At 25.5% G+C, this 72,089-nt stretch overlaps 7 protein-coding genes across 7 annotated transcripts; all 7 read right to left on the bottom strand.

Moving 5' to 3' along the window:
* Positions 1–12,515: 12,515 nt before the first annotated feature.
* Positions 12,516–13,733, bottom strand: LOC126855711 (uncharacterized). Its single transcript, XM_050603576.1, has 4 exons — positions 13,605–13,733; positions 13,250–13,411; positions 12,774–13,089; positions 12,516–12,682 (listed from the first exon to the last, which is right to left on the bottom strand). The coding sequence occupies exons 2-4, from the start codon at positions 13,394–13,396 to the stop codon at positions 12,516–12,518; spliced, it is 630 nt and encodes a 209-aa protein (XP_050459533.1). The 5' UTR covers positions 13,397–13,411; positions 13,605–13,733.
* Positions 13,734–17,829: 4,096 nt separating this feature from the next.
* LOC126855613 (F-box only protein 21-like) lies at positions 17,830–19,954 on the bottom strand. The gene is made up of 5 exons (XM_050603428.1): positions 19,927–19,954; positions 19,069–19,210; positions 18,712–18,876; positions 18,257–18,551; positions 17,830–18,163 (listed from the first exon to the last, which is right to left on the bottom strand). The coding sequence occupies exons 3-5, from the start codon at positions 18,859–18,861 to the stop codon at positions 18,009–18,011; spliced, it is 600 nt and encodes a 199-aa protein (XP_050459385.1). The 5' UTR covers positions 18,862–18,876; positions 19,069–19,210; positions 19,927–19,954; the 3' UTR covers positions 17,830–18,008.
* Positions 19,955–37,241: 17,287 nt separating this feature from the next.
* LOC126855619 (F-box only protein 21-like) lies at positions 37,242–38,270 on the bottom strand. The gene is made up of 3 exons (XM_050603435.1): positions 38,175–38,270; positions 38,022–38,083; positions 37,242–37,596 (listed from the first exon to the last, which is right to left on the bottom strand). Exons 1-3 carry the CDS (start codon positions 38,180–38,182, stop codon positions 37,439–37,441), a joined length of 228 nt encoding a protein of 75 aa, XP_050459392.1. The 5' UTR covers positions 38,183–38,270; the 3' UTR covers positions 37,242–37,438.
* Positions 38,271–39,948: 1,678 nt separating this feature from the next.
* LOC126855710 (uncharacterized) lies at positions 39,949–41,541 on the bottom strand (the record flags this gene model as incomplete). The annotated part of the gene is made up of 3 exons (XM_050603575.1): positions 41,252–41,541; positions 40,450–40,707; positions 39,949–40,375 (listed from the first exon to the last, which is right to left on the bottom strand). Coding segments are annotated over exons 1-3 (843 nt in total), but the record flags the coding sequence as incomplete, so codon positions are not given.
* Positions 41,542–42,642: 1,101 nt separating this feature from the next.
* Positions 42,643–47,302, bottom strand: LOC126855586 (uncharacterized). Its single transcript, XM_050603391.1, has 8 exons — positions 46,932–47,302; positions 45,911–46,168; positions 45,393–45,825; positions 45,160–45,284; positions 44,543–44,678; positions 44,170–44,337; positions 43,717–44,020; positions 42,643–43,019 (listed from the first exon to the last, which is right to left on the bottom strand). Exons 1-8 carry the CDS (start codon positions 47,087–47,089, stop codon positions 42,862–42,864), a joined length of 1,740 nt encoding a protein of 579 aa, XP_050459348.1. The 5' UTR covers positions 47,090–47,302; the 3' UTR covers positions 42,643–42,861.
* Positions 47,303–49,327: 2,025 nt separating this feature from the next.
* On the bottom strand, positions 49,328–53,383 carry LOC126855595 (F-box only protein 21-like). Its single transcript, XM_050603401.1, has 5 exons — positions 53,226–53,383; positions 51,142–51,402; positions 50,615–51,056; positions 50,354–50,478; positions 49,328–49,458 (listed from the first exon to the last, which is right to left on the bottom strand). Exons 1-5 carry the CDS (start codon positions 53,381–53,383, stop codon positions 49,455–49,457), a joined length of 990 nt encoding a protein of 329 aa, XP_050459358.1. The 3' UTR covers positions 49,328–49,454.
* A 1,446-nt stretch (positions 53,384–54,829) lies between these two features.
* LOC126855596 (uncharacterized) lies at positions 54,830–58,941 on the bottom strand. Its single transcript, XM_050603402.1, has 6 exons — positions 58,922–58,941; positions 56,848–57,280; positions 56,559–56,689; positions 56,115–56,259; positions 55,791–55,946; positions 54,830–55,183 (listed from the first exon to the last, which is right to left on the bottom strand). Exons 2-6 carry the CDS (start codon positions 57,184–57,186, stop codon positions 54,989–54,991), a joined length of 966 nt encoding a protein of 321 aa, XP_050459359.1. The 5' UTR covers positions 57,187–57,280; positions 58,922–58,941; the 3' UTR covers positions 54,830–54,988.
* Between the last annotated feature and the right edge of the window lie 13,148 nt (positions 58,942–72,089).

Below are 72,089 nucleotides of genomic sequence, written 5' to 3'. Positions count from 1 at the left end.
TTTTATGTATAATTAATTTATTGTATAATTAATTTCATATATAATAAATTATAATTTATTAAATTATAAAATTTAATTTAATTATAAAAATTTATTTTTTATTTTTATTTATATTTTATATTTTATATTTTATTAATTTATATATATATATATATATATATATATATATATATATATATAATATTTATCGAGCAATTTATGATAAACATTCATATTTTTTTGTTCAAAAATTAAATTCTTGATTTTCCTCAAATTATATCTTAAAAACAGATACCCACATGTCAAATAACATAATTCGTTTGCATATCAAAGCCTTTCATTTATAATATTCACGCTTGTATTCGGAGCAATCTCGAGTAATTTCTGTAATGACGTTTCATCATGAAAGTTCGAGATTAAAGTACATCAACGCTTTCTCTGACTAATTGCATTTACCGATTACCGAAAAAAGATTAAATTATCGAACATCTTGAACGGTTGTAATAAATTTGTTCTCATATGCCGCGCGAGAGAGTAAACGGATACATTACACCGCGAGGAGATCCGATCTGGTCGCGATCGGATTAAGGCGAAATTAATGAAGGGGAGCTTCGAATGAAGATTACAAAGGAGGTCAGCCACGGTCTTATTCTTCGTTTTGACCATCACAACATGACGTCCACTTTTCGAGAACGCCTCTTTTAAACTGGTTAAGAGCGTAAAAACCAGAGACAGAGAGAAAGAGAGAGAGAGAGAGAGAAGCGAGAAGGGTATTTTGGGAGAGATTTCGGCAACTGTCAGCGTGTGCAACAACAACAATGACGAAGTCATAATCACCTGCGAACGCCTGTGTATCCCAAAATATTTTCTTACAACGTCCATTTGCCCGGGCGATGATAACTTTTGCGCAAACACATGTCGATGACGCGACGTACAATAAGCACGTTGCAAAATCACGAGGACCCACGAGGAGTTCGAGTTTGATTCGCAAACGTTTATCCTCTCATTGTTGTAGCTCTCTCCGCAAAGTTTTTTTTTTTTAAACGCCCGCATCGTGCGTTTATTAAGTTTCACGGACCGAGCTGTCAATGAGGGGCACGCTTCGAGTGATGATTAAGTTCGTCGATAAACGATATTGACCCGATATCCGACAAGCATAATTAATAACGTCTTCCTCGGTATCATGTTCTTCGTTTGATCTCGCAAACTATTGGCTGGAATTTCATTTTATATTTTCAGAGAAATTAATTTGAGAGCGATTTTTGTAGAGATCGTTTTTTAAGAATTTTTATTTTTTTTTATTATCAAATATAAACAATTTTTTTATCAAAAATTTAAATTCAGAAATCTGTCATTTAGTCAAAATTGAAAGTCTCTAAATTGTCTCTTATAAATTGTTAATTTTATAAATTTTTTGAATTTCTTTTTTCAAATAAACTATATGAAAGCTACGATAGTTACTGCAAATTATTACAGATTGCGCCGGCGCAATGTCTTAATATTTTTAATTAAAAAATTTATGTAACACTCACTCTATATAATACACGTGTAAAATATTAATCAAAGTGCTGTTGAAATAAAGATAATAATTTCTGCAGAAAAAATTCGTTAAAATTTGCACTTTTTTGACCCTTCTGGATCCCCCTCAATTCGAGCAGCTGAGAATATCCGCTATATACGATAATTGACACGATAAAAAAAAGGTAGCAAAGAGAGAGAGAGAGAGAGAGAGAGAGAGAGAGAGAGGTCTTCAAGGATGTCCACTCCTCCAGGTGAAGGTGCTCGCAAGAACGCTCTACGAATCAATCGCGACTCTGACGTTCCGGATTCGTTCCGGTTCGCCGAATTGCTTCATAAACGCTTCCAATCGATTGCGTTTTCATGTCACTCCGTTTCCTATCTTACGCTAAAGGCGATTAAAGATAATAAATTCAATAAATGGTGGATTTTAAAATAACGCAATTAAATAAAAAACATACAGAAGAAAAAAATGACGATAGAAATTTTATAATAATATAATAAATTTTTTTTATAATAATATAATAAATTTTTTTATAATAATATAATAAAATTAATTTTTTTAATAATGTTATAAAAATTTTTATTTAAAAACAATAATTTTTATAATAACATAATAAAAATTTTTTATAATAATATTATAATAATAATTTTTATAATAATATAATAAAAATTTAGTTGCAATATGTAGTTAAAATATGTTGTTAGATCTTTCAGCTGTCAAACAAATTTTTAAGTCACTAAATATGCATTTTTCATTTGATTTTGACATATTTTAATTAAAATTCAGAAAAACTCAAAATTTATACATATATTTTTCCACGTATATTTAAAAAAGTGCAAAAAGTCTTTAAATTTAAATAAATATAATTTAAAATTCACTCAAAAATCTTCTATAATAATCTAATTTGCATTTTTTTTTCTCAAAATAAATCCCATATTTAATTATGAATATTCTGTTAATCATAATTTTTTTCTTAACAATGTACTTAACTTTGATGGCAACAAAACTTCTCCAACATGTCATATATCTTAATATATAGAATACATAAAAATATTCTTTTTTGCGATCAAATTTATTGGAAAATTGTCACGTAAATAATTGTGCCTTACAAAAATCAAAATCGTACTCAACGTCAGAAGGAATTTGAACAAGAAATAATTATTCTTCCTCACGTGTCTTAAAAAAAAAAAAAAAAATTATGTAATCGACAGATTGGTCACTTGTTTCATATTTAAAAAATTGCCACAAACTCGCTAATCGTATAATCAAACAATGCATCACGCAACGCAAACATTTTCGCGCCATTTTAATCATTCGATTTCACAACCGATCGCTCTCAAATCATCGCCGACATCGTAAACAACGAGATGAGTGTGTAGTTTGGGTTTTGCAAAAAGTCCGAGAGAATATAAATTGCATGTGGCGTATAATTTGCCAAGCGCAACATCCTGCGAACATTGATTTTCTAACGGCGCTCTAATTTCTCCCTCCCCTTTCCGCCTCCCCTATCTCCCCCCACTTTCCCCTCCCGCGCACGTTAATTGCGGACTCGGCGAAAATGATTTTGCGCGCAAAGATTAAAAGTATTATATGAATATGTAATATCGAATATCTCTCTCTCGGGTTGTGTCAGGCAAAGCGCGAGAGCAAAGTCGCACACACTTGCACACACTTTTCCCTTCCTTCCGAGAGAGAGGAGAGAGAGAGAGAGAATCGGGTATCACTCGAAGATACACATCCAGCGTTCCAGCACGCTGGAATTAGCAACGCCTGGATGCGTTTCGCTGGATAGATTATTCGAGACACACTGAAAGTGCGGCTTCATACTTTGCAACCCATATCTCTTAGATTACCCCGCACGCCTATCCATTACTTATCTCCGAACGGGTATATACGCGTCAATAACTGCATTGTACGAGTCGAGGCAACTGAGTAATTAAACGTTGAGATATCTCGCGAGAGTTCGTGGTTATCAGGGATCCGAATATCTTGCGAGGATTCGAGATGAGTTCGCTATTCGATAAAAAAAGATTTTCGAATTAATTATGTAATATGAAAAAAATTCTTCTTCTTAAAATTTAAATTTTCATTTATCCGTTTAATTTTCCGCCATGAATTAGATTTTATTGTTAAATTTATGTTACGCAAATATTTTCTATCAATTTTGTTTAAATAATGAGCTGATTAAACGTTAATACACGTATCTCATCGTTCTTTATCAAAAATTGAAGTGTCTTCGGATAATATGATAAGTCTAAACAAGTTATGTATTTTATAATCGACGTTTTTTTTAGATAAAAAAATTAAAATTTGATAAAAATCTCTAAATTAATTATATAATAAAAGAATTTCCATTTTTGCAATTTCTAGAATTTTAATTCAATTAAATAATTTATTGTTTAATATAAAATATAAAAAAATCTGCGTTTTTCAAATTTTTACAATTTCAATTTGATTAAGCAATGAATTGTTTAATCAAATTAAAATTTTAAAAATTGTAAAAATGTAGATTCTTTTCATACTTCATATTTCTTATCAATTTTGTTGAATTTATATCGGGAATATTTCCTATAAATTTTGTTTGAGCAAGAAAATAATTAAACAATATCTCTGGTTATAACAAAAATTCTAAGTTTCTTGAATACAGATCTGAAAACTAGAGACGAGACGATTATTCATTAACGTAGATGGAAATTAGAGTTAATAGCAATAAAAATCTCCGAGGTAATTGTTCAGTGAAAAAAATCTCCGTTCCATGTGCTCAGAATTTTAACTCGATTAAACAGTTCAATTTTTTATCATGAATCAGATTTTATTGTTGTGAATTTATGTCAGGAATATTTCCCATAAATTTTTATTTAAGCAACGAGATAATTAAATTAAGATCTTTTTTATTAACAAAAATGACAAGATTCTTGAATACAAAATAAAAATTGGAGCTTTCTATCTTCATCGACATTTTGCAGATGCAAATTAACTTATATATAGTTAATAAGTAATTAGTATATAGTAATATATATAGTAATAAGTAAATAATGATAAATAATAAGTAAATAACATTAATATTGATAAAAATCTCCGAGGTAATTGTTCAGTGAAAAAAATCTCCGTTCCATGTGCTCAGAATTTTAACTCGATTAAACGGTTCAATTTCCCGTCACGAATCAGGCTTGGCGTTTGTACATAAGCCGAAGAGGATTCTCCATAAATAACCGCGAAGCCTGGGGCACATCACATTGATGGATACCTTTCCCGCGGCTTTAAGGTGTAATGCAGCCGCAAGGAATCTTAAATTCGCGCAAGTGTCGGCATTCAAAGTGGCGGCTCTCCTCGGTCGCGAATTAGCAACGGTTCGCTGCCGGGTAGACCTACCGTGCGGCCTCGCTTCACACTTACCGCGATTAATCCGTCGAGGATCGTGCCGCCTACTTAACACAGCCTCCCTTCCTCCCCCCTCCCCCTCCCCCTCTTCCCCAACCATCGCTCAAGTAGCGATCTCCTCGCGTCGTTTCTTCTTCTGCGAAGAATCCTTCGTGTATCGTGAAACGCCAGCCGGGGTCAGCGATGTCAAGTCGTGGTCGGCACGGCAGCCTCGACTTCGCCACAACCCGATATAAAGTAATCTCCCTTGCTCTACTCGCATCATTCTCTCTCTCTCTCTCTCTCTCTCTCTCTCTCTTTCTTTTTCTTTTGCCGAACCAACGCCTTTCTATGGCTTCTCGATATGTTAAAAAATGATATACAGATATTACTGTTATATTACACATACATACACGTGCTTTCGCACATCTACGCACGCATACGCCCAGACATACACGTACATGGACGTATATGTATATGTATGTATGCATGTATGTAGGATTAATAAACAAAAACGAAAATTAGTAAAAGTGTTATAGAAGAATTAAAATGGAAATATTCTGAATCAAAATATGATTGAAGATGAAGGAAGAGAATAGAGATGATGTATTAGAAAATGAGAGAGAGAGAGAGAGAGAGAGAGAGAGAGAGAGAAAGTGGAAAAATGAAGAAAATATAGATTTGTATCGTCATATAATTGTATGTTGGATGAAAGGAAAATATTAAGAAAAGAGGAAAAGTGCGAGTCTAAAAGCTGCGAAAATGTTTGAAGTTTGTTTTGCTTGTATATGAAACAATATTGTTTTTCAAATATCAGAAAATTATTTCAAAAATAATGCTTATTTTACAAATTGTAACTTGGTTGTCCGAAAAAAGTTTACATTTACTATATATTAATTCTACAATAATTGCATTAGTTTTTAATATTAATAACAATTTAGTTTCTTTATTTTACTATATTAACGATTAAAAAATATTTCTATTTAGATTATATCCATAAAAAATAATAAATCATAGAATTCACGATTTTAGAATACAGGAGGAAATATCTGCTTTTATATTAAAATATAAGACTTTGTTGTTCGACAGCAGAAAATACATAATATAGATTCTTGATATTTTTTTATTTTTTCCTTAATATTTAAATAACAAAATGATTTTTTTTTGCTTGTATTATAATTTCTTTCGCTTTACAGAACATCTAAAGTCAAGTTTATTTAAAAAAAAAATACTTCAATTTTCAAGAATTATATTAAACAATAGAATTAGTAATACATGTCTTTAAATATTTATAAAAAATTTAATTATATATTTTAGAGAATATTTTAGAGAATCTCTAAAGCTATATAACAATCTTTACTTATGAAAAGAAATATTTTTAAATTCTCTATGTATAAAAATCAAAATCACAAAAATCTTTTTAAAATCTTATTTTAAAATTTTTAAGTATATATTAATAAATAATATACAGATTTTTATGGAATGTATATCTTTATTTTTACATTTGGTTATATCTACAGAAAAAAATATTTTTTTACAATGTAAGGTCTACAAAATTTTAAATAATATTCTATATTCATATATATATATATATATATATATATATATATATGTACGTTTTAAGATAATAAAAATTATTATTTCGCAAGTATACCAGGTATTGCGGCGGTATCTTCTGGATAATATCGTCTTAAGTTTTCATTTGGTATATAATGCGTACCTCCAAAACTCGAAAAATATTTTCCAATTTCTATATTATTGATCCTTTTTGAACGACGTATCGATAATTGATCTAAAATAAAAAAAAAGATATACGATCGGACACCCACATAAACATTGTAGAAATGAAAAATTATAAAACATATATATGATTTATAAGAATGTCAATAATAATCATACCTTGTTTCACATAACATATTACATTATTCTCCGTGAGGATAATGTAGTGCGGTTGGTAGTAATCTTTTGAAAATTTCTCACATTTACAAACCTCATCATGCCTATTGAGCCGACGGAGATACGGGAACTTAATAATCTTTTCAAATTTATCTCGCAACATTATGTTACATCGATGATACCACGCAACGATCACTCCGTCATGATTATCAAGGGTGTGACCGCACATTGTATGCGTTACGCACATTCCAACGGCAAATTTAATTCTTTTTGTCCTTCTTTTCAATTGTTTCTTCACTCTCTTAGATCTAATCTGTAGAAACGTAACAGCAGAATTCAATCAATATTTTATCAAGCGATTTTTAAAATGTAATGACTTAAGTTATAAATAATTATAATTAATATAATCTTTTCATACATTTTGTATATATAAATATGTTATATTTTATTATACGAGATATATTGCAATAACTTAACTATACCTCTATTGTATTTGTAATATTTTTGTATTCATTTTTAATACATATTTTCTCAAAATCTTTTGAATAACGAGATAGACAATTTAAGATGATGTTGAAGTCCCATTTGCTTTTTATATAATAACTCAATACATTGTTGAGTTTAGATATTAGCTCGTACGTTATCTGAAAAACGTAAAAATTAAATAAAAATAAAATAAAAATTTAAATAAAATTAAATAAAAAGTTAAATAGAAATTTTAATTGTAAACAAAAAATAAAGAGAATTTCAGTACTTTCACTCATGGTAAAATATATTGAGACTCATTAAAATTAATGTGTTTTTACAAGACATTGATTGTTATTTTTATTGTTAAAATTAATATAAAAAATTAAATACAAAAATTACCAACCAAAATATAATTTGATGATTGCATAACATCAGATGAATAGTTATTTAAATCAACACTCTGAAATCTCCTTCTGGTAATGCTTGAGGGAAAATCTTGATAATAGTTTATGTACAAACGCTCTGAATTATTCCAATTATCCCAATTGGATGTATCACTAAAAATACAAAAAGAATATTTACATATTAAATGAATTTAAACATATAAAATATGTATTGTAATTAATATTTATAATTTCTCTAGCATTTGTAATAGACTGATTAAAAATGTTATACATAAATCTTTGATTATGCAACAAGCTACATTTTCAAAAATATGTCTAAAAAATTTGATAGCAAATTAAAAAAGAAAAAAAATGAAATAAAAATTAGTTGTGCAACATGTTTTAAAAAATTATAAAAGTTTTTTAAACAAATTGTATCCATTATTTTGTATATAAATTTATTTTGTCATTTTGTACATGTCAATACAAAATTATAAGAAATTAATAGTTTTTATCAGTATAATATATAAAATTTTTTATTAATTTATTAAAATATAAATTTATTAAAATATGAATATTTTTTAGTAATTTATATAATATAATATATATATATACAAGGTGTAATCAAAAATTATTCAACCTTATTTTTTAATGTATACATAATAATGCAGAAAAATTGAAATAGTTTTAACAATTAAATAAAGTTATACTTACTATTTTGGTTTCCATATGATTTCAATATCTCCTACATTATCTAATTTCAAAATGCTATGTATGCCGAGTCTTCTAGCTACGATGTGATATGTAACAATCAGTAGATATATTCGAAAATATTGTAGAACCTATATTAAATTAGAAGAATATTATTAGAAAATATTAGAAAAATTATATATTAAACATCGATGAGATATAAAAATTATAATTACACTTGCGCAAGGCATAATAAATTATTATTATAATTAAAAATAACTTACATATTTTACATATTTGCCTTGGGGATCCAATATCATTATTAATTGACGCAATTTATAGGTTTCTAATTCTGAAAATATGTATTCTTCTAAAATACAAATGATTTGCTGTGATTCTGTTTCATTCCAGAAATTATCCTCAATGTTATTGTTTCTCCAAAAAAAAAACTGCTCTGAAGTAGTAGTGCAAATTGGATGTGATGAATATTTATTTTTTAGACGAAATAGTACTGCCTGCACTATACTATCAAACCATGTTTTTACGATCGAACAAGACACATGTGGTTGAAAATATTGTGCCACGATCGTAAGCTGTTTTTCAAAAATCGACTTTGTTGTTGGCATATTCATAAATTTAATTTGCTGGTGCACAAATCGATGCTGTTTCAGATAATGAAAAATTAGCTCAAAGTTATATTCATATGTTAAATTGGAAAAGAGTTTGCTGAAAAAAAAATATATATATATTACCTAAACAATAAGAACAATACAATAATTGACTTATATATCAATTAAAATTTAGTTTATTAAATTTTTTACCATGATTTTTGAGCAGAAATTCCATTCATCTGATCCCACACGAAATAATACTTCATAGAATTTTCAGCAATTGAATGCAGAAGACACTCCAATTGTTTCTTATCAGTATTACATAACATATTTTCCGACATTGTAAGCGCATAATTTTGTAGCTTTTGCATATCATGTACTCCTGCTTCTGATATTTGTTTGAAATCCATGTGTGATTGAAAGATTTTCTCTTGTTTTTCTTTGCTATAATTTTTTTCCGCAGTAGGACAGCTAAAATAAAAAAAAAAAAATTTTTTTAATTATATTAAATATTGCCACTATATCAGCAATAAATTTAGTAAATATACTTTTAAAGAATATATAAATTTTACAATTATATATAATTTAATATTTTAAAAAAAGTAAAAAAGTAAAACAGTAAAAATTTATAAATAATAATATAGATTCTTATTTAAAAGAAAGATATGTAATTTATTTATTTAACCAAATTATAATTACTATAAAAGTAATGGATATTAATTTGTATGATACATTTACATGCACAATGTATTTTAATGAATACATCTGCTGCGAAAATCTAGCGTTATTTAAGTTTGTTATTTTAAATCATATTTAAATTAGAGAAATTAAGTGAAAATTAAATGTGTAAAAATGTTTTTATTCTGCACATGTTATCAAAATAAGAATAAAAAGTGAAAGAAAATTTTCAATATAAAACATATATGTATCTTTATAATTTCTAATTAGATACTGATTGCAAATTATGTTAAAATTATGAAATAAATAAAATTTAAAAATTAATTAAGTCCGAGTTAAAATATATATAAATAAATTAAAATTGAAAGAATAATTTATAAATACCATTGATAATATTTTCTTTCCCATAACTTGTTATATAGTGTCATCTCCTGGAATCTTTTACACGTGGATTTGAAATTCACAATATCCTCCACGCTAATGGTATCGCTTTCCAGAATAATAATAATCGCATCTTCTGGCAATTGTGTTATTGTAGCCATTGGAGCAAAGTTCAATTATTCAACACTTTAAAAATTCAACACTTCAAAAATTCAACAATCCAACACTTGAGAAATCCAACACAAAAAAAAAAAACTGAGCGTTATTTGCTGGTTTTTTAATACTAATTTTATTTATATGTTTATATATATATATATGACAAATCACGCATAACGCACACAAAATTTCTATCTTGCAGGACTGTTGCCGTGTGTCTGTAACGCGCGCTTCGTTTCATATGATGTAGACTCAGATGTACTTTGCTCAGTGTTAGAAATTCTTCGAAACTTTTTCTTCTTCGCCTACCAATTAGAATAAAGAAAAGACAGATTCCTTGGTTTTAAGTAGGTAGTAAAACTAAAAGGTAAAAGTAGAATGGAAGGGCAAGAATGAGTAATTCTTTAGAGAAAAATTCCAAAAGATTTCTTTTCATTGTTCTAAAGATTTATGGCTTTATTTGAACTTTCACTCTAGTGTCATTTCAAAAGAAATTCATGTATTTTCAGTTGCCCATTGTTAAAAGGGCAATAAAAGGGTCAAAAAAATTTTTTTGACAATTTTAAATGATTTTTACCTTGAAAACATGAAAAATTATGTAGTTAAAAAAACATCTTTTTTTTTTGCCATAAATTTATTTTTATAATTTAAGAAATTATAAAATGTTTGAAAGGAATTACTCGTAATTTTGAAGGCGAGTTATTATTAATTCAAGAATGACATTAGTTTTAAAAGATTAATTTTCAAGAATAAATCAAAAGAAACACAAAAAATGTGTATTTTTTATAACAAAATCAATGCACAGTTTTTTTTTAAAATTTAATGCGCAGGCCAAAAAGCAATATTATTTATTAGGAAGATAATATTATTATCATTCTTTCAAATGCTTATATTATACGAACAAAAAACATAGAATATAAAGACGGAGTTTTGGCCCCTTCTTAGGCCATCATTAACGAAAATATAATTAATAAAATTAGACCATCATTGATTAATGGTCTTAGTCATGATGTTAGTCGATTAATAAAAAAACATAATCGCAAAAACAAAGACGGAGATTTCTTATATCATCCTAATGTCTCTTACTATATTTCATATCATTATATCATAAGAATGTACGTTATCTGTGTCATTATGAGGATCATTAATTAACTTCTCGATTGTTAGATTGGAAATTTTTAGAATTTAAATTATCTAAATGATCCTGTCAATACGTAAATTTTTTTTTTAAATATAAATAAATTTCAAAATCAGATAAATTATGTAAAAGAATGATGTGAGAGAGTAACAATAAAATCATAAATTGACATAAATGCTTATAGAAAAGAATCAACGTTCCACATACAAAAATAATGTCAAATGTGAAACAAACTTGTGTAAAATTTGAGAGAAGACTATCAGATTCACTGGTTTTCCATGAGATGATGACATAGATCGTGAGCATAGCAAGGTGAGGTGAGAAGATAAATAATTATGAAATCAATAAGAATAAATATATACAGCGAAGAACAGCGCGACATTGTTAGGAATATTATGAATATAAAAACATTTACACTTGAAAAGATAAACTAAAAATATAATTAATTAAATAAGATATAAATTATGAAATGTATATATGAAATTTTAGAAAGCTTATCTATTAATGTACATGCTAAAGGGCATTCCGTAATTTTCTACAAGTTCAAACTATTCTTTTGTCTTATGATGTGTAAAATTTCAGTAATTAATTGCTTATGTAAATATTATACAGTATTATTTATAGATACTATACAATTATTATACAAATATTATACAATTATTATTTATAGATTCTTACATATTTTGCACATCCTTTTATTTGTCTTTTAAAATTTAAAATTTTAAAATTTAAATTGATTAAAATGATTCTTTTTTTTCTGTTCGTATTACACAGTTTCTTTTTCTTTAGAATATCTAAAATTGAGAACACAGATAAAAAATACTTTAATTTTTAAGAATTATATTAAACAATAGAGTTATATGTTTTTTAAAATACTTATAAAACTTTTAATAACATATTTTGAAAAGCTCTAAGGCTATATAACAATATATTTTACATATGAGTAGAGATTTTTCGACATTCTCTCGTGTATAAAGTATCGAAATCATTTATTTACAATAATGCTTTCAAAATTTTGAGTATAAATTTTTTAATTTTTAAGTACAAATTAATAAGTTACACAGATTTTTATAGAATTATATTTTTATTTTTTTTTTTTTGTATTTGATTAAATCTACAGCAAAAAATATTTTTTTACAATGTAAGATTTACAAATGTTATAAAATGATATACATATGTATATACACAATGAAAGCGAAATTAAAAAATATGTTGTTGAAAGAACTGTTGTACTTAAGATAATAAAAATTATCCTAAATTAGTCCGTTTCTGGCAAGTATATTGGCTATTTTAGCAGTATCTTTCGGATAACGTTTCCTTAAGTTTTCATTCGGTACGTAATGCGTACCTTCAAAACTGGAAAAGTATTTTCCAATTTCTATGTTATCGATTTTTTTGGGCTGACAAGGCCGTATTGCATCTAAAATTTTAAAAAACTATATTTTACATTGCACAGATGAAAGATTATAAAACACATATGTTCTTTATAAGAACGCTATTAATAATCATACCTTGTTCCACATAACATATATTTTTATTCTCAGTGAGAAGAATATAGTGCACCTTATAACAAGTACAATAGGTAACATCTCGTGTTCTATAAAATAGTGCTTCTACGTAGACTTGAGCAGTTGCTATGCAATTGTCTGTGAAATAATTATTCTTGTATAATTTTTTCAGGTATTTTTTGTCACATTTACAATCCCATCCAATTATTACGCCATCACGATCATTGCAATCATGGCAATGAGTGACTATCATGCCAACGGCAAATCTAACATTTTTTCTCCGCACATTTATTGATTTCTCCACTGTGTTAGATTTATCCTGTAGAAACATTATAGCAAAATTCAATCGGTATTTTATGCAAGCAATTTTTAAAATAATGTAATAACTGAATAAATAAATATAATTAATATAATTATTTCATATATAGATATATTCATTTATATGAATATATTAAATTATACAATGTGTTATAACCTACCTTTGTTGTACTTGTAAATTTTTTGTATTCAATTTCAAGACTTTTGTAGTTATCATTGAAAAATCCCCGTAGAAAAGTGAAGATTTTGATATTCCAATTACATTGTAATTTATAATAATATCTAAGTTTATAATCGAAATATACCATTATTGTTTTTGTTTTCTAAAAAAAAAGATATGCAAATAAAATTTTGATAATACATTTTTGATTGCATATAGAATAAAGAGAATTTTATTATATTTACTCATTGATATAAAATGTACTAAGATTCATTAAATTAACATGTTATTTACAAGACTTATAATTGACTGTTATATTTATTAATAATTTAAAATTAATATAAAAAGTTACTAACATTTAAACATGGAAGCACATCTAAATAGAATTTAATTGGACAATTTATAAAACTGAACACGTCTGTGCAAGGTAAGGGATCCAAATTTACATTAAAGCATCCTTGATTATTCCTGTAACTATAATTCCTGAAACTATAATAAAGAAACTTTTTTATATACATATATATGCGTTTAAGCATATAGAAAGAATGTTCTATATGTAATTAAAATTTATAATTTTTCTAGCATTTGCAATGGATTAATTATAAATGTGCAGAAATTTTAATTGTCGCAACAAGCTGTTTTAAAAGATTGTTAAAAGTTGTTATAAAAGCTTTTTTAAAACATTTTAAAAAATAATCAAAGTGATTTGACATCAAATTTTTTACAATATAGAATAAAAAATAATTGTCTAACATATTTTAAAAATTATACAAGTTCTTTTAAAATAAATTTTATCGGTTATTTTGCATAAAGTCATTTTATCATTTCATACACGTTAACACAAATATTATAAAAAAATTAATAGTTTCTACCAATGAAATATAATTTATAAAACGTATTTTTTTAACTTAAATATATGAATATATTATGTTTAAAATAATTAAAAGAATCACTTTTGTAAAAGAAATTATATTACTTCATATAAATATTTTATGGTGAGTTTAATTTTTTAGAGAACAAAATGATTATTATTATCTCTTTGTATGTGTATATATAACACGACACGTAACGTTGTGTTAGTGTTCGAGAAGAAAATATTTTTATGCTACAAATAATTAATCTATGAAATCATAAAATTCTATATAAAAACGTGTAGGATATGTATTGACAAAGTTTTAGCAATAGACAAAAATCATATTTACTACCTTACTCTCCGATTAACATTAATAGTATCTTCTAATGTTTTCAGCGAGCTGTATATGCCGAGTCTTCTAGCTACGATGTGATAGGTGATAGTCAATAGAAATTGTAGAAAACGTTCTAGAATCTATATAAAATTATATTAGAAAAATTGTATATTGAACAATAAAAAAAAATAAAAATTAGAATTACATTTGCGGAGTGCATTATGGATTATTATTACAATTTAAAATAATTAAAAGCAACTTACATATTCTATATATTCGGTTTCGAAATCTAATGTCATTAATATTTCATGAAACTCTAACTCGGAATATATATATTCATCAAGAACCCACATAATTGAAATTACTTCTGTTTCCTTCCAGAAACTTTCATCAATGTTGTTGTTTCTCCAAAAACAAAATTGTTCTAAATCTGTAGAAAAAATTGAATGATCTGGATTTTTATCTTTCAGACATGATAGTACTGTCTGCGTTACGTTATTTAACCACGTATCTATGACCGAATAAGATATACGTGGTTGAAAACATTTCGCCATGATTGTAAGTTGTCTCTCCAAAATCATTTCTGTCGTTGGCATCATCATAAATTTCATTTGCTCATGACAAAATCGTAACTTTTTCAGCAAGTAAAAAATCAGGTTAAAGTAATATTCACATGTCAAATTAGGAAACAATTCGCTGAAAATAAAATTATATATTAACTATACAAAAGTCACATTAATTTTTAATATTAATAACAATTTAGTTTATTAATTTCTTTTACCATGATTTCTCAGCAGAAATGTTATTTATCGTTTCCCATACAATAAAATATGTCTTGGAATTTTTGACAATTGAACACAGAAAATGCTCCAATTGTTTCTTATAAATATTACGTAAATTTTTGTCCGATTTTGACATTATAAATGCATAATTTTGTAGCTTTTCGATATAATATAATATTTTTTTGAAATTGATATGGTGAAAGTTTTTCTTTTGTTTTTTTTTGCTATACTTTTTCTCCGCAGTAGAACAGCTAAAACTAAAAAAGAATTTTCAAAAATTATATTAAATATTTCCGTAATATGAGCGATAAATTTTAATAAATATATTTTTTAAAGAATATATAAATATTTAATAATTATATATAATTTAATATTTGAAATAAAATAAAAATTTATAAATAGCAATATAGATTCTTTTATTCTTTTATTTAAAAAGAAGATATATATGATTTATACATAGCAATATGGATTCTTTTATTTAAAAAAAAAAATATATGATTTACATATTTAATCAAATCATAATTATTACAATATTAATAAATAGCAATTTTTATGATATACATATATGCACAATGTGTTATTAAGTACTTTTGCTGTGATAATTTCACGTAATTTAAGTTTATAAACTTTAAAACACATTTAAGTGAAAGAAATTGAGTAAAAATTAATTGTGTAAAAATGTTTTTCATTCTGCACATGTTATCAAAATAAAAATAAAAACTGAAAGAAAATTTTAATAAATATATATGTTCTCTATCTTTACAATCTTTAAATATATATAACTGATTGCATATAATGCATATTGCATATAATGTTATATATTATAAAAGATTATAAAAAGAGGGCATAAAATTTGATAATTATAAAAAAATACGGTTACATCATATCTTTGAAAAGATATAATTATTCATTAAAGGTAAAATGAATATTTTATAAAGCAATTCTGAAACGAATAAATATAGTAAAAGTGTTTAAATATTATTATATAAGTAAACATTTATACATAATCGTAATATTGTAAATTTTGTAGTTTAAGAAATTATAAGATTACTTTAATTTAATGTTTTTTCTTTTATTCTACAAATTTAATTTTTTTTATTACAAAATCTAAATAATACAAAAATAAAAAACTCACTAAATACAAATGCAAAAAAGTTTATTTGCAAAATTTAGTTGCATTTTAATAATTTTAAATAAATGTTTAAGAAAATAACATATTTGCGTGCGTGTGTGTTTTCCCATGGCACACATACAACTTACATTAAGGAAACCTAAATTAAGATAACAATGTAGTAATTTTAACTTTACTTTTTTATTACTTTTTTGTGGAAATACTTTGTTAAATAATAAAAATTGTTTGAGTATAAAATAAATATAAGTAAATTAAAATAAGGAATTCATAAAAACATACCTTTGATAATATTTTTTTCTCCAAAAGTTGTCGGGCAGCGTTATCTGCCGAAATCTTTTACACGTGGACTTAAAATTCGCGATATCCTTCGAGTTGATGCTTTTGTTTTCCAGAATAATAAAAATCACATCGTCGGTCAATTGTGTTATCTTAGCCATTGGAAATAAAATCAATAAACAAAAGGACTGTCAATGGGCGTTATTTATTGATTTCGTATCACTAATTTTATTTATATAATTATATGTATATATATATATATATATATATATATATATATATATATATATATATATATATATATATATATATATATATATGAAACAAATCGCGAATGAGTGAATGCACAAAGTTTAATGCTGCTTCTAAAACTGTCGCCATGCGTCTGTAACATGTGTTTCGATTGGTATAAACTCAGATGCATTTTGTCTAATGCTAGAAATGCTTTGAAACGTTTGACTCACCAATCGGGATAAAAAGAACTAGACAGAAAAAAATAGAGTTCTTGGTTTTTATTGGTCAAAAAAACTAAAACTAAAAATGTGAAAGTAAAAATGCAAGGCAAAAATGAATAACACTTTGAAAAAGATTCCAGACGATTCCAGACGATTCCAGACGATTCTCTGTTTATTTTTCTAAAGACTTATGGCATTTAAGATTTTACTCTAATGTATTTAAAAATAATTTTTGGAAATTTTCGGTTGCCCATTGTTATATAATGAAAAGACAAATTCATTTTTTATTAAAATACAAAAATTTATTGTTCAATATTAGAAATACGCAATATTACAGCTAAATTTAAATTCGGAAGGAAGACAATTAGAGTCAAGCGTGCTGTTACGTGGAGCGCAACATATTTTATTGTGTATAAAACATTCATTACAAAAAAGGTGTAGAACATATTTTTGGGATATTTTCAGCGAAATAATAATTAATAAAATTAGCTTATATTATTTATAGGTAAAGAGGTCTTAGCCATAGTTTTAGTCGGTTAATAAAAAACATAATCTTAAATATATATATATTAAAATAGTAAGCTAATTTATTTTTTTTGTTTGTTTTATAGTTTTTTTCGCTTTAGAATATCTAAAATTAAAACAAACAATACTTATATTTTCAAAAATTATATCAATTATAATAATAGAATTAGTAACACGAATTAGTAATGTTTTTAAAATTTTTTTTGTCGCCATTTCATAAATAATGTACAACGTCGCGGATTGGATGACGCAAACTCAACAAAATTTTTCGACAGTTGTAATAAAGAATTTGAGAAAGCGATGCGTAGTTTAAAAAAACTTTCATAGTGCGTGTCATTATTAATTCACGAGTATTAGAAATGGCTTTTGCAGATGCTTTAAATACTAAGGCTAAAGTAGTATCTCATTTAGCAAGTATACTGAGTATTGCAGCGATATCTTCTGGGTAATGTTTTCTTAAGGTTTCATTCGGTACGTAATGCGTACCTTCGAAATTGGAGAAGTATTTTCCAATTTCTATGTTATCGATTTTTTTGGGCTGACAAGGCCGTATTGCATCTAAAATTTAAAAAAAAACCATATTTTCCATTGCACAGATGAAAGATTATAAAACACACATGTTCTTTATAAGAACGCTATTAATAATCATACCTTGTCGCACATAACATTTTTTATTCTCAGTGAGAATAATATAGTACGGCTGTTCACAATCAATATCGACATCAATATCATTTCGTGCTTGTGCGTAGATGAAATTATAGTAACAAGGTTTGAAAAAACTCCACTCTAATTTGTCTACGACCTCTATGTCACATGTATTATCCCATCCAATTATTACGCCATCACAATCATCGGAATCATGCGAATGAGTGACTATCATTCCAACGGCAAATTTAATATATTTTGTCCTCACATTTAATGATTTCTCCACTGTGTTAGATTTATCCTGTAGAAACATTATAGCAAAATTCAATCGGTATTTTATGCAAGCAATTTTTAAAATAATGTAATAACTGAATAAATAAATATAATTAATATAATCTTTTCATAGATAGATATATTCATATATATGAATATATTAAATTTTACAATGTGTTATAACCTACCTCTGTTGTACTTGTAATTTGTTTATATTCAATTTCAATATTTTCGCCGTACTTATTTGAAAAATTCAGTAAAACTTTGTATATTTTGATATTCCAATTAAATTGTATTTTATGAATAACAGATTTAACTTTATCATGCAAATATGTCATTATTGCTTTTGTTTCCTAAAAAAAAGATAAGCAAATAAAATTTTGATAATACATTTTTGATTGCATATAGAATAAAGAGAATTTTATTATATTTACTCATTAATATGAAATGTACTAAGATTCATTAAATTAACATGTTATTTACAAGACTTATAATTGACTGTTATATTTATTAATAATTTAAAATTAATATAAAAAATAATTAACCTTAAAACATGGAATCTTTGGTACTTGTGTAAATAGATTTTTTGGACAATTTATAAAACTGAGCACGTCTGATGTGCAAAGTAAGGGATCCGAATTTACATTAAAGCATCCTTGATTATTCCTGTAACTATAATTCCTGTAACTATAATAAAGAAACTTTTTTATATACATATATATGCGTTTAAGCATATAGAAAGAATGTTCTATATGTAATTAAAATTTATAATTTTTCAAGCATTTGCAATGCATTAATTATAAATGTGCAGAAATTTCAATTGTCGCAACAAGCTGTTTTAAAAAGAAGCTGTGTTAAAAGCTGTTATAAAAGCTTTTTTAAAACATTTAAAAAAATAATCAAAGTGATTTGACACCAAATTTTTTACAGTATAAAATAAAAAATAACTGTCTAACATATTTTAAAAATTATACAAATTCTTTTAAAATAAATTTTATCGGTTATTTTGCACAAAGTCATTTTATCATTTCATACATGTTAACACAAAGTTATAAAAAATTAATAGTTTCTACCAATGAAATATAATTTATAAAACGTATTTTTTTAACTTAAATATATGAATATATTATGTATAAAATAAATAAAAGAATCACTTTTGTAAAAGAAATTATATTACTTCATATAAATATTTTATGGTGAGTTTAATTTTTTAGAGAACAAAATGATTATTATTATCTCTTTGTATGTGTATATATAACACGACGCGTAACGTTGTGTTAGTGCTCGAGAAGAAAATATTTTTATGCTACAAATAATTAATCTACGAAATCATAAAATTCAATGTAAAAACGTGTAGGATATGTATTGATAGAGTTTTAGCAATAGACAAAAATCATATTTACAATCTTGGCCACCATATAACTTCAATATTTACTCCTTCTGTTGTCAGACAACTGCATATGCCGAGTCTTCTAGCTACGATGCGATAGGTGATAGTCAATAGAAGTTCTCGAAAATGTTCTAGAATCTATATAAAATTATATTAGAAAAATTGTATATTGAACAATAATAAAAAATAAAAATTATAATTACATTTGAGCAGTGCATTATGGATTATTATTTCAATTTAAAATAATTAAAAGCAACTTACATATTCTATATATTCGGTTTCGAAATCTAATGTCATTAATATTTCATGAAACTCTAACTCGGAATATATATATTTTCCAAGAACACACATAATTTGCGTTAATTCTGTTTCATTCCAGAAACTTTCATGAATGTTGTTGTCTCTCCAAAAAGAAAATTTCTCTACAGCCGTAGAACAAATTGAATGACTTGGATGTTTATTTTTCAGATAAAATAGTACTGTCTGCGTTACGTTATTTAACCACGTATCTATGACCGAATAAGATATATGTGGTTGAAAACATTTCGCCATGATCGTAAGTTGTCTTTCCAAAATCATTTTTGTCGTTGGCATCATCATAAATTTTATTTGCTCATGATAAAATCGTAACTTTCTCATCATGTAAAAAATCAGGTTAAAGTAATATTCAAATGTCAAATTAGAAAACAATTCGCTGAAAATAAAATTATATATTATCTATACAATCACAAGTCACATTAATTTTTAATATTAATAACAATTTAATTTATTAATTTTTTTTTACCATGATTTCTGAACAGAAATTCTATTTATGCTTTCCCACACAAAATAATACGTCATGGAATTTTCGACAATTGGACACAGAAAATGCTCCAATTTTTTCTTACGAATTTTACGTAACTTTTTGTCTGATTTTGATTTTATAAACGCATAATTTTTTATCTTTTCGATATAATCTAATATTTGTTTGAAATTGATAGGGTTGAAAAGTTGAAAGTTTTCCTTTTGTTTTTCTTTGCTATATATTTTCTTCGCAGTAGAACAGCTAAAACTAAAAAAGAATTTTCAAAAATTATATTAAATATTTCCGTAATATGAGCGATAAATTTTAATAAATATATTTTTCAAAAAATATATAAATATTTAATAATTATATATAATTTAATATTTGAAATAAAATAAAAAATTTATAAATAGCAATATAGATTCTTTTATTTAAAAAAAATATATATATATATGATTTATATATTTAATCAAATCATAATTATTACAATATTAATAAATAGCAATTTTTATGATATACATATATGCACAATGTGTTATTAAGTACTTTTGCTGTGATAATTTCACGTAATATAAGTTTATAAACTTTAAAACACATTTAAGTGAAAGAAATTGAGTAAAAATTAATTGTGTAAAAATGTTTTTCATTCTGCACATGTTATCAAAATAAAAATAAAAACTGAAAGAAAATTTTAATAAATATATATGTTCTCTATCTTTACAATCTTTAAATATATATAACTGATTGCATATAATGCATATTGCATATAATGTTATATATTATAAAAGATTATAAAAAGAAGGCATAAAATTTGATAATTATAAAAAAATACGGTTACATCATAACTTTGAAAAGATATAATTATTCATTAAAGGTAAAATGAATACTTTATAAAGCAATTCTGAAACGAATAAATATAGTAAAAGTGTTTAAATATTATTATATAAGTAAACATTTATATAATACATACATAATCGTAATATTGTAAATTTTGTATTTAAAAAAATTATAAGATTACTTTAATTTAATGTTTTTTCTTTTATTCTACAAATTTAATTTTTTTTATTACAAAATCTAAATAATACAAAAATAAAAACTCACTAAATACAAGTGCAAAAAAATTTATATGCAAAATTTAGTTGCATTTTAATAATTTTAAATAAATGTTTAAGAAAGCAACATATTTGCGTGCTTGTGTGTGTTTTCCCATGGCACACATACAACTTACATTAAGGAAACCTAAATTAAGATAACAATGTAGTAATTTTAACTTTACTTTTTTATTACTTTTTTGTGGAAATACTTTGTTAAATAATAAAAATTGTTTGAGTATAAAATAAATATAAGTAAATTAAAATAAGGAATTCATAAAAAACATACCTTTGATAATATTTTCTTCTCCAAAAGCTGTCGGACAGCGTTATCTGCTGAAATCTTTTACACGTGGACTTAAAATTCGCGATATCCTTCGCGTTGATGCTTTTGTTTTCCAGAATTATAAAAATCACATCGTCGGGCAATTGTGTTATCGTAGCCATTGGAAAAAGTTCAACAATACACAAAACAATTGAGCGTTATGAAAGTTATTTTCTGGTTTCGTAATAACAATTTTATTTCTATACTTTTACGTATAAATAATATACCACGAATGTGAACTCATAAAGCTTCTACTTTCTATCGTCACCAAGCGTCTGTAACATCCACTTCGTTTGGCGTGCTCTCAGATGTACTTAATACTAGAAATGCTTTGAAGCTTCGACCTACCAATCAGGATAAAGAGAACTAAATTTCTTGGATTTGATTGATCAAAAACTGAACCTAAAACATGGAAGTAAAAGGGCAAGGCAAGCATGAATAATTCTTTGAAAAAGATTCCAGATGGTCTTTTTTTATTTTTTTTTTTTAGTTTATGACGTTTAAGATTTTACTCTAAGATAATTCAAGAAAATTTTAAAAAATTTTTGGCTGCATATTGTTATACAATAAAAGAACAAATTCTTTTGAGGTAATATTTGAGGATTTTAATTGATCAACAGCTTGAATTTTGAATAATTATGTAGTTAACGAGAGAGATATTTTACTTTGCCAAAAATTATTCAAAAAAATTTCAAAAATTATAAAATGTTAGAAAGGAATTACGCGTAATATTGAAGGCGAGTTTTAATAATTCAAGAATGAGATCAATTTTAAGAGATTAATTTTCGGGAATAATAAATCAAGGAAAACACATATAGAAAATATTTTTTTTTATAACAATATCAATGTATAGTTTTTAAAAAAATAATATTTAATGCACAGTCCAAAAACAACTAATAAAATAATACTATTATTATCCTCTTTTATTATTTCACTCATATTCCACGTTTTAAAGACAATCTATTGATAAGCGCTGATAATAATAATCAACATAACATCAATGGACGCATCAAATTCTCTCCATAGGTCATAATCGATATCAAAGGAATGTCTTCTTCGATATCATAAATTCCAATATTTTCCATTTTTATACAACATTTTGATTAATAGAAAGACTTTAGTAAACTTTCGATTTGTTATACTTTTTTATTTAATCAACGGAGAGAATGCAAATTAAAATCAGAAACATAAAAAAGCATATATTCAAAAAAAGAGAGAAGCAATCAGTGCATTCATGGCTTTTGCACGTTGAGATAAATCTGTTATGATTTAATTTAATATACATATATACTGGTTGCATTATTGATCTAAAATTTATGTCGCAATCAGTGAAAATGTTTCAGATACTTAATTGTTTATTGCAAATAGGCATTGAATTAAATTTTTGGCATGTATTATGTAAAAATATGTCACAAAATAATTGCATTAAAATTAGCATTTGCTGCCGTAAACCATTGCCGTTTTATCTCGTATTTGTATTTGTCTTGTCAATAAATGTTGAGTTTTAATACAATAATTTTTCTTTTTTTTCTTTCTTTTTTTGATAATGTAAACAAATATTAAATTTTCTGTAAAGTTTTAACTCATTTTTTTTGCCACTATGCTTTTATCAAAATTCTTTTCGTTTCTTTTTTATAATTTTTATATTTAATTTATATTTAATTTAATTTATATTTATATTCAATTATAACTATTTATTTGCGAAAAATGGCAAAAGTCTAATAAATAAGTCATGTATCCATTGTGAAATACACGAAATTAAGAATATATGAATGCCAATATTTGCACTACTAAAATCTAGAATTCATATTTTCAATTTTAATTTGATAATTTAATAATGTTATTAAATTATTAATATTTATATTAATAATAAATTAATAATGTTAGTAACAAATTAGTTTCTTAAATTTTACGTAAAAATATTTATATTCAAGTTATATTTGTAACAAAATATTAAATCCAGATAATAGAATCCATGATTGTGAAATGCAAAAATAATTTTTGCCTTTTTTTATTAAAATACAAAAATTTATTGTCCGACATTAGAAATACACAATATTATAATTAAATTTAAATTCAGAAAGAAGGCAATTAGAGCCAAGCGCTCTATGTGAAGCGCAACATGTTTTATTGTACATAAAACATTTAAAAAGAGATATAAAATATATTTTTTGGCCATTTTCAGCAAAATAATAATTAATAAAATTCGTTTATAACATTATAGGTTAACAATCTTAGTCATGGTTTTAGTCGGTTAATAAAAAACATAATCGTAAATATAAAAGCACAGATTTCTCATATCAGCATAATGTCTCTTATCATATCATAAAAATGTACGTTATCTATCGATATCATTATGAGGATCATTAATTAACTTCTCGGTTGTTAGATAAAAAATTAGAAAATATAAATTATCTGTCAATCTAAATAATCATGTCCATAATTAAAAATTTTTTTTGAATGTAACTGTAAATTAAGTCAGATGGATTATATAAAAGAATGATGTGAGGGAATAGCAATATAATCTTAAATTGACATAAGTTTGAAATGAATCAACCATTCCAAACAAAGATAATACCAAATGTAAGACAAACATGTGTAAAATTTGAGAAAACATTACTAGACTCACTGGCTTCCCAAGAGATAATGACACAGATTGTGAGCAAAGCAAGGTGAGGTAAGAAAACAAATAATCATGTAATCAATAAGAATAAATACAATCAGCGTAATAATTGCTAGAAAAATTTTAAATATAAAAAAAACATTTAAACTTGAAAAGAACAAACTAAAAACTATAATCCATTAAAGAAAATATATATATATATATATGTATTGAATATATATATTCAAAATTTAGAGAGCTTATCTATTAATACAATAATATATATACATGTTAGGGAAAACATTCGGTGACTTTCTGATAATAAAATCTTCTAAAAATTTCAAAAATAAATTCCTTCTGCAAATATTATTCAATATTTTAAATTTTTATATATTTTGCGCTTGCTTCTATATTTGTTTTTTAAAATTAAAATAGTAAAATTATTCATTTTTTCTTTTTGTATTATAGTTTCTTTCGCTTTAGAATATCTAAAATTAAGAAAAAAAAAATACTTGTATTTTCAAAAATTATATTAAATTCTATTTGAAATAATAGAATTAAAAATACGTTTTAAAAATTTTTTTGTCGCCATTTTATAAGTAATGCACAACATCGCGGACTGGATGATGCAATCTCAACAAAATTTTTAGACAGTTGTAATGAAGAATTTGAGGGAGCGATACGTAGTCTAAAAAAACTTTCATAATGCGTGTCATTATTAATAGACGAGTGTTAGAAATGGCTTTTGCAGATGCTTTAAATACTAAGGCCAAGGTAGTAATAAGTTATAACTAGCTTTTTCAGCAAGTATACTAGGTATTGCAGCGGTATCTTCTGGATAGCATCGTCTTAAGTTTTCATTCGGTACATAATGCGTACCTTCGAAACTGGAGAAGTATTTTCCAATTTCTACGTTATTGATTTGTTTTGGATGACATATGCGTAGTAGACCTAAAATAAAAAAAAAAGATTTAATTGCACAGATAAAAGATATAAGATAAAAGATTGTAAAACACATATGTCCTTTATAAGAACGCTATTAATAATCATACTTTGTTGCACATTATAAATTCGATTATTCTCGGCGAGAATATTGTAGTGCAGCTGTTCAGAAGTACCACAGTCATATCGTGAATTTTCGCAGAAGTAATAAATGTCAGGGCATGGATATAGATATGGGAAAGTATTAGGTTCCCTTAATTTATAAGTGAAACTATTTTTCACATCACATTTACGATGCCATCCAATTATTACGCCAGCATGATCATTATAATTTATAGGGTAATCGTGCGTCATTACAATCATTCCGATGGCAAATTTAACATCTCTCGTCCTCTTTTTTAATAATTTCTTTACTCTGTTAGAGCTAACCTAGAAACATAATAGCAAAATTTAATTGTTATTTTGTTACGTAAGCAATTTTCAAAATAATATAATAGTTCAAATTATAAATAATTATAATTAATATAATTTTTTTATACATTGTTATATAAAAAAATATGCTAAGTACTACTATATTAACTACTAAATATATTAAATTACATTATACAATGTGTTATAACTTACCTTTATTGCACTTATAATATTTTTGTATATAATCTCAATATTTACGTCTTCGACATCTGTCATTAAATGGTGTCGTAGAAAATTGATGATTAATGTCCACTTACCCTTCCATTTGAATTTTTGAGTGAAATTTAATCCATAATCATTTAGTTTATTACAGAAATGTAACATTATTTCCTAAAAAAAAACATGTAAATAAAATTTTGATAACACATTTTTGATTGCAGATAAAATAATAGAGAATTTTAATATTTTCACTCATTGGTATAAGATGTATTGAGTTTCAGTGCAATAACATGTTATTTATTGTTATGTTTAGAATAATTTAAAATCAATATAAAAAATTAAATGTAAAAAGTTATCAACCTGATTAAATTGTGAATGTATGTATAAATTTTTATTAATTGAATGTCTTCTGATAACGTTTGATGGATAAAGTAGAGTGGAATTCAGACTTATATAAAAGAGCTCTGCATCACTCCAATTGTTTGTTTTACTAAAAATAAAAAAAAAAAATTATGTACATATAGATGCGTTTAAACTTGTAGAAAGAATATTCATTGTATTTTAAAATTCATAATTTTTCTAACATTTGCAATGGATTGATTGTAAATGTGCAGAAATTCCAGTTGTCGCAACGAGCTATTTATTGAAACTACATTTTTAAAATAATCGAAGTGTTTTGTCATATTTCTTTCAATATCAAATAAAAAATAATTGTCTAACATATTTCAAAAAATTATACAAGTTCTTTTTTTTAAATAAATTCCATCGGTTATTTTCATAAAGTTATTTTATCGTTCCAGACATGTTGACACAAAGTTTTTTTTCATAAAGAATTATTTATAAAGAATTAATTGTTTTTTTTTGGTAAAATATAATTTATAAATATTATTTTTTTAAAATCTAGATATGTGAACATATTACGTGTGAAATAAATAAAAGAAACATTTTTGTAAAAAAATTATGTTTTATATAAAAACTTTAAGACGATCTTAATCTCTTATCGAGAAAAGGAGATTATTGTTATCTTTTTGTATGTGTGTATATTTTTATGCTACGATCTTTTGTTTCATTAATTTAAAACAAATAAATAACCATAAACATAGTAAATACTATGTCTATGTAAATAACGTAAGAAATCATAGAAATCTATATAATAACTCGTATATATACACTATATATGTATTGAAAAAGTTTTAGTACACTAAAGATATAGTTACTATTTTGGTTTCCATATAACTGCAATATTTTGTCCATAGCAAACTTTCAGAAGGGTATGTATGCCGAGTCTTCTAGCTACAATGTGATACGTGACAGTCGATAGAAGTTTTCGAAAATATTCTGCCACCTATATTAAATTATATTAAAAAAAGAATTGTATATTAAACATTGATAAGATATAAAAATTATAATTATTACATTTCTGCAGTGCATTATGGATTATTATTACAATTTGAAATAATTAAAAATAACTTACTTGTTCTATATATTCGGCTTTGAAATCTAACGTCATTAATATTTCATGCAATTCAGGAATCTCTAATTCGGAAAATATATATCTTTCAAGAACGCACATAATTTGTCTTGATTCTATTTCATTCCAGAAATTATCCTCAATATTTTTATCTCTCCAAAAAGAAAATTGCTCTGAAGTTGCAAAGCAAATTGAATGACGTGGATATTCATTTTTCAGGCGAGATAGTACTGTCCGGGCTATGCTATCTAACCACGTGTTTATGGCCGAATAAGAGACACGTGGCAGAACACATTGCGCCATGATTGTAAGTTGTTTTTCCAAAATCATTTTTGTCGTTGGCATCATCATAAATTTCATTTGCTCATGACAAAATCGTAACTTTTTCAGCAAGTAAAAAATCAGGTTAAAGTAATATTCATATGTCAAATTAGAAAACAGTTCGCTGAAAGAAAAATTAAACATTAACTATACGATAGTCACATTAATTTTTAATATTAATAACAATTTAGTTTATTAATTTTTTTTACCATGATTTCTGAGATTCAGAAATTCTATCTATCTCATCCCACAGAAAATGATATATCATGGAATTTTCGGCAATTGAACACAGAAGACGCTCCAATTGTTTCTTGTCAATATCACGTAACATATTTTCCGACATTATAAGCGCATAATTTTGTAGCTTTTTGATATAATAAAACATTTGTTTGAAATTGATATGATGAAAGTCTTTCTCTTGTTTTTTTCTGCTATACTTTTTCTCCGCAGTACAGCAGCCAAAACTAAAAAAAGATTTTCAAAAATTATATTTAATATCTCCATAATATGAGCAATAAATTTTAATAAATATATTTTTGAAAGAATATATAAATATAAAATAATTACATATAATTTAATATTTAGAATAAAATAAAAATTTATAAATATCAATATAAATTTTTTCATTTAAAAAATATATATATATATATATAATTTACTTATTTAATCAAATTATATTTAAGTATAAAAAATTGAGTGAAAACTAATTGTGTAAAAATGTTTTCATTATGCACATGTTATCAAAATAAAAAACTTTTAATAAGGAATAAATTTAATAAGGAATAGAAAAATTTTAAAATAAAATATATGTTCTATCTTTACAATTTCTAAAGATAAAACTGATTGCATATAATGTTATATAATATATAAATTTGTAAAAAGGAGCAGAAGTTTGATAATAAAAAAAAAATACGTTACATCATAACTTTGAAGGAATATAATTATTCAATAAAGATATAATGAATATTTTATAAGGCAATTTTGAAACGAATAATGTAATAAAAGTATTTGAATATTATTATATAAGTAAACATTTATACATAATCATATTATTGTAAATTTTTTAATTTAAATTTGAAAATGATTAGAAGATTATTTTAATTTAGTGTTTTTTCTTTTACACTACAAATTAAACTTATTTTTATTACAAAATCAAAATAACACAAAAATGAAAGACTCACTAAATGTAAGAGCAAAAAAATTTTGCAATTTATATTTTTAATAATTTTAAATAATTTAAAAAAACAACATATTTGCGTGCGTGTGCGTGTGCATGCGTGTGTGTGTGTGTGTGTATTATCTATATATGCCTGTGGCACACATACAACTTGAATTAATAAGATAACAGCGTGATTATTTTAACTTTCCTTTATATTACTTTTTTGTGAAAATATTTTGTTAATTAATGAAAATTGTCCGAGTGTAAAATATATATAATATAAATAAATTAAAATAAAGAATTCATAAATAAAAACATACCTTTGATAATATTTTCTTTTCCAAAAGCTGTTGAGCAGCGTTATCTGCTGAAATCTTTTGCACGTGGACTGAAAATTCGCGATATCCTCGAAGCTAATGCTCGTCCTTCCCAGAATGATAATAATCACATCGTCGGGCAAATCTGTTATTTTAGCCATTAGAAATATACAAAACAACTGGCAATGAACGTTATTTATTGGTTTTGCACTATAATTTTTTTATATACTTATATGTATATATAAAATAAATCACAAATGTGTAGACGCACAAAGTTTATCGTAGCTTCTAAAGCTGTCGCCATGAGTCTGTAACATGCACTTCGTTTGCTGCAAACTCAGATGCACTTTGTTCGGTATTAGAAATGCTTCGAAACGCTTGACTCACCAATCAGGATAAAGGAAACGTAGATTTATTGATTTTCATTGGTCAAACTAAAAAAGCTAGGCAGGAATGACTAATTTTTGAAGAAAAATTCGAGACAATCTCTTTTCACTGTTCTAGAAATTTTTGGCGTTTTGAATTTTGCTTTAATGTTGTAAAAATTATTTAAAAGGATTTTTTCGGCCTTTTGATATTTTCAATTGTCCATTGTTATACAATAAAAAAATATGAAAATTTGGTTGAGGATTTTAATTGATCAACAGTTTTTCAAAAATTATGCAGTTAACGACAGAAATCTTTTCTTTGCCAAAAATTATTTTTAAAATTTTAAAAATTATAAAATGTTAAAAAGGAATTAAGCGTAATCTTAAAGGCGAGTTTTAATAATTCAAGAATGAGATCAGTTTTAAGAGATTAATTTTTGGGAATAATAAATCAAGAGAAACATTTGCGAAAAATATATTTTTTTTTAACAAGATTAATGTTTTTTAAAAATAATATGCAGTCCAAAAAACAATTAATAAAGATAATACAATTACCATCCTCTCTTATTATTCCGCTGGTATTCCACGTTTTAAAAGCCACCTATTGACAAGCGGAAAGCAAATAATTCCCTTATTGTAAAAATTAAAAGATAAAGAATTCGATAGGAATATGTAGTCTCAAAATAATATATGCATTTATTTTCTTAAATTATCCTTGCGCGTATGTGCTCAAGATGATAACAATATTCAACTTTATATCATTAACATCGGAGATATTGAATTTTCCGTAGGTCATAATAGATATCGAAGGAACGTCTTTTCCGATATTACAAATTCAAAGATCTCTTTTTTCAAAGACCTACGTTATCTAAGATAATTAAGAAGATTTTAATAAACTATAAAATAGATTGTAATAGCAAAATGAGGTAAGAGAAAACAAATGTAATAAAAAACAATAAATATATATAGCTAAGAATTATATATACAGCGCAACAATTGTTAGAAATATATAAATATAATAAAAAAACACTTAAACTTGAAAAGGACAAACTAAATAATATAATAAATTAAATAAAATATAAATTATGAGATTTATATATCAAATTTTAGAGAGCTTATCTAAATTAATAAAGTAATATATATGTTAGGAAGGCATTCCGTGACTTTCTGCGAATGAAAACTATTCTTTTGTCTTTTAATGTATAAAATTTCAAAAATTAATCAGTTATGCAAATATTATTCAATATTATAAATTCTTGTATATTTTGCATTTACTTCTATTTACTTTTAAAATTTTAATAATAAAATTATTTGTTCTTTTCTGTTCGTATTATTAATTTTTTTCTCTTTTAGAATATCTAAAATTAAGACAAAAATATTTTAATTTTCAAGAAATATATTAAACAATCAATTTAATAATGCATTTTTAAAATATTTATAAAATTTAATTTCTTCAAAATTTTGAATATAATTTTTAATTTTTAAGTACATAATAATAAGTTATATAGATTTTTATGGAATACAATACTTTTATTTTTTATATTTAATTAAATAAAAAAATATTTGTTTACAATGTAAGATTACAAAAAATTTATAGAATGATATTTCATATTTATACATATATATATATATATATATATATATATATATATATATATATATATAAATATGTATATGGATATAAATATATATGTGTGTGTATATAATATACATATGTATATACACAATAAAAGCTAAATGAAAAAATATGTTGTTGAAAGAACTGTTGTATATTTTAAGGTAATAAAAATTATTGTTTGGCAAGTATTTCGGCTATTGCAGCGGTATCTTCTGAATAATATTGTCTTAAGTTTTCATTCGGTACGTAGTAAGTACCTTCGAAACTGGAGAAGTATTTCCCAATTTCTATGTTATTAATCTCTTTTGGGTAACATATCGAACTAAAATAAAAAAAAATATATATATATTTTACATATTGCACAGATGAAAGATTCAATCAATATTTTGTTATGCTAGTAATTTTTTAAATAATGCAATAACTGAATAAATAATTATAATTAATATATTCTTTTCATATATAGATATATTCATATATATGAATATATTAAATTGTACAATGTGTTATAACCTACCTTTATTGTACTTGTAATGTTTTTGTATTCAATTTCAATATTTACGTGTTTATCTTTTGTCATAAAATATTTGAATAAAAAAGTTAAGTGTTTCCAATTCCAATTGTATTGCATTCTATTTTCATTGTATAGTACTTTATGGTCCGTTTTAATGTTTTTATTGAAATATTCTATTATCCTTCTTGTGAGCTAAAACAAAGACATGCAAATAAAATTTTTATAACACATTTATGATAGAAGATAAAGTAATAAAGAGAATTATTGAATTAACATGTTATTTACAAGACTTATAAATAATTGACTATTATATTTATTAATAATTTAAAATTAATATAAAAAATTAGATGATATGATAAAAATTAAATAATATAATTAAATGATATAATAAATAATAATTAAATGATATAATAAAAAATTTAATAAATTAATATAAAAAAATTGTCAACCTTAATACAGTGTGGATACCCTATCTCGAAAAGATGTTCAAATGGATTTTTACGGAAATCGAAACGCGTGGATGGTCGTGGTGATGGTAGTAATCTATACATTTGCGCACTTTTAACGAGAGCTGCATCATTGTCAGTGTCTGCATTACTGTTAAAATTATAAAGAAACATTTTTATATACATATATATGTTACATGTTTAAACATATAGAAAGAATGTTTATTGCAATTAAAATTTATAATTTTTCTAGCATTTCTAATAGACTGATTATAAATGTGCAGAAATTTTAATTCTCGCAACAGGCTGTTTTAAAACATTCTACATTTTAAAAATAATTGAAATGATTTAACACCAAATTTTTTTCAATATAAAATAATTATCTAGCATGTTTTAAAAAATTATACAAGTTTTTTTTTTTTAAATAATAAATTCCATCGATTATTTTGCATAAAGTCATTTTATCATTTCATACGCGTTAAGCTATTTCATAGCTTTTATCGGTGAAATATAATTTATAAAACGTTATTTTTCTTTTAACCTAAATACATGAATATATTATGTTTAAAATAAATAAAAGAATTATTTTTGTAAAAGAAATTATATTTTTCATATAAAAATTTTATGATGACTTTAATTTTTACCGAAAAAGGAAGATTAGTATTATCTCTTTGTATGTGTACATATATATATATATATATATATATATATATATATATATATATATATATATATATATACATGACACATAATGTGTTCGAGAAGGAAATATTTTTATGCTACAAATAATTAATCTAAGAAATCATAGAAAATTATATAAAAACATGTATTTGTACACTATATATATATATATATATATATATATATATATATATATATATATATATATTGAAAAAGTTTTAATAATAGACGGAAATCATATTTACTATATTGGTCCCCATTGAACTCGAATATTCGTCTTCTCTGTTTTCAGAGAGCTGTATATGCCGAGTCTTCTAGCTACGATGTGAATCGTGATAATGCATAGAAGTTCTTCAAAATATTCTGCCACCTATATTAAATTACATTAGAAAAATTGTATATTGAACGATGATAAGATATAAAAATTACAATTATATTTGCGCAGTGCATTATGGATTATTATTACAATTTAAAATAATTAAAAATAACTTACACAGTCTATATATTCGGCTTTGAAATCTAACGTCATTAATATTTCATCAAATTCAGGAATACCTAATTCGGAATATATATATTTTTTGAGAACACGCAAAATTTGCTTTGATTCAGTTTCATTCCAGAAACTTTCATGAATGTTGTTGTCTCTCCATAAAGAAAATTGCTCTAAATCCGTAGAACAAATTGAATGACGTGGATATTCATTTTTCACACGAGATAGTACTGTCTGCGTTATATTATTTAACAGCGTGTTTACGGTCGCATAGGACACACGTGGCTGAAAACTTTTCGCCATGATCGTCAGTTCCTTTTCCCAAAGCCGTTTTGCCTCCGGCAAATTCATAAACTTCATTTGCTTATGTACAAATCGATACTGTTTCAGATAGTAAGTAATTAATTGAAAGTTATGTTCACATGCTAAATTGGAAAATAGTTTGCTGAAAAGAAAATTATATATATTTTACATACAATAGTCACATTAATTTTTAATAATAATTTAGTTTATTAAATTTTTACCATGCTTTTTGAGCAGAAATTCGATTTATTTCATCCAACACAAAATAATATATCATGGAATTTTCAGCAATTGAACGCAGAAGACTCTCTAATTGTTCTCTATCAGTATCATGTAACATCTTTTCCGACATTATAATAGCATAATATTGTAACTTTTGGACATAATATAATATTTGTTTGAAATCGATAGGATGAAGAACTTTTTTGTAATTTTCTTTTTTTTCTGCAGTAAAACATCTAAAACAAACAAAAAAAAAAGAATTCGTAGAAACTATATTAAACATTGCCACAATAAATTTAAAAAAAAACATTTTTAAAGAATATATAAATTTTATAATTACATATTATTTAATATTTGGAACAAAGTAAACAATTTATAAATAACAATGTAGATTCTTCTAGAAAAAAAGATATATGATATATTTATTTAGAAAAACTATAATTATTATTATAGTAATGGATAATATTACATTACAATTTTTATGATACCCATATATATGCACAATGTATTATTAAGTACATCTGTTAAAATAATCTTACATTATTTAAGTTTGTTATCTTAAATCATATTTAAATAAAAGAAATCTAATGAAGACTAAATGTGTAAAATGTGTAAAAAGGTTTTTCAGTCTGCACATGTTATCAAAATAAAAAAAAAATAAAAGGAAATTTAAAAATAAAATATATCTTCAATCTTTACAATCTCTAAATAGATATAACTGATTGCATGTATAATATTATATAAAATTGTAAAAACTATAAAGCTTGAAAGTTATAAAAAAAAAAAAACGGTTACATGTGTTTGTGGTACACACACATACACATACCCCTGATTTGAATTAAGATGACAACGTAATAATTTTAACTTTACTTTTTTATTATTTTTTTTTTAGGAAAAAAAACTGCTTTGTTGAGTAACAAAAATTGTCCGAGTGTAAAATAAGTATAAATAAATTAAAGTAAAAAAATTTATAAGTAAAAAGATACCTCTCATAATATCTCCTTTCCCAAAACTTGTTGGACAGGGTCATCTGCTGGAATCTTTTACACGAGGACTTGAAATTCACGATATCCTCCACGCTAAGGTTTTCGTTTTCCAGAAAAATAAGAATCAAATCGTCGGGCAATTGTGTTATCGTAGTCATTGGAAAAAGTTCAACAAAACAACTGAGCGTTATGAAAGTTATTTTCTGATTTTGTGATATTAATTTTGTTTCCGTTCTTATATGTATAAATAATATTTTACGAATGTGAACTCACAAAGCTTCTAGTTTCTACTGTCGCCATGCGTCTGTAACATGCACTTCGTTTGATGTGCACGTAGATGCACTTTGCTAAATGCTAGAAATGCTTCGGAACGTCTGCCCGACCAATCAGGACAAAGGGAACATAGATTTCTTGATTTTGATTGGTCAAAAAATAGTGAAAGTAAAAAGACAAGGCAAAAATGAATAATACTTTGAAAAAATTCCAGACAGTCTCTCTTTTCATTGTTCTAAAGATTTATGGGGTTTAAAATTTTGCTCTGATGTTATTTTAAAAGGATTTCTCCCCCCCCCCTCCTCTTTCAATATTTTCAGTTGCTTATTGTTATTACAATGAAAAAAGAAGAAAACTTTCCTAGGGATTTTAATTGATCAATAGCTTGAATTTAGAAAAATTATGTAGTTAATTAGAGAGATTTTTCTCTCTTCCACAAATTATTTTCAAAATTTAAAAAATTATAAAATGTTAAAATGGAATTACACGTAATTTCAAAAGCAAGTTTTAATAGTTCAAGAATAACATTAGTTTTAAAAGATTAATTTTTGAAAATAATAAATCAAGAGAAACACGCAGAGATTGTGTTTTTTTTTTATTTTCGACAAAATCATTGCACAGTTTTTTTAAAAATGAAAGTTGCATAGTTTGAAGTGTAACCAATATGAATAATATATACTCTTATCATTTCCTCATACGTTGACAGTTTACATTTTAAAGGCAAAAAAAAAGGATTTGATTAACAATCTATCAGTGTATTCATCGTTTTTGAGTTTTTATAGAATAATTTTTCTTCTCTTTTCTTTCCTTTTTATTTTGATAATACATATTTATGACATATATTGTGATAATACATGTGTGATATTGATAATACACATTTTTTGATAAACAAGTATTAAATTTTCTGCAAATTTTTAACTTATATTATTTTTATTGTATTTTTATCAAAATTTTTTTGTCTCTTTCTTACTATTTTTATATTTAATTATAATTATTTATTTGTAAAATATTGCAAAAATCTATTAAATATCATATAGTCATGTATCGATCGTGAAATACACGTGACATTATTGGAATAGACAAATGTCAATATTCGTAGCTCAGACTTTGCCTGAGAATTCATATTTTTAATTTTAATTTAATAATATATTTGAGTAAAACAATTTTTTTCTTTTCTATTTTTATTATAGTTTCTTTCGCTTTAGAATATTTAAAATTAAAACAAAATATGCTTTAACTTTTAAAAATTATATTAAACAATATCATAGAATTAGCAATATGTCATAATTATAATACTTATAAAACTTAATTACATAATTTCAGAATCTTTAAAGTTATACAATAATCTTTATTTATAAGAAAAAAATTGTCGAAATTCTTTTATGCATAAAATATAAAAATCATTTATTTACGATGATTTGTTTTCAAAATTTTGCATTTTAATTTTTCAATGTTTAAATACATATAAATAATTTTACATGGATTTTTATGCTATTTAAATTTTTATTTTTTTATTCAATTAAATGTATAGCAAAAAATATTTCTTTACAATGTAAGATTTACAAAATTTATAAATTGATATTCTATATAGCCGTGTGTATATCGTTACATCCTCGAATTGATATCGATTAATCAAAAGCACGCTCATCATCAATACTTTCAGAAAGAGAAAAACTAACTTAAAAAATTTTATTATAAAATAAAATAACACAGAAAACAGTAAGAAACAGTTTAAAAGAACGAATCTGTCAATAACGTGTCCGAACTACTTGGCTGACTCAATTTTAATATGTTTGCCGTTGCTGAAAACGCAATCGTTGTTGCAGAGATCATTTTTATTTTTCACAGCAATAAGCAGAATAACACCGTTTCACAGAAATGTAAATAAGATCGTAAGAATATTTATACATATGTCGTTTACAATAAAAGCTAAATTGAGAAATATTATTGAAAGAACTATATTGTACATTTTAAGGTAATAAAAACTATTGTTTGATAAGTAATCCAGTTAATGCAGCGATATCTTCTGGATAATGTTCTTTTAAATTTTCATTTGGTACGTAAAAATTGCCTTCAAAATAGGAAAAATATTTTCCAATTTCTATGTTATCAATTTCTTTTGATGGACATATTGATAGTTGATCTAAAATAAAAAAGATATATTTTACATTATACAGATAAAAGATCGTAAAATATATATATATATATATATATATATATATATATATATATATATATATATATATGTGTGTGTGTGAATTATGAAAAGAATATTAATAATACAAATCTGCATGATTTTGCGGTCTAGAAAAAACAAGTAATTTTTTATAGATTTTTGACAGCTCAATTTAAATTTGATCCTCGTTTGAAGACCCTTGCGCATCAGGTTTGTCTGCTAAAAATATTCAGAAGCACGTTTTTGAGGGACTTTAAGTACATTTTTCTCGAAAAACTGACGTGGCAGACCGTTTTGCCTTGCGGATTTGGATTCAGCTCTCAAAAAACTATAAAGAATTGCTCGGTATTTCCAGATCGCGCAGAAAATATAAAATTGACATGTAATCATACCTTCTGGTACATAACATATTTGATTATTTTCAGCGAGAATGATGTAGTGCATTTGGGCATTGCTTAAAAAATGACATTTAAAAATGTGATGATAATTGGAGATTTGATATAGAAATGGGAACATAACAGCATTCAATATTCTCTTACACGTACAATGCCATCCAATGATCACACCGTCATGCTTATTGATAGAGGAATAATCGTCCCGTGTATGCCTCACGATCATTCCAACGGCAAACTTAATATTCTTTGTCCGTTTTGTAAAGCGTTTCTTGTCAGATTTAATCTGTGGAGGAGTAAGCAGCAAATTCAATTAATATTTTGTTACGCAAGCATTTCTTAAAATAATGACTTAAGTTATTAATAATTATTATATCATATTATGATATAATAATAAAATCATATTATTAAATTACATTATATGTGTTATAATCTACCTTTATTGACTTTGTAATATTTTTATATTCAACTTCAATATCTATGCTCGCAACATTTCTAAAAATGCAAGAAACAAGAAAACTGTTGAAGATGTTAAATTTCCACCCGTAATGTACAGCGTGATTATACCTAAATCCTTGAACAATATTCATCATTATTTCTCGTGTTATCAAAAAAAAAAAAAAGTACAGACATGTGAAAAAATTTTGATTACAGACAAAAACAAAAGGAATTTATTATTTTCATTTATTGATTTAAAATGTTAAAAAAAAATTGAGACTCATTAAAGTAACGTGTTATTTACAGAATTTTTAATTGATTATTATTTTTATTGACTACTTAAAATTAATATAAAAAATTAAATATAAAAATTCACTAACACATATATAATCTATTGGCTCCGACAAATTTAGTTGATGTTCATTATTCTGACATCTCTTTCTGACAATGTTTGATGGATACGGTAAATTGGAGTTATGGTTCATATAAAAGTACTCCGCATTATTCCAACTCTTTATATTACTAAAAAAAAAAAAAAAAACATTTATATACATACGCATATGTGTTTAAACATACAGAGAAAGCATATTCATTGTAATTAAAACTTATAATTTTTCTAGCATTTGCGATAAATTGAATGAAAATTCATAAATCCTAATTGCGCAACAAATTACATTTTTTTTAATTTTTGAAGAAAAACCAGCAGATTCTGTTTAATATAAAATAAAAAATTAATTGTCAAACATACGTTAAAAAATTATTCAAGTTTAAATTTTCCTTTAAACAAGTTGCATTTTATAAATAAATAAAGTCATTTTATTATTCCGTATATGTTATAAAGAATTAATAGTTTTTATCAGTAAAATAAAATATACAAAACATTATTTTATTAAATCTAAATATATGAATATGTTTATCTGTAATATAAATAAAAGAAATATTTATTTTAATTATTTTTCTACATGTGCATAACGAGCGCGATAAAACCTTATAAATAGCACCTTATTTAAATGAGTCTCAATACATTTTAAATTAAACTTTATCGCGTTACACACATATTAAGGTAAATATTCGAAATAAAAATATTTTTACATTGCAATCTTTTTTTCTTGTTTCATTCATCATTTTAAAACAAATAAATAATCTAATAAACCGTTGAAATATCTTTATAAAGAAGTGTATGTGTTTAGAAATATTAAAAGAGTTTTAGAAATAAATTAAAATTATATTTACTATTCTGGTTTCCATATAACTGCAATAGCTACTGCTCTATATATCGTCATAATGGTATGTATGCCGAGTCTTCTAGCTACGGTGTGATACATAAGAGTTGGTAAATATTTTTAAAACATCCTGGCATCTATATTAAATTCAATTAAAAAATTATATATTGAATATTTATATAAGATATAAAAATTATAGCTATATTTGCGCATCGCAAAACAAATTATTATTATAATTTAAAATAACTTACATGTCTTATATATTTTTCTTCGAGATGCAATATCTTCATTAATCGAGGCAATTTATAAATCACTAAGTCACAAAATATGTATTCCTCGAGAACATCTATAATTTGCCTTGACTCTGTCTCATTCCAGAAATTGTCCGCAATATTATTATCACTCCAAAAAGAAAATTGCTCTGAAGTCGCAGAGAAAATTGAATGGGCTGGATATTTTTCCATCAGACGAGATAATACTGTCTGCGCTATTTCATCTAGCCACGTTTTTATAGCCCAATAAGAGACATGTGGCTGAAAATATTGCGCTATAATCGTAAGTTGTTTTTCTAAAAGAAATTTTGTCTTCAACTTTGACATAAGTTTCACTTGCTTGTGTATAAATCTATACTGTTTTAGGTAGTGACAAGTCAGCTTCAAGTAATATTCACGCGTCAAATTGGGAAACAATTGGCTGAAAAAGATTTATATATTACATATACAATAATACCATTAATTTATAATGTCAATAACGATTGAATCTTTTACTATAATTTTTGCGCAGAAATTCTTTCTATCTCATCCCGCACAAGATAATATATCATGGAAATTTGAACAGTTGACCGCAAATGGTGTTCGAATTGTTTTTTGTCAATATCAGTTAAGTTATTTTCTGACATCAAAGACGCATAATTTTGGAACTTTTGAACATGATATAATCCTGCTTTTAGTTTTTCTTTGAAATTGTTTTGATGAAATATTTTCTTTTGTTTCGTTTTGTTATATTTATTTTCTGCAGTAGGACAGCTAAAATTAAAAAAAAAACAAAAAAAGATTTTATTTATATTAAACAATGCCACAATATCAACAATAAATTAAAAAAGATATGTTTTTAAAGAATAATTAAATTTTATAATTATATATAAATTAATACTTAAAACAAATTTTAAAAAAATAAATAAAAATATAAATTTTTCTATTTAAGAAAAACGATATGATTTACTATTTTAATCAAATTATAATTATCACAATAATAACAGATCTATATAATCTGATATTTTTTTTGTGTTCTAGAAAAAACGAGTAAGTTTCTTGGAAACTTGGTATTGATCGATGTATACAATGACTAGTGAAGTTTTTACACGCATGAAAATTTCGGCTGTAACTAAATTACGATTTCTTATTACAATTATATTAAATTGTAACATCAGAAACATGCTTTCTATTGATTCAATAAGCATACACACATACACACATACACAGGCATACACACGAAATAGATATAAATAAATTAATTTCAATAAATTAAATTATATAATAATAATATAAAGTACTTATAAATAAAAAATACCTCTGATAATATTTCCTTTCCCAAAATTTGTTGGATAGTGTTATCTGCTGAAGTCTTTTGCACGTGGACTGAAAATTCGCGATATCCTCGTAGCTGATGCTTTTGTTTTCCAGAATAATAAAAATCACATCGTCGGGCAAATCTGTTATTGTAGCCATCGGAGAAATTCAGCAAAATAACTGGCAATGAGTATTATTTATTGGTTTCGTATCACAAATTTTATTTATATACTTATATAAGTATATGTTTTACGTCTGAAACGTGCACCACCAGTTTGTTATGATGTAGACTCAGAGCACTTTGCTCAGCGTTGTAGAAATGCTTCGAAACAGATTTCTATATAGATTTCTAGTTCTCTATAGTTTTGATTGGTTAAAAATAAAAACTGAAAAAGTGAAGCAAGAATGAATAATTTTTGGAAAAAAATTTCACAACAATTTCTCTTATCACTTTTCTCGAGATTAATGGCGTTTAGGCGTTTCGTTTTAATTATTTCAAAGAGATTTTTCGCTCTTTTCATATTTTCGTTTGCCCTTCGTTATACAATGAAAAGATAAGAAAATTTTGTTTAGGGATTTTAATTGATGGTGAGTTTTGGAGAATTTTGAAAAATTATGTGGTTAACAAGAAAGATTTTTTTTTTTTTCCTATAAACTATTTTTAAAATTTGAAAAATTATAAAATGTTAAAAAAAAAATTACGCGTAATCTTGAAGGCAATTTCATAATTCAAGGATGACATCAGTTTTAAGAGATTAATTTTCGGAAATAGTAAATCAAGAGAAATATACAGGGTGTCCCATAATTCGCGGATCATCTTTCGTGTGTATATAGAGCATGTCAAATTGGAGAGAAAAGTCCTCTACCATTTTGCGATTTTACTACATGCTCGTACGTAGCCTTGGTAGAGCAATTAATAATGTTTAATTATTTTATTATTATTATATTATTTAATTCTTAATTTTTTAAATTGTAAAACGTAATGTTCTCACATACTTACAAAAAGACAACATTTTTTTCTTAATCAAAGAAGTACTTGTCGAAATTAAATCAATTATTATCTTTTGTTTCTTTGTTTTTTTCGAATTTTGAGAAAGAAGTGAAATTGTGTGGTTTTAATAAATTATTTTATTTTTTCAAAATACAAAAATTTTAAAAAGAATCATAAATTAGTTTACATATAAAACAAAAATACATCCACTTATTAAGTTTTCCGTAAGATTTATAATTTATTAATATTAGCTTATCGCCATAACGCACGATGTAGACGAAGTATGTAAGAAACGATGAAATAAAATCAGATGCGCAGTAAAAATTAATATCACTTGACTTAAAACAATCAATAACAGATAATAGATATGCGTATAAGTACAGTTATGAGCCTGCGAGTTTCACATGAGATAATTGGCGAACTTTGATCGCTCAGAAATTATTGCAGTCTTAAAATTTTTGTTATTAGAATTTTTGACTCTATTTTACCTCTAGGACACGCTAATAAAGTATTGTACGGAGGTTGTGAGACACCCTGCATATGCATAATCAGATTCATAATGAGGGCTAAATTGAAAAATATTGTTGAGGAAACTGTTGTATATTTTAAAATAATAAAAATTACTGTTTAGTAAGTATTTCAGCTATTGCTGCGGTATCATTTGGGTAACGTCTTCTTAAGCTTTCATTCGGCACGTAATAAGTCCCTTCAAAATTGGAGAAGAATCTTCCAATTTCTATGTTATCGATTTCTTTTGGTGGACACATCGATAGTTGATCTGAAAATGAAAAAAATATATAAGATACAATAGACTTTTAAGAATACAATTAAAATAAATAAAATTAAATGTTAATACAAGCCACGCGTAGTAATTGGAGCGCAAAGATAATTTATTATAATGTCAATATAAAGCATAGAGAGTAAGTTTCGGTCCCATTCTTCAGCTCAATTTCTTCATTTATCTTCAATACTATATTAATAAAAAAATAACCAATAATAAGCTAATAACGATAAAACATTGAAATAAGAAATAAAGGCAATAAATACATAACTAAGTTAAAGATCAAGTCGACATGAGGGAACATCACAATAATATTTTATTTTTTTTATTTCTTTTTTTTTTAATTATATTTATTTCTATCGCTTTTATTGACTTTATCGCTTTTAACTTAATTTATTGCCGTTATTTTTTATATTAATCGGCCTGTTATTTTAATTTTTTTACCAGTGTCAACTTATTATTGATTAATTTTTTGTTAATATTGTTCTGAAGGTGGCCCAAAGAATGACACGGAAACATATACTCGGTGAGTGTATATATATTGACACATTATAATAAACTATTCTTGCGCCTTAATTATCTGTCTTGCCCTGTTATTTGAAAATAAAAAAAAAAAAAAACATATTTTACATGGCACACATAAAAGATTATAAAACACATATATTTTTTATAAGAACGCTTCTAATAATCATACCTTGTCGCACAAAACACACTCCATTAATCTCACTGAGAATAATGTAGTGCAGATGATGAGCCCTAGTTGAAACTTGATTACATTCACAGATATGATAATGATCAGGGCATTGTCGTAGATATGGCAACATAATGGACTCATCTAATTTATCTCGAAACTTTCTGTCACATTTACGTTGCCATCCAATTATTACGCCGTTATGAGTATAGGAATCTCGCCATGTATGCGATACAATCATTCCAACAGCAAATTTAACTTCTTCTGTCCTTATTTTTAATGATTTCTCCTCTGCGTTAGATCTAGCCTGTAGAAAGATAATAGGAAAATTTAATCGATATCTTGTTACGCAAGCAATTTTTAAAATGTAATGACTCAAGTTATAAGTAATTATAATTAATATAATTTTTTTATTTATCGCTATATGAATATATTATATAATGTGTTTTAATTTACCTCTATTGTACTTGTTATATTTTTATATTCAATTTCAATATTTATGTCTTCTATGTCTGTCATAAGATATTGCGCTAGAAAATTGAAGATTTTGAAATTCCACTTGCAATATATATTATGATAACATTCTAGTTTTATACGGTAAATTATTACCAACTCGCGTGTTATCTAAAAAAAAAAGACAAACAATTTCAAAATAATTTGTCTACAAAAACACGAATTCATTATTTTTACTCATTCATTTAAAATGTATTGAGATTTATTGAATTAATTAACGTGTTATTTACAACACTTATAATTGACTGTTATTTTTATTAAATTAAATTATTAACATTTTATTAATAACTTAAAATTATTATAAAAAGTTGTCAACCCAAATATATTCTAATGGCTTCATCAGAAAATGTTCATTATTCGTGTGTCTCCCTCTGATAATCTCTAATGGATAAAGTGGATTGGAAATCTGAGGCATACAAAAATACTCCACATTATCCCAATTGTTTGTATCACTGAAAATAAAACGAAATATTTATATACAAGGTAGACTTAAACATTCTGGCCAGACTTTTGAAATTTTATAGAAAATTTATTTCTGAACAAAAAGTTTTCTATAAACAAAAGTTGAAAAATACTTTCCTAAAAAGTTTGAACTCAAAAGCCTCTGAAATCACAGTTATTTTATACTTTTTCCCAAATGTCAGATAAAGTATGCGTTTTTTAACAAAAAATACCGAAGCAAAAATTGTAGGGAATTAAATTATCTTTTAAATGAAATTAAAATGATTGTAGGATACTTCATAGGTTTTGAGATAATCATTATCAAATGTATAAAAAAATATTATTTTGGCTATCGACAGTAGAGGATTTTAAAAATACTCATATATATATATATATATATTGAATGAGTAAATTAAAATTAAAATAAATTAAAATTAATCTAATAAATTAAAATAAATTAAAATTAATCTAATAAATTAAAATTATGCTTACTATTTTGGTTTCCATATGACTATAATAACTATTCCATATATTCTCAAAATGCAATGTATGCCGAGTCTTCTAGCTACGATATGATAAGTGACAGTTAATAAATATATTCGAAAACATCCTGAAATCTATAATAAATAACATTAAAAAAATTGTGTGTTAAATATTTATAAGATACAAAAATTATATTTGCACGGCCAAAAAACAAGTTATTATTATAATTTAAAATAACTTACATATTTTATGTATTTGGCTTCGAGATCTAATGTTAGTAATAATTGATGGATTTCTAATTCCGAATATATATATTCTTTCAGAATACACATTATTTGCTTCGATTCTGTTTCATTCCAGAAATTGTCATGAATGTTGTTATCGCGCCAAAAAGAAAATTGCTCTGAAGTCGCAGAGAAAATTGAATGGGCTGGATATTTTTCCATCAGACGAGATAATACTGTCTGCGCTATTTCATCTAGCCATGTTTTTACGGCCGAATAAGACACATGTGGCTGAAAATGTTTCACCACGATCATAAATTGTTTCTCCAAAAGAAATTTTGTCTCCGGTTTATTCATAAATTTCATTTGCTTATATATGTATCGATACTGTTTCAGATAGTAAAAAATTAGCTTAAAGTAATATTCAAGTGTCAAATTGGAAAACAGTTTGCTGAAAGAATTTACATAATAAATATAAAATTAGTTAAACCTTAATAATTATAATACCAATAACAATCCATTATTAATTTCTTTACCATGATTTTTCTGCTGAAATTCTACTTATCTCATCCCACACGAAATAATACATCATGGTATTTTCAGCAATTGAACGTAGGAGGCCCTCCAATTGTTCCTTATCAGAATCACATAACTTATTTTCCGACATCAAAATCGTATAATGTTGTAACATTTGGATATAATGTAATCCCGCTTTTATTGTTTCTTTGAAATCAATATTGTGAACTATTTTCTTCTGTTTTTTTTTGTTACACTTCTTTTTCGCAGTAGGACAGCTAAAATAAAAAAAAAATTGTTAAATAATATATAACGCTAATATACATATAATAACGCAATAAATTTTAGAAAATATACTTTCTTAATATACTTTTTAAAGTATATATAAATTTTATAATTATGTATAAATTTTATAATTATGTACATTAATATTCAGAAGAAATTGAAAAATTCACAAATAGCGATATGGATTTTTCTATTTGTAAAGAAATATATAATTTATTCCTTTAATCAAACTATAATTACAATAGTAATAGATCTGGCGACGCCATCCAAGGTTAAACTCATAAGATCAGTAAATAGATCTTTTTACACCCAACAACTTTTGTCTAAAACAGTTTTTTATAAAACTTATATTTATTCAGATATTTCGAAGTTCGACCTTCTTCGAAACACTCTGTCTGCCGTAGCGACGTAACGACCTTAGGTCCATTTGCAAAAAGTGATTCTTTTGATGCCCCCGACTGTGAAAGTCTGTTGAATTTCCGAACACCCTTTATATTGATTGTCTTTTACATGCGTCAAGATTTCGACTTTATTAAATCTCGATTTTTTTTACTGCAATTCTATTCAGTTGTAAACATCCTTGATTTTCACTTTTTTTAGACACACACACACACACACACAAACTTAAATTAATAAGATAACAACATAATAACTTTTTTACTATTTTTTTTTTTTTTTTGCGTTAAATCGAAAATCGCCCGAGTGTGAAATAAATATAATTAAATTAAAATAAAGAATTTATAAATAAGACTATACCTCTGATAATATTTCCTTTCCCAAAACTTGTTGGATAGTGTCATTTCCTGGAATCTCTTGCACGTGGTCTTAAAATTCATGATATTCTCCAAGCTGATGTTTTCGTCTTCTAGAATGATAGTAATCACATCGTCGGACAAGTATGTTATCATAGCCATTGGAAAAAATTCAACACACAAAACAACTGGCAAGCGTTATTTACTGATTTTGTATCCACTAATTTTATTTATATACTTATACGTATATATGACAAATCGCGAACGTGTAAATGCAGAAAAGTTGTGGCTGTGTAAAGTGTAATGCAGTTTAGTGTAGCTTGTAAGACTGTCGCCATGTGACTGTAACGTGTGTACTTCGTTTGGAGTAGATTCACTTCGCTCAATGTTAAAGATGTTTAGATTTCTTGGTTTTGATTGGTCGCTGAAAGTAAAAAGTCAGACAAAAGAATAAATAATTCTTTCTAATCTCTTTTCATTGTTCTAAAGATTTATGGCGTTTTATAAATAAGATTACGCTCTAATGTTATTTCAAAGAAATTTGTTGCCCTTTTCATATTTTCAATTGCCTATTATTACAATAAAAAATTAAGAAAATTTATTTGACAATTTTAATTGGTCAATAACTAAAACTTTGAGAAATTATTAACGTAAAGAAATAATTAACGACAAATTTTTTCCCTGTCACAAATTATTTTTGAATTTAAAAAATTATATATAAAATATTAAAAGAGAATTAATTTTTTCTTTTCTTTCTTTTTTTTTTTTGATAATATAAATAAATTTTAGATTTTCCATAAATCTTTATCGTATCTCTACTTCACGTCATTATGCTTTTATCTTATAAAATTTCTTTTTTTTTTGTTATGTTTTTCTATTGACTTATTCTTCTCTAGATATGAATATCAATAGAACTTTCGTTACCTGAGACTAAAACAATTATTTTAAGTACTTTTTTGAACCTTTACTTTCTTGTCCTTCTTTATTTTTTAAATCTTTTTTTATCTTTGTCTAAGAAAAAGACCCTACAGGACGCACTGATTCGTTATCTAGTACACTGTTCCCTTTAAAATAGTTCTCTCCTTAAACAATGCAATTGGTCTAACGTTTTTTTTATTGTTGGAACGTTTTTCAAATTTATTCTTCGTCAGGCTTTGAAGCGTGTCATTCCATCTCCTCTCGGGACTCTCGATAACGATTTTTAATGCCTTTGTTGAGAAATAGAAAAAAGTCAAAGGAAATCTGATCTGCTTTAGCATCTTTATTTTTCTTCTATTTAATTAAATGTATAGCGCAAAATATTTTTTACAATATAAGATTAAAAAAATTTATAAAATGATCCTATCCTAGTGAATATATATATCGTTTATAAAGAGTATTAAACTGAAAAATATGTTTATGGGAAAAGTTTTATGAAAAATATTATAAAAAATAAAACATTTCTAAAAAAAATGTTTTAGATAAATATTACAGGGTTTTTAATAATTTAAATAGTATTGTTAAGGTCTAGTAAAAATCAGTTTCGGTTAATACTAATGCTGGCGACACTATACTTTTCAAGACTTATAACTCGGAAAATATTTAGTAAAAAAAAAAAAAAACTTTATTATACTTTATTATGTTTTGAAAAACTCTTCAGTTAAGTTACAAGAATATGTAATAAATAATGAAGGTTTTTATTAAAAAAAACTTTAAAGTGTTTATTTCAACAATGCTATTTAAAGTCATGCTAACATTGATACTTAATGCGCCCATTAAAATCTTACAACTTTTGTTTCAAACATTTCTTTCAAAAATGCTTAATTTTAGAGATATTTGATTTCAAGTTTTCTGCGAAATTCTGCATGCAAACAAGTTATTTATTTTCTAAGGAATATAATGACAATAATTGCTGCTTGGCAAGTAGTTTGCCTATTGCTGCGGTATCATTCGGATAATGTTCTCTTAAGCTTTTATTCTGCATGTAATGAGTGCCCTCAAAATTTGAGAAGTATCTTCCAATTTCTATATTGTCGATTTCTTTCGCTGGACACATCTCTAATTGACCTAAAATAAAAAAAAAGACATATTTTACAAATAAAAGATTATAAAACACAGACATGATTTATAAGAAAGCTACTAATAATCATACCTTCTGGTACATAACATATTTTATTTTAATCAGCGAGAAGGATGTAATGCGTTTGATGATTTGTTGACTTCGTCAGAATTAGTCTAAACATAATAACAAAATTCAGTTTCTTATCATAAGCAATTCTTAAAATAATGCCTTAAGTAATAATTAATTATAATTAATATAATCTTTTCATATCTTAATATATAAATATTATATATATTAAATTACATTATACGATGCATTTTGACTTACCTTTATTGTATTTGTTAATAATTTCGTATTTAATTTTGATGTTCTTATTATTTGAGAGGTATAAAGTTTGAAAACTGAGGAAGATCTTTAAATTCCAGTCGCAATATATATTCTAATTAAATGCTAATATTTGATAAAATATTTTCAAAATTTTTTGTATTAACTAAAAAAAGAACATGGTATGTAAAGAAAATTTCAAATAAAGATAAAACAATAGAAAGGATTTTATTACTTTTCATTCGTTAGCTTACAATATATTGAAATTTATTGGATTAATATTATTAAACATGTTATTTATTTATAATTAAATGTTATTTTTATTAATTACTTTAATTTAATATAAGAAATCAAAGATAAAAAATTATTAACCCAAATATATTGTGGTTGATTTATCACTAAATCTACATTATTCGACCATATCCCTCTATGTATAATATTTGATAGATTCAAATCATGGTTGAGATAAAAGTACTCTGCATTATTCACATTTGTGTTACTGAAAATAAAAAAAAAAAACATTTGTATATTTACACACACACACATACACATACAAACACACACATACAGCTTTCTGTATGAGAAAGCAAAAATACATGCCTTACATATTTAAAAAAATTATATAACTTTTAATTAAATAAATTAACTTAGTTATAAAAAATTTAAATAGTTTTTATTAGTGAAATATAATTTATAAAGTGTTATTCTTTCTTTTTTAATCTAAGTATAAATATGTTTGTGTGCGAAATAAACAAAAAGAATATCCTTCTAAAAGAAATTTATATATTGTTTCATATAAAAATTTTAAGATGACTTTAATTCCTTACCAAGAGAAAAAGATTTGATTATTTTCTTTTGTGTATGTATGTATAAATGCGTATGTTAACATATTGTTAAATGCTCAAAAAATAAAAAAAATATTCCTATGCATTTTTTTTTTGTTTTATTAGTTTACAAGAAATAAATAACCTGAGAAATCGCAGAAATGCCTTTATAAAAAAGTATGTATCCAAAAATATTGAAACCGTTTTAGCAATAAATTAAAATTATATTATACTTACTATTTAGATTTCCATATGACTAATATATCCATTCCATTTGATCTCAAAACAGTATGTATGCCAAGTCTTCTAGCTACGATATGATACGTAAAAGTCAATAGATATATTTGAAGACTTTCTGCAATCTATAAATTAATATTAGAATGAAATTATATAGAAAACTTACATATTGAACATTTATAAGATATAAAAATTATAGCCATATTTGCGCAGCGCATGAGAGAGTATTATTATAATTTAATATAATTTAGACTAACTTACAAATTGCATATGTTTGATTTCAAAATCTGATATCATTAATAATTTATATAATTCCTGAAGCTCTAATTCCAAAAATATGTATTCATCGAGTATACACATAATTTGCCTTGATTCAATTTCATTCCAGAAATTATCATCAATGTTGTTGTTTTTCCAAAAGGAAAATTGCTCTGAAGTAATGAAGCAAATTGCATGACGTGGATATTTTTTTTTCAGGCGAAATAGTACTGTCTGCGCTATTCCATCCAACCATATTTTTACGGTCGAATAGGGCACGTGTGGCTGAAAATATTGTGCCACGATCGTAAGCTGTTTTTCAAAAATCGACTTTGTTGTTGGCATATTCATAAATTTTCTTTGCTTATGCACAATTCGATACTGCTTTAGATAGTAAAAAATTAGTTCAAAACTATATTTAAGTGTAAAGTCGGAAAAGAAATTGCTAAAAAAAAATAAAAAAAAAGATTACATATCAGTTACAACATATAATTGCATTAATTTATAATGTCAATGACAATTTAGTTTACCATGATTGTTGTGCAAAAATCATATTTATCTCATCCCACACAAAATAATACTTAACGGAATTCTCAGCAATTGAACAGAAAATATGCTCCAATTGTTGTTTCTTGTCAGTATCATATAACTTATATTCCGATATCAAAAACGTATATTGTTGTAACTTTTGGACACAATATAATCCTTCTTTTAGTATTTCTTCGAAATCAGTGTGATGAAATATTTTCTCCCGTTTTTCTCTATTATATTTCTTTTTCGCAGTAGAGCATCTAAAATTAAGAAAAGAAATTTTTTTTAATTACATTAAACTATGCTACACATAAATACATTTTAATAAATTAACTCTTTAAAAAATATACTACTCTAAAAAAAATAGGCAACATTTTTTTATGTTAAAAAAGGGGCTATTTTTAAACCGCCGAAACTCGACGAAAAATCATCATAGACAAATAATACAATAAACAAAAAAGCGTTTGGAATTTTAAAGTTTTAACTTGAACACGCTATCAGTGGTTCGAACATTTTTTTCATTTTCTTAGAAAAAGCATTTTTCCATCTCTTGTGTTGTTTTAAAACCTCATGCCATAAATTGAAATGCATATACAAATATGAGTAAATATGTATGAGTGAATATCTTAGTCATAAATTGCGCACTTTATTATTTAAACAATTGACTGGCTGAGCTTAATCTCAAAAATCATTAATAATAAAATTAATAATAATGGAATCGACAAATGCAAGTGTCATAGATAAAATAAAAATTAACTATCAGTTTATCGATTTAAATTTTATAAAAAAAAAGTCCTGGATGTGATATAGCGAAAGAGAGACGAATTGATTCAATGCACTTTTCGTCTAAAAAAATATAATAGTTCTAACACGCCCACATTACCTTCCTTAGAAGCTTAACTCTTACAAAGAAATTTTTCAATGGCCTAGATGCAAGAACAAACGTAGATGACTTAATCAAAGAATTATAACAAAAATCACTTATTTGAATAATTTAATGATAAAATATTGTTTTTTATGCATAAATGTGATTTTATTTAATAAATAAATTATACTCATACATAAACAATTTATATTGTTTACAAATAATGTACATCTTATGTATTTTTAAAACAACACATGTCCATGATCATTTTTAATCAAATCTGTTCCCGTTTTGTGCAAAATAATCAAAGTTTTTATCTTTTGAAATATGTTAAAAAATATCAAAGCAAGTACTAAAAATTTTTTTTAATGAAAAGTTTAGTTGAGTGGATGCGTTCTTTTAAAATCACATGATTCAATTTAAAAGAATTTATTTAGAAAAGCTATGTACATACATTTTTAAACATGTTATAACCAAAGAAACTAATGAAAAATAAAATAATTTTTATGCTCATAATTTAATAATGAAACCTAAATAAAAAAGTTGAAATAAAAAGCTAATAAAAATAATTAGTAAATAACTATCAGCAACAGCAAGCTAATTTTATCGAATGGTGATAAATTTGGAATTGATCGATGTAGATTAAATAATGATTCATCGAGCAGACAGATGTAAAAGATTTCGGCTTTATTAAATTTTGATTTTGACTACAATTTTATTAAATTTTTACGTCGAAAACATGCTTATTTTCTATTTCTCTCGATTCAATAGACACATATTATAAATAAAAACGCGTGCGAACGCACAGGCACAACTTAAATTAATATACTTTTACTTTTTTATTGTTGCCTTTTCATTTTATTCTTTTGTTGAATGACGAAAATTGATTAAATGTAAAATATATACGGAAGAAAAATTTTTTTACTACCGTAGCTAATCGTGGCTTGCAAAATAAATTTCTAAATCGCAGCAAAACGGTTTGCTATTTCATCCAATAAATAAGTATCAGGTAGCATAAATGTTTGCTGTTGCACTAAATAAATAAATATCACAGATAAGATATTCGTGGTCCATATATTATGACTGAAATCTAATTATCACACGCAGCTTTTAGCTACGGCAGCTAATCTTTTTTTTTTATAGATATAAATAAATTATAATAAATTAAATAAAATAAATATTGAAATAGATATAAAAAAATTAGAAATAAAAATATACCTCTGATAATATTTCTTTTCCCAAAACTTGTTGGATAATGTCATCTGCTCGAATCTCTTACACGTGGATTTAAAATTCACGATATCTTCGAAGCTAACGTTTTCCTTTTCTAAAATGATAGTAACTGCTTCGTCCGGCAATTCTATTATTGTAGCCATTAGAAAAAATTTATTAATACACAAAACAAGTGGCAAAATGAGCGTTATTTACTGGTTTCGTAGCACTAATTTTATTTCTATACTTATATGAATATGTATAATAAATTACGAATGTGAGCGCACAAAGTTTGTTGCTTCTAGAACTGTTGCCATGCGTCTGTACTTCTTAACGTGTACTTTGTTTAATATGTAGACATACTTTGCTTCGTGTTTCTCGAAACGTTTGATCTACCAATCAAGATAAAGAGAAGATTTCTTGGTTTTGATTGGTCAAACTAAAAAGACCAGGCAATAATAAATATACGTGTAATTTTTTTTAAAAATATTTCGAGACTTCTTAATCTTTTTTGGCCGACCTAGGGATTTATGGCGTTTAAGATCTTGCTCTTACTTTAAAGGAATTTTTTCGTTTTTTCATTTTTAGTTTGCCTATTGTTGTAATAAAAAGACACCAAAAAAATTTGTTTGGGGATTTTAATTGATCGACAGCTTGAATTTTGAAAAATCATGTAGTTAAAGAGAGATTTTTTTTCTATAAATTATTTTCAAAATTTAATTAAGTATCTCCACGAAGTAATTGCTTTAGAATTCGCTGCGAGGAGTCATTGCTGTTTCATTTTGTGTTTGCCGTGTCAACAAATATTGAAATTTTAATAAAATAATTTTTGTTCTCCTTTCTTTTTCTTTTTTTATAATACAAGTAATACAATAAAATTTTAAATGTTCCATAAATATTTACCTTATTTTTATTCACGCTTTTATCAAAATTTCTTTTTTCTCATATTATTAAATATAAAAAATAATAATTAGCAATATAATATTTTTAAATACATATAAAACTTTTAATTACATATTTTGAGAATCATTAAAGCTATTTAACAAACTTTACTTACAAAAAAAAATTTTTTGAAATTCTTCCATGTACAGAATATCGATATTTATTTTATTCATAATAATTTTCTTTCAAATTTTTCATTTTAATTTTTTAATTTTTAAGTACATATTAATAAATTACACAAACTTTGATGCAATACAACATTTATTTTTTTTTATTTATATCTACAATAAAATGTACTTTTTTATATTGTAAGATTTACAAAATTTATAAAATAAAATTATATATATATATATATATATATATATATATATATATATATATATTGTATAGTACACATGTCATTCATAATGTGAATTAAAATTGAAAAATATTGTTGAGATAACAGCTGTACATTTTAATAAAAATTATTATTAGCAAGTAATTTGATTATTGCAGCAGTATCTTCTGGATATTGTTGTCTTAAGTTTTCATTTGGTATATAATGAGTCCCTCCAAAACTGGAGAAGTATCTTCCAATTTCCATATGATTTATTTCTTTTGGTGGACATATTGACAGATGATCTAAAATTAAGAAAAAATATGTTTTTACATTATACAGATAAAAGATCATAAATTACATATGTGATTTGTAAAAACGCTACTAAAATAATTATACCTTGCTGCGCATAACTTATCTCATTATTCTCGGTGAGAAGGATATAGTGATGTCGATGGGCACTGGATAAAAATTTCTCACATTGACCAATATGACTGAATGGAAAACATCGTTAAAATGGAAGCAAAAAAGGGCTCTTTATTTTGTTTAGGAACATTTCGTCACATTTATCGTGCCACCCAATAATTACGCCGTCATGGCTATTAGAAAAATGATCTGTCCACCTATGACGTACTACCATTCCAACAGCGAATTTAATTTCTTTTGTCCTTCTTTTTACTGATTTTTTGCCTTTCTCAGAATTAACCTGTGGAAACATAATAACAAAATTCAATGCATTTCTTGTTGCAAGCAATTTTTAAAATAATGTAATGATTTATATTATAAATAACATACTAATTTACATATCTTTCACATTTCTTTTAATGCCAGAAGTGAAATAAATATTTTTTTTAATGTATTTTGGGATGAATTTTGGGATTAAATTTATATATATATATATAAATCTGCCATCAGAAAAATTTCATTGAGTCAATTTTTTTAGACATAGTAAGTTAGTAGCCTTCCAGTTTTCTTCACAGTTTCAATATATTGGATCGCGTTTATTCACAAAAATATAATGCAGACGCGTAACAAAAAATTAATGTTTAATAATTAAAATATGTTTCTAACTTTAACAAAAGTTTACTGTATATATTATAAAAATGACTATTTTTATATCCCGAAAATCAGAACCGATAGAAATGTTTTGATGGCAGATATGTGCTTACTATTGAAAATTACTCTAGAAAGAGTGTTCAAATACTCTGGCAGAAAACCTTGTAAACTAGTATAATTTTAAATAATATAATTTTTTCATTTGTTAAATATATGAATATATTTAGTAGCACATTATACGATGTGTTACAACTTACCTCTATTGTATCTATAATCATTTCGTATATATTTTCAATATTTATGGGCTTGTCTACTGCAAAATATCGGTATAGTAAAATGAAAATAATATTGAAATCCCTGCAATATTTTTGATGATATTTTAGAAGGTAATTACTCATTATAAAACGTGTTATCTAAAAAAAAGTAAAAAAAACTTTGATTAAAGATAAAATAATAAAAAGAAATTCATTACTTTTACACATTGATTTTAAATATATTAAGCATTATTGAATAAACATTATTTGCAAAAATTATAATTGATGGTTGGATTTTTATTAAAATTAATATAAAAAATTATCAACCGAAATATGACTGAATAAATGGACAGGCGCAGAAAAGAATACATTATTATTTCGATATAATTGCCTGATAACGTTCAATGGATAAAATAGATTAGGGCTCGGACTTAGATAAAAGAATTCTGTATTACACCCAATACTTGTATTACTGAAAATAAAAACAATAATTTATATGCATCATAATTAAGACTCATAATTTTTCTAACATTTTACTATTTTTACGTACGTATGTATATAATATACAGAAATTGTTTTGTTAAATTAAATAAAAAAATATTTTTATGCTACACTCTTCTCTTTCGTTTTTCATTTAAGTCAAATAAGCAAGAAACCATAGAAAAGTTTAAAAAAAAAAAGTGCATATATAATATATATTTATGTACAACATGAGTATATATATCCAGAAATATTTTAAAAAATTTAGCAATAAACTGAAATTCTACTTACTATTTTGGTTTCCACATGATTCCAATATTATCTTTATATTTTATTAGATAGCAACATACGCCGAGTCTTCTAGCTACGATGTGATACGTGATAGTCAATAAATGTTTTCTGTCAATAAAAGATTCTGTAAACTGTTAAAAATTTTATTAAATAAATTGTATATAAAATATATATAAAATATAAATATTACCGTTATATTTACGCAACAGATATTATAATGATAATTGTTATCATACTTTTATTATTATTATATTATTATTGTAATTTGACATAATTTAAAATAACTTACATGTTTTATGTATTTGGCTTTGAGATTTAATGTTATTAATAATCGATAGATATTTAATTTTGAAAATATATATTCTTCCAGAATACATAAAATTTGCTTTGATTCTGTTTTATTCCAGAAATTGTCATGAATGTTGTTATTGCGCCAAAAAGAAAGTTGCTTTGAAGTCGCAGAGAAAATTGAATGAGCTGGATATTTTTCCATCAGACGAGATAATACTGCAAACGCTATTTCATTTAGCCACGTTTTTATAGCCCAATAAGAGACATGTGGCTGAAAATATTGCGCTACGATAGTTAATTGTTCTTCCAAAAGAATTTTCGTCTTCGGCATATTCATAAGTTTTATTTGTTTGTATATAAAACGATAATACTTTAAACAGTTAAAAATTCTTTTAAAGTAATATTCATTTGTCAAATTAAAAAACAGTTTGCTGAAAAAGAATTACATATTAAATACAGTAATTACATTGATTTATGATGTTAATAACAATTTAATTTACTGCATTTTTTACCTTGATTTTAGTGCATAATTTTTATTTATCTCATCGCACATAAAATTATATATTATAGAATCTTCTGCAATTAAGCGCAGTAGAAATATCAAATGTTTTATGTTAGTAAAACTTGACTTATTTTCTGCCATCACGTATGCATAATATTGTAACTCGTGGATATAATATAATGCTGTTTTTATTTTTTATTTTAACTCGATATGACAAAATACTTTATTATTTTTTTCTATGTTATACCTTTCTTCTTCTGTAAGGCAACTAAAATTAAGAAAAAAAAAATGAAAATACTCAAATATAATATTACATAACGCCATAATATCAGCCATAAATTTTAAAAACTATATTTTTTAAAATACATATAAATTTAATAATCACATATACATTAAAATTCAAAGCAAATTATAAAATTTATAAATAAGCATATAGATTTTTTATTTAAAAAATAATATAATTTAATCTGAAAATAGTAATTTGCACAATGTATTTTTAACTGTTGCTATAACTATTGCTCCAATAATCTCATCATCATTTAAGTTCCTTCAATTTAAATAAGAGAAATCAAGTGAAAACTAAATGAAAAAGAATATTTTTTATTCCACACATGCTATTAAAATAAGAGTAAAAACTGGAAGAAAATTTTAAGATAAAAGAAATGTTTACATGATCTTTATAATCTTTAAATAGATATAATTAATTACTATTATACTTTATGAATTTGTAGAGAGCATAAAAGTTAAAAATTACAAAAAGATTTGGATATTTAAGTATAAAAATATATAATTATTTATGAAGAATAAGAAGAATATTTTATAAGACATATTAGAGATGTAAAAAAAATGTTTAAATATTAATATATAAATAAACTTTTATACATAATCAGCAATGATATTATAGCAAACTTTAAAATTAAAATATAAAAAATTATAAGAGAAACTTGAATATAGCGTACTTTATGTCTTATATATAAAATAAAATAAACTTCTTCTTAACCATAAAATAAAATAAAACAAATATAATAAAGCTGATTAATACAACAATACAAAAGTTTATTTCTGATCTACATTTTTCATAATTTAGAATAATTTCTTTTAAAATGATACACACGTTGTTATAATAAAAGAAAATATAAAAAAATAGAATAATATTTTCTGCTCCTAATTTAATAATAAAGCCTAGATAAAGAAAAGTTGAAAGCATAATCTATGAAAATAATTAATTATAAATAATAGCAAACTATGTTTATCAGAAAACTTGGAATACATTGATAAATATATAGATTGGATAATGACTCATCAAGCCCTTAGATGTATGGAGATTTTGATTTTACTAAATCTTTATTTTTTACTACAATTTCCTATTAAATTGCAACATCAAAAACATGCTTAATTTTCACTGAATCAACAAACACACACCCACACACACAATTTAAATTATTGAAATAACAACTAATAACTTTAGTTTTACTCTTTTTACTATTTCCGCATTTTACTATTGCTTTGTTAAATGACAAAAATCTATCGAGTGTATAGCCACAAATTAGATGAAATAAATGAAAAATACCTCTGATAATATTTCTTCTCCCAAAATATTTCTTAATATTTTTTCTTAATATTTCTTAATATTTCTTCTTCTTGTAGAGCATCTGCCAGAATCTCCGACACGTGCACTTAAAATTCGTGACATCTTCCATGCTGATGGTTTCGTTTTCCAGAATAAAAATAATTATCTCTTCGGGCAATTGTGTTATAGTTGCCATTGGAAAAAATTTAATAATATAATAATTTACACCTGGCAACAAGCGTTATTAACTCTATTTCACTATTTCGATTTTGTAAGAATTTACATATATATATTTTACATATATATGTAATATATAACAAATCACGAAGGTGCGCACAAAGTTTGTTCTGCGATGCGTCTGTAGCGTGCGCTCTGTTTGGTATGATTCAGAAGTACTTTGCCCAGGTAAAAATTCGAAATATTCCGAAACGTTTCGTCAATTAGGATAAAGAGAAAAAATTTCTTGGTTTTCATTGATCAAACTAAAAGAGCCAAACAAAAGGGAATACGTTAAAGAAAAAGTAATCTTTCCTCACTGACCTTCGAATTTATGGCATTTAAGATTTTGCTCTAATGATACTTCGAAGGAATTTTTCATTCTTTTCATTTTCAGTTACCCATTATCATATATTTGTTTTCTTTCTTTTTATTTTTCGCTTGAAAAGGTAGCATATGGTTCTGACTCATACAAGAGAAAGTCATAAACCTTTACTCTGAGGCTAATTCTAAGCGTATGTTTGTTTGATTAGAGTGAAATATTTTAAAGTATTTTATTCTGGGAAATATTTTCGTTATGCCTTTCCATTTTTCTATTTTAATTTTCTCAAGATATGAACATAAAACTTTTGTTAAATAAATCTAAGATATACACACACACACACACACACTCACGAGACTAAAATTATTGTATATGTAAAATCTTTTTGTCTCTAGTTTCTTGTCCAGTCTTCTTTATTTATATATTTTCTTTCTGTCTAAAAACTTTTGTCTAAAAAGTTTTTTGAAATTCTTGCTAGACATCGTAAAATTTGATTTTTATTTATAAAATTTTTTGAAGTAATATTGAAGAGTCCGTACAGCTAACAATTTTGACATATAAAATAACTTTCTGTAAATTCTCATATTCAAGAAAAATTAAAATTGTTTATTTAAAGCATTTCAACATTCTTTGTTTTAAATTTTTATAACAGAACAAATTCAAAACAAATTAAGAAATTTATAAATAACAAAATGTAGACTTCTTTATTAAAAAAAAATATGATTAATCTTAAAAAAAGAAATTATAGTATCAGTAACAATAGTAATAGATAGTAATTTGTATAATATATATATATATATATATATATATATATATATATATATATATATGCACAATGTGTTATTATTAATCTGTTACGATAATCTTGTATTATTTAAGTTTTTTTCCTTTAAATCATATTTAAATAAAAAAAATTAAATAAAAATTAAATGAGAAGAAATATTTTTCATTCCACACATGCTATTAAAATGATAATAAAAACCAAAAGAAGATTTGAAGATAAAAGAAATGTGTTCACATAATCTTTATAATCTCTAAATAGATATAATTAATTATTATAATACGCTGATAAAAAACATAAAAGTTGAAAATAACAAGAAAAAGACACGGTTATATAAATATGAAAAGATATAATTATTTATACTGAGTAAAATATTTTATAAGTTATAATTGAAATAAATAAATATAAGAAAAATGTTTATATATTACTATATAAATAAACATTATAGAAATAAATATTTATATATATATAACATTATATATAACATAAGAGAGAACAGTCTGATCGCTTTTATTTACAAAAACATTTTATTTATTTATTAATTTTGAAAGAGTTTATTTTATTTTGTTAATTATTGTAACCAATGAAAATTTTGATTGTTACCAATTAAAATTTAAATTTTTAACATCAAAATCTTTTTTTCATTGTTCTAATTAATGAGTTTCAAAGATATCTATAACATTCGCGATAATGATACACACTGACATAAAGTGACTAAACATACACTCTGACGCTCATGTAACGCACAGTATTTTTCTCCTTTTAAATATAATTATTATTTATCTAAAAAAATATTATTTTTGTCTAAAAATTAGTTTATATGACGTCTAAAGACGTCGATAGTCTAAAAAATCTAAAAATTGTCTAAAAATAGATTTATATGACGTAAGATATCTGTCTCGCCCGTACATACGAGAAGAGACAAATAATAATTTTTTTTTTTTTAACGCGAAGATACAAAACACTAGTTGTTTTTCGTCCGAAGATACGTTCGCCAAAATTGTCGCAACGTCGAGACACGTCGACCGACTCTTCGTGACGGCTTCGAGATAAGCGGTAGCAGCTGGCGAGAGAAATTCACCACCGAGGAGAGAAACCCATCCCGACTCGTTTTGCATCTTCCTTTTCTTCACGCTTGAATATCGCGTGACTATCGTCGCGCCGTAACACACGAGAGAGCAATTTCGCGCAAAGGATAAAACGTCTATCCATTTTTTTTTTTTGTAGTTGAAAATCGCGAGCAACGCTTGAAGATTTAATCGTAGAATTTTAATAAGAGTTACAGAATGAAAGTATTTCTTTCTAGCTCGTGGTATAAAAAGCTTGTGTAAATAGATGTGAAAAATGTATTTGTAAATAAATAAGAATGTAAAAGATTTTTTAAATTTTATTTCTGCAATTAATTCTTAGAATTATCCTTTTTAGTCATCTTGTTTTATCTTTTTAATTTTTAAATTTATTCTTTATTTATTTCGTTTTATCTCTCCTTTCTCTCGGTTTCAATGAATCCTCAGAGACATTACATTCTTGTATGATAAAAGAATGAAATACTGAGGAGATAAATATCGAATTTCGAATTTTTTTTATCGCCTCCTTTCAGCTGTTCGAGCGCGATAGATCAACTGCATCCACGAAATGCATTATGTAAGTCACTTGATTGAATTTATTGTGCACCATAAGAGCGATTACGACGATCAGCTGGCAAGATTGCAGAAGAAAAGTCGGCGCTCGATTTCTGCAGCGCCGGCATCGGTGCTCGCGAGAATGACGCGTAATATCACTGATGATTGATCGACCTCCGGATCATTTCTTGCCCGCCGCCAAGAATACGTGATTCATTCCAAAGTAAAGAACATTGAAATTTCTATTTAAAATCAATTCATCTATTAACTATGTATCGTCGTTTCTAGTAGTATCTTGGACGCACATTTTTTTTTTTTTTTCAAATATTTAAGAAGACATTTATTCATATAATTTTATTAATATTTATAGTAGAGTAATTAATAAATATTTATGAAATATAATATATAATATTATTAATTTGTATAATAAAAAAAAAATTTATTTTAAATATATATTATATACATACATATATTTATATTATGTAGTAGATACCAAATTTTATATATATTATATAATTAATAACATATAAATAATAATTAAATATTTATTTATTACGTTTACTAAAAAATTGTCTTTTACAAACCTCTCTCTTATTTCGTGAAATCTGCAAACTGAATATCGCTGTAAAATTCATTCGCAGATATTCGAACGCTCATAATCGACAGGAGACTTCCGGTGCTCTTTAATGCGATCGATGGACGATTCGTGACGTCAGCGCGCCGTGTTTTCCGCCGTAAAAGAAAAAAGATGTTATGTGGCAGTGAAAGGATTAATCAATATCTCTCACGAACGAGTCATGCGAGGCTATCGCGTTATTTTTCTTTTTTTTTTCACTTCCGGTGCGATCGATTCGCTGGGAATAATTTTCCCACCGCGGCGCGAATAATTATTTCGCTTCGCTGAGGAATGAATTCCTCAGACGAAGTCTCGTCTAAATATATACATATACATTTTAATATATATATATATATATATATATATATATATATATATATATTTTCAAATGGGATCCGTTCTTCTCGAGCGGTGGCAAGGACTATGAACGCGTGAGAATTGGAACGTCAAAGAGAAGACGCGACAGCGTTTATCAATGACCGTTAAATGATACGCGCGAGTATCGCGTGAGCATAATTCATTTCTGCTCTATCCGATCGCGCGCGAAGGCAATATATATTTATTAATAGACACGCAATGTAAATAAATCGTACAAAAGAGCGCATGAAACATGTTTTCCCTTCCCTAGAAAATATTTTGCCGTTTATTAAAATATGATGTATTGCTATATATAGTAGAATGTATCGGAAATCGTTGGTGCTACCAACTTGGGGATGGATTTTTCACCTACAAATACAAACTTTTTCTTTTTGAGAAACTCTTTCAATTGGTTTTGCAGGAATCATCTTCATTTTGTTTGTATCACGATTTTTTTTACACCTTATATATTATATATATATATATATATATATATATATATATATATATATATATATATATATATATATATATATATTTAAACTATATTATGATTCTTTTTTAAGACAATTTTCCTCCAGCGAATATATCGAGGCATCAATAATTTTTGAATTATAAACAATTGGAAAGCTTTTTGCAAACTAAATTTTGTAAAAAATTAATAAAATCTAATGTTTCAGTTAATTTTTTAGCTAGAGTTTTTTTTAATAAAATTTTAATTTGTCAGGTTTAATTATATAAAGATATATTGTGGAAAAAATTGGAAATTTTCAAAAAAATGTTAACTTTTCTCGACAAGGTTTTGATAAGAAAAACTTGAGCTTGAATTAAATCTGCTATTATGATTTGCTATTAAAATAACATACATATATACAAATAAATTATTCTATATAAAAATTGAAAAAAAAAAATACAAAAATTGAATACAAAAATTAAAGCAAGGGTAAACCTCGATTTTAAAGAACGTGTAGTTTGATGATTAACAAGATAATTAAATAACAACGAATATTAAAGCAAGAATAATACAAATATTTTTTTAGTTATCTTTAATAATTATCTTTATTATTTAGAAAAATTATACAGTAGAAGAAATGTTTGCAAATAAATTCAATCAAAAAATTGCTGTTTTAATAATTTTACAGAGATGCAAAAGAAATTTGGCAAAATAAATTTTATCGTACATAGATAAGATACTTATATGTAGATATCATTATAAAATAAACAATAATATTTTTTTTTCGAACTACATCAGAGCCAGCCAGCCACCTAAAACTATCACATAATTTCTGTAAGAGCCGTCACGATAGATGACACATCCGATAACGTCAAATAAAGTTCAAAGATCAAGAAAACGCTTAGAAAAAACTTAACAAAGAGAGATTCTCCGACTTCGACTGCCGAAGAATCGAAACAACATGCCAAGTCTGTACGTGAGAATCGGAGCATTCTCGATTAGGACATGCCAGGTTCGCTCCAGCACTCAATATACATGTCAAAAAACACCAATGCTTGTATGTGTGCGTTCTTTTATCGTTTACGACAATCGCGATACCGCGAGGTCAACCGTGAAGACGAAAAGAGGGTGTAAGACTTGCGTGGCGGGTCTCTCTCTCTCTCTCTCTCTCTCTCTCTCTCTCTGTCTGTCTGTTTCTCGGCGCGATATTGCCGCCGGTTTTTATTTTAGCGAAATATACAGTTATAGAGAGATAGCGAGAGAGGATGGATGAACCGGGCGGAAAACAGGATTATGGTGGTCTGTTATATATCCTTCGTTTTTACGAGGACGCTCGTGTGACTCGCTCTCGTACGGTGGGAAAAAGCGCGCGATTAAAAACCGAGTCCGTCAATGATGTGTGCGAATGGAGCGATAGACCGGTATTTAATAAAAGAGGACGATTTTATTGCGGACGATGTATTTTTCCCCAACTGTTTCCGCGATCGGTAATAAATCTGCGCGCTGTTACAGTTAAGTACGAGGAAGGACGAAAGGGATGTGATCAGAGATTTTCCAAAGGACTTACAGATTCCGGTTGGGAAATCTGTACAAGATTCGAAGATTCAGAAAGTGTACAATTGTTTGGAAAACGCGATTTTATCGAGCAAATCCCATTTGCTTTTTCTAATATTTTTTTTTTTTTTTCAAAATTCTTTTCCGATTATTTTTTGCATTACAATTAAACAGAATATTTAAAGCGTGAGGTAGAAATTGGGCGTGCGCTTTGTAAATATTATATATCCCGTAAATTTTATATTTAGATGGAAATTTAAATATAATAATAATAATAAATAAATGTAGATTTATTTTTTTATTCCGTTAAAAACAGGTGTAAATATGAGATTTTCTATCCAATTTCATAAAGTACCTTTTATTTAATCTAACTTACCAAAGAAAGCGAATTTCTGCATCATTTCAGCTTTATCTCTTGTCTGAAAAGCTTTATTTGCAATATATATATAATATGACATATGTATCTGTAACTAATTTTTTCCAATATTCTAATTAGAATTTATTCTGTATTTTAGAAAAAAATTTATGCGCTACATGAGATAGAGAAAGAGAGAGAAAGAAAGAGAGAGATTTCAGAACTTAAAGCAATACCATTATCAACTAATTTATAATTTTGTTGCTGACATTTGATATTTATTATTTTTTGTGTTCACAGATCAATTGAAATACGACTTACGAGAAAACTTTTCAGAATTCTTTAAATTCCTCAATCAATTTTGATAACTAACAATAAGTTACAGTATCTTGAATGAGTATGAAGATCCGAGACAAAATGCTTTAATTTAATTAAAAGACAAATTGCTTGAAAATTTGTGAGGGGGACAGAAATATATGACCCATACGTATGTATACATTTGTTTCTCTTGCTAATAGCTGTGTTGGAGAAAGACGAGCAATGTGTCACGCGAAGCAGCTGACTGCAACTAATCCTGAAAGCGCTTCCGCGGTATCAGGATAACACGAAGGTTCTACCCGCGATAGAAAAGCCCGAGAGGCTTTCTCGCTACGCTATCATCATCTCCGGCGTATCAGTATGCTTCCTTGGTGCGCAAAGTGCCACGCCTTGCAATGACACGGCGAACAATGCAATTCTTACACGATCGTAACAAGGCGCGCGCGATGTTCGCTTCCTGGATATGTTTCAGCGGGTTGAATTATCTGAGATTTGTTTGTGTTGACCATATATATCGTATATTATTTATTTTTTTATTTTATATATTTCATATGTATTTTATATTTTTGATATCATTGTAAAAAATATTTATAATCTTGTGTCCTTCATAATTTATAATTATGATAATTGAATATTATGCCATTTTTATAATTAAATATTTATTTACATGTAATATATATTTTTAATTTATATTTAATTATTATTTTTTGTAGTGTTTTAATTAATATAATAAATTTAATAAATTTAATAATTATTATACAATATTAAAATATAATGAATATGATATAAAATTATATTCATATTTCTCATTAATAACAAATTATTAAAATAATATATCTTACTATTTATTTATTTATCCCAAATATATTACTACACATCGAGATGCTATACTTATATATATATATATATATATATATATATATATATATATATATATTTTTATTTTATATATTTTTTATTTTATATATTTCATATATATTTTATATTTTTGATATAATTGTAAAAAATATTTATAATCTTGTGTCCTCCATAATTTATAATTATGATAATTGAATATTATGCCATTTTTATAATTAAATATTTATTTACATATAATATATATTTTTAATTTATATTTAATTATTATTTTTTGTAGTGTTTTAATTAATATAATAAATTTAATAAATTTAATAATTAATATACAATATTAAAATATAATGAATATGATATAAAATTATATTCATATTTCTCATTAATAACAAATTATTAAAATAATATATCTTACTTGACGAAACACGAATTTGCATTTTTTCAAAAAAAAAAAAAATATATATATATATCATTTTGCGCTGGTTACGCGGCCACGATACTTGATTTCAAAGATACCTACAGCAATGTTAAGAAGCGTGCCGCATTTTGCCGGCCGTCCGAGACATCGGATTACTATCTAAGCATAGAGATGGCGGATATATTATTTTCTCCTTTCGCTCGGACAACTTAATAAGTACTATAATGCGAAATGTGTACGCGCGTATAAATCAGCGGGAAGGTTGGTTGCTCCTATCGCACAGACACGCGTGAAACGCCCTCGAAATATCTCTCTCTCTCTCTCTCTCTCTCTCTCTCTCTCTCTCTCTCTCTGTCTTTCTCTCCGGGACTAGTGGTGAGACAAACAACAAGTAACCGCGGATACAAAGGCCGCGGAGTCTCGCCGAATGGTCGGCGCCGGATTATTGATTCGACCGTTGGTCCGGTCCGTTTTGTTGAGAACAATGCGGAATGTCGTATAAACTATATATGTGTATCCGTTCTGTGTGTATATTCTAAAATCGTAATCGAACGTTTGCACTATTTCCGTAAGACAATGAGCCCCGGTTACTCCGCGTAGGGATATTCGCTATTCATGTCACCGGGTATGTACGTAAAGTGCATAATCGCGCGATGCATTCTATTTTACGTCCACATCATTTTCCTAATCTCTAGACTGGCAGATTTTATTTTATTTTATTTATTATAAATTTATTTATAGTGGATATTATATATTAATATTTTTTTCATAATATAATCGATTATTGGGAAATGAAAAGATGAGGGAAAGAGTGGAAAGATTTGAGATTGAAAAAGATATGTGGCTCATCATACAATGGTATAAAAAATAGTGGATAAAAAAAACTAAAAAAAAAAAAAGAAAAAAGCGAGACTAAAAAGTGTTTGAAGTTTGTTTGCTACGTAATACAGTGCAATTTTCAAATATCAAGAAATTATTTCGAAATAATATCTGTAAAAATTGCAACTTGACTTTACGAAAGAAATTTATATTTACTATATTAACTATACAGTGATTATATGAATATATTATATTAATAACAATTTCGTTTCTTCAATTTTACAATAATGATTATGTAAAAGTATTTCTATTCTGATCATAACAAAATAAATCATACAATTCACGATTGTGGAATGTCGAAGTCGGTCTTTTTTTTTTTATTAAAATGCAAGAATTTATTGTTTGATCCAAAATACGTAATACTATAAATTCTTGATATATTTTGCTTCTATTTATTTTTTAAAATTTAAATAATAAAACAATTCTTTTTAGATATTTTTCTATTCAATTAAATCTACAGCAAAATATATTTTTTTACAATATAAAATTTACAAAATTTATAAAATGATATCCTATGTTTATATACACATATATTTATACACGTCGTTCATGATGAGAGCTAAATTAAGAAATATATATTGCGAGAAGTGTTATAAAAACTCAAGACAATTTATTTTTTTTTTTTATTTATTTTTATATTTATTTATTTGTTATTTATTTTTATATTTATTTTATATTTATACAAATGTAAGTTTGAGAGATTCTACAATTTTTTCTTATCGCAATGCTTCTACTATAAGCACTGTCTTAAAACTGTCTTTTACCTCCGGTTCTCTAAATAGGTAAAGCTTTTGGAATTACAAATACTTTAACTTTGACTAATGATCGCTGACGATTAACCAGGACACATGAAAAGAACCAAGATTTTTACTTTTTTGTCCTTTTCAATGTCTAATGGTCGAATATTTGACATTTTCCTAGAAAATATTTTTATTATGCTAATGTGAATAGAATGTAACGTAGTCGAGTTATAGCTTCCAAGAAATTTTATGACTATGTTACCTGAGCTTGGACAATAACTTTAGATCTTTCATTTGTTTCTATTATTTTGTTCCTAAGCCTTTTGCTTTAGTTTTTTTTTTTTTTATAATGATTTTTAGCCTTTAGAACACATATTGAAATTTTACATTTATAAGAATTTTTAAAATATTTTAAAATATTATTTTTAAAATATTTAAAATATTTTAAAATATTTTAATAATATTTTTCTTAAATACAAGGCATTAGATACGCCAAATTTTCATATCTTACTTCGATGTGAAGGTCATCTATGTGACTTAAAATTTGCGTAAAATTTTTTTTAAACTATATGTCGTGTAAAAGTGCTTTACTAATTTTAGACCTAATTTATTTAGTGTCTATAATGAATTGATAGCATATAATTTACTATACTTGGCGCTAGCTGTATTGATTTTATATCAATTTTTATTTTTTCAAACTTTTTGTTGCATAACATAATGTTGGAATATTTTTTACTTAACGCATTTTTTTTTTATTTATTTTATTTTGTGATGTTTTTATAATGCGATAAATGAATATGAGAAAATAAATTTTATATTCTAAAAAATTTTCGTATACTTCCTAACAATAAAATAAAAATACAGATAAATTACAAAAATAAAATAAAATAAGATACAAAAGTAAAATAAAATAAAAATTAATTATTTACGAAATAATTAATTAGAAAATAAAGATACAAAATATTTGCATACTAAAATCTACATAAATAAAATACTTTTCCTAGATGACATTTCCTTTTGACAGATGACACGTTGCGCGAGGCTTAATGAAGCCTCTACGAACCTCTATTTCTACTCCCTTCGGTAGAATTTTTATATTTCACAATCCGTTTTATAGATCGCTTTGTTGTATCACTCGGAGCCGCCTCTTGTGCGTGCGTGTACGCACAAATGTTCGGCGCAAGTTATTAATTACCTATTTGCGTTTACCGCGAGCGCGTCTGACATTTTACGGCGATTCAGAGATCGAGAGAGATCGAGAGGCTGAAACTCGAACGATGGTGTAGGTATATGTATTGTACTTCGTAAATCAACGGGGGGAGGGGGGGGGGCGTATCGTGCCCCCATATAACGCACCGATAAAACTATTCGTGGATGTAACGCGGACCACGTGCGCGATCACGTGCTCTCCGCGCTTTGAGGAAACGCGTCGTCTCGATTTTCCAGCCGAGCCTCTATCATCTCGTTATCCTACATCGCAGCCGCATTTATTTACTTCGATAGGAACGTATCGCAAATATGCCGAGCCGAGGCATGAAGGAAATAAATCTAAGAACACACTCTGCGCGAATTAAACTCAGCCAAGATATCCTAAGAATGTACGTAGCGGCGCGTATGTAAAAATCTGCTAATAGCAATATTAAGTTTTACGATATATCCGATCTCTCTTATCGCGTGCGTGCCTATTCCATCATCTCTCTGCGTTCAGTATTCTTAAAAATCCTTCGCATATTCTTGCCCACGTGTATATACCCGAGTGGAATTTTTTGTCTGCATTTGATCTCAATTTTTATCAATCTAATTTACTTTGAGCGATCAGATCGCTATTATTTAACATTTAATTTTGTCAAAAATTATAATCTTTAAGTATGAAATTATTTTTTCCCCACCTATTTAAAGTACAAAATAAAAATTCGATACTCGAGTCGAAAGTTTTCTCTTATTTTCGATTCCAATTTTTAAAATAACAATTATTTTAATACTTAAAATAATCAGATTGCTCTATTTGGAAAGTATTAATCCATAGATTTGCCAGAGGCTCTTTTTGTTAAATTTCTAACAATAAGAAGAAAATTGTTTATTTATCTTCTCTATTTGAAAGACAAAATAAAAATTTAATTATTTGTATGCAATAGAATTAAATCAGTTTAAATTTAGTAGACTTTAAATATAAAAAAATTGAAGTTGAAAACAGAATCAAAATTTCGACTAGGATATTCTATATAAAATAAATCTGTTGAAATATAAATAATACTGGTGCAGAAAACACTTCGTTAAGAAGTTATAGCTAATAAACTCTCTGTAAATAATTAGTTATAATCAAAATTTAATAAAAATATTTTTATATTTGCATTTGCAATGTTTACGAATGAACTTTGTTTACACAAAGACCATCGAAAATGCTTTTTTCGTTGCTTTAAACTTATTTTCTTTTAATCGTCTTATCAGAATTAAATAAAATTTACTATAATTTAATTTCTCATTTAATTACCCATCAGATTTATTTTGTTATCTTTTTCAAATAAATGAAGGATTTTTAAGTTAGTTTTAATAATCATCAGAAACATAGTTTTTCAAAATTTATTTTATCTACTATTTTTTAACGAAACGTTTTTGAATCTATGTTTATGGAATGTGTTTGTTCCAAATTTAATTTCCTATAAGACTTTGAAATTTCATTGTCCTGATCTGTATATAAGCACGATATAGCTATTAGTTTTATCGGCGAACAAAACCGAGAAAAACAATGATATTAAATCGAAATTAAAAAGAAAAAAAATATCTTTAATAATTCTACGCTGTCGTAACGTACAATAATCTTATTGGAACCCATGCAGGAGCAGATTTTGATAGATCCTTCGAACATAGAGGCTTTTCCGGTTCGATGGTCGCAATAATTTCGTGCGGGAATAAAAGAAAGAAAGAGAGAGAAAATAAAGTATAGTTCGAAGTACATGATAAGATAAAAATGTTACGATTAAATATTAAAAAAGATATTGAAGAATAATAATAAATGCAGGAGACGAGAAGTATGTTAGTGAAAAAAATATTAAAATGCAAAGAAGAGACGAGGAACTTGAGATGAATGATCAACGACGTGTTAATCATCCGAAGAAAATCATGCGCAATTATAATATACGCGCTCGTGCACGTATTTCGATTAAAGATCCGCAACGGATCAGCGCGTTTTACGCCTCGATTAAGTTAAGAAATAATTGCATTTTACTGAATCTCGCGAGGCGCGACGTTTTAATATCGGCACGATTATAACGCGTCGTACTTTAACTCAGTATTAACCCACATACGGATACCGAAAGGCATTTTCGAGGCGCGTCTTACGCGTTAATTGACGGCTTTCGTTGAGGAAATTATTCTCCCAAAATATACAAAAACCACCGTGTCACTCGCGGAGCGGGCAAGCTTCTATCGAACCTGAATGTTGTAATTAAAGGAGAATAAATTACTTTTTTACAAGCGTTTACGCGGCCATCAGCATTTCCTTTCTCATAAGGACGTTTTATTGTTCAAATTATGTTGCAGTATTTATTACCGACTCGTTATATCGAGCCTTTAAGTTTATAAATTAAGCATTTTTTTTATTCGTTTTACAAAAAAAAAAATATTATGCTAACGAAGTATCCTAAAGTCACTGAATGTCACTTTAATAACAAATTCTATGATTAATTT

Source organism: Cataglyphis hispanica, chromosome 16 (genome assembly GCF_021464435.1).
Source record: "Cataglyphis hispanica isolate Lineage 1 chromosome 16, ULB_Chis1_1.0, whole genome shotgun sequence".
NCBI classification, from domain to species: domain Eukaryota; kingdom Metazoa; phylum Arthropoda; class Insecta; order Hymenoptera; family Formicidae; genus Cataglyphis; species Cataglyphis hispanica.
The sequence above is the reverse complement of the archived record's forward strand: the minus strand, read 5'-3'. Positions and strand labels throughout refer to the sequence as shown.

Coding starts and splice junctions, on each gene's coding strand:
- LOC126855711 (XM_050603576.1), bottom strand. CDS start 13,396: ATGGTATATTTCGATTATAAACTTAGATATTATTATAAATTACAATGT. Junction 13,090..13,249: donor AATTTACAAGTACAACAAAG/GTAGGTTATAAC, acceptor ATGTTTCTACAG/GATAAATCTAACACAGTGGA. Junction 12,683..12,773: donor TATATGTTATGTGGAACAAG/GTATGATTATTA, acceptor TTAAAATTTTAG/ATGCAATACGGCCTTGTCAG.
- LOC126855613 (XM_050603428.1), bottom strand. CDS start 18,861: ATGACATATTTGCATGATAAAGTTAAATCTGTTATTCATAAAATACAA. Junction 18,552..18,711: donor AAATTACAAGTACAACAGAG/GTAGGTTATAAC, acceptor ATGTTTCTACAG/GATAAATCTAACACAGTGGA. Junction 18,164..18,256: donor AAAATGTTATGTGCGACAAG/GTATGATTATTA, acceptor TTTAAATTTTAG/ATGCAATACGGCCTTGTCAG.
- LOC126855619 (XM_050603435.1), bottom strand. Junction 37,597..38,021: donor AATATGTTATGTACCAGAAG/GTATGATTACAT, acceptor TTTTTATTTTAG/ATCAACTATCAATATGTCCA.
- LOC126855586 (XM_050603391.1), bottom strand. CDS start 47,089: ATGGCTATGATAACATACTTGTCCGACGATGTGATTACTATCATTCTA. Junction 44,021..44,169: donor ATATAACAAGTACAATAGAG/GTAAATTAAAAC, acceptor ATCTTTCTACAG/GCTAGATCTAACGCAGAGGA. Junction 43,020..43,716: donor AGTGTGTTTTGTGCGACAAG/GTATGATTATTA, acceptor TTTCATTTTCAG/ATCAACTATCGATGTGTCCA.
- LOC126855595 (XM_050603401.1), bottom strand. CDS start 53,383: ATGGCTACAATAATAGAATTGCCGGACGAAGCAGTTACTATCATTTTA. Junction 51,403..53,225: donor GAAAAGAAATATTATCAGAG/GTATATTTTTAT, acceptor TCTTAATTTTAG/ATGCTCTACTGCGAAAAAGA. Junction 50,479..50,614: donor AAATCAAACATATGCAATTT/GTAAGTTAGTCT, acceptor ATTAATTTATAG/ATTGCAGAAAGTCTTCAAAT.
- LOC126855596 (XM_050603402.1), bottom strand. CDS start 57,186: ATGAATATGCCGAAGACGAAAATTCTTTTGGAAGAACAATTAACTATC. Junction 56,690..56,847: donor AAGCCAAATACATAAAACAT/GTAAGTTATTTT, acceptor AATTTTTAACAG/TTTACAGAATCTTTTATTGA. Junction 55,947..56,114: donor ATTTATTCAGTCATATTTCG/GTTGATAATTTT, acceptor ACTTTTTTTTAG/ATAACACGTTTTATAATGAG.